General features: G+C 52.2%; 1 protein-coding gene and 1 long non-coding RNA gene across 3 annotated transcripts; both read right to left on the reverse strand.

Moving 5' to 3' along the window:
• Positions 1–18120: 18120 nt before the first annotated feature.
• LOC101447343 (interleukin-36 gamma) lies at positions 18121–27377 on the reverse strand. Of its 2 annotated transcripts, XM_058277997.2 has the most exons (5): positions 27164–27377; positions 26710–26773; positions 26259–26363; positions 25546–25682; positions 18122–19000 (listed from the first exon to the last, which is right to left on the reverse strand). In XM_058277997.2, exons 2-5 carry the CDS (start codon positions 26753–26755, stop codon positions 18791–18793), a joined length of 498 nt encoding a protein of 165 aa, XP_058133980.1. In that variant the 5' UTR covers positions 26756–26773; positions 27164–27377; the 3' UTR covers positions 18122–18790. The 2 variants fall into 2 exon arrangements, with proteins under 2 accessions (XP_058133981.1, XP_058133980.1); XM_058277998.2 differs by lacking the exon at positions 27164–27377 and having other exon boundaries at positions 18121–19000; positions 26710–27150.
• A 9215-nt stretch (positions 27378–36592) lies between these two features.
• Positions 36593–38245, reverse strand: LOC101444959 (uncharacterized). Its single transcript, XR_187942.4, has 3 exons — positions 37949–38245; positions 37667–37774; positions 36593–37044 (listed from the first exon to the last, which is right to left on the reverse strand). It is a non-coding gene; the product is annotated as an uncharacterized lncRNA (long non-coding RNA).
• Positions 38246–70595: the final 32350 nt, after the last annotated feature.

Below are 70595 nucleotides of genomic sequence, written 5' to 3' on the forward strand. Positions count from 1 at the left end.
AAGAATCAGCAAACTAGAAGACCGTTGAAATCCTTCAATCTGAAAAGCAGATAGAAAAAAAGAATAAAGCAATGTGAGGAGAGCCTTAAAATATACCCAAATAATCTAACCACTTGGAAATTTAGGAATACATATATTCTACATGAAAAAGAATATAAAAGGTGAAAACATAGACTAAAGGGCAAATGAATGAATGAAAATACCGTGCAGCAAAACTATAAAACTGTCAAAAGAGAACGTAAGAGAAAATACCATAAGTTATAAGCATTCATGAGAAAACAAAAAGAGAGAATGAAAGTAAATAGACACAAATTCCTAAAGAGCTTCAACAGTTTTTTCCAGAAAAAGTCCAATGTCAAAAGTGGCCAGATTCCTTCCTCGTTCTGCACTGGAAACCACACCCCTCCGTTGCTCCAAGATGGACCCAGTCTTGTTGCCCCAGTGGAATTATTAACAGAAACTGCTTCCACTCCAGCAGGTGCGCTGAGCATGCCAAGTCCCTAGGGAACGTCTGAAGGGAAGCCATTCTACCTCTCTGTAGGAACCCAAGAAGAAATCTAATCTCTCACAGCAACGAGTCACTCAAAGGCTGAATGGAGGGACATTTCAGGGCAGGGGAGGAGGTGGGTGCTGGGAGTCACCAGGGCACTTGAGGAAACAGTCTGCACACGTCTTTCCCAGTTCTTGGGAACGAGTAAAAAGTATGAGGGAAAGCAAGAAATCACATCAGACTCCATGGACTAAACAGCTTATGAATCACCATACTGCAGAGAACAGCTTCAACGTATATTCTGGGGGAAGAAACCTTACTTCATGAAAAGGTTGGGGAAGCCTTCCAAAACATATGATCTCGTGAACGGGTGCCATGTCGCTTGGGGTGTGCGTGCTCGTGGGAAAAGTCCACGAGGGACGCTCAGAGAGCCTGGCTGGGGTTGGGCAGGAGGAATTTCCCAGCCAGCTGTGCACCTGCATTACGCAGTGGTGACGGGGAGCACGAGTTCCACCAGTGAGGCCTTCTCTGGACCACCCACCGCGGTAGTGAGGCCTGGGGAAGCCTGAGTCCAGGAAGATGCCACCGTCCCCAGCAATCCCACGGGTTCTCCTCAGGAATGAGAGACTTCACCGCAACCTGCTTTACAAACCGTAAAACTCTTCATAAATGCGAGGAACCAATAGTATGAAGATGAAATGCTGTTAAAGTTTTTCTATTTAGAGCAGAGTAACTGAGAAGATAAAATTTTTATTTTAAAAATTTCATTATTCATGAGATCTAGAGATAATGTTTTATAAAGCCTTATAAGCAACAGTAGTTTTAAGTCAAACAAGGGTCAGAATGGGTAACTTCAGAGAGAGAAGCCCAGAAGGGGCTTAAATTTCTTTTTGGTCTCTTCTTTTTTATTTTATTTTTGTTTTTTAGGAGGTACTGGGGATTGAACCCAGGACCTCATACATGGGAAGCAGGTGCTCAACCTCTGAGCCACATCCATTGCCCTTGGCTTCTTCTTCTGCCTGCCTCTTCCCCTTGGAATTCACATGGTCTTGATACAGCAGGAAGAGCACACCACTACAGGGCAACATAGCTAAAAATCCAGAGGCCTGGATTTAAAGGGAGTCGCCATCCTCATTTCTTACTTGGAACATTATTAATAAGGGATGTGAAGTAGAGCTTTCTTTCCTTTCCTTTTGTTTTTAATTAGCTGCATGGTCATGGCAAAGGCCCTCAAATTTCTCTGGACTGTTTTTACACGTGAAGCCTAACAACAGATTCTCCCTTCCTGATCTGCTAAGACTTCACTGCTTACTCCCCATCTACCCTGGCTTCTACTTTGAAAGTCGGAGATGAACATGATAACTCTGCTTCTTTTGGTGAATGTGTCGGTCTGATAACACTCATCTCAGAAGCGCCTTAAGGCTGGAATGGAGGCGACAAGGCAAGAGGCTCTGCCCAGAGCTCCAAATGCAGGCGGACTTCGTGCGGTGCAGTTAGGTCCAAGCCGGTGGTGTGGGCTCCACCAGCTGTTGGGTAAAGCAGAGGAGGCTCCTGCGCAGCAGACGGCAGTGAGCACGAAGGCCACAGCCTCGGAGGGGGTTTCTGTCGCTCTGGTTGTGGCAGAACAGAAAAGGCTTCTGGGCTCCGTCTGGGTACAAGTCCATCATGCTCTGTCCCTGGAGGTGGGAAGCAGGCCCAGGGAGAAACTAAACTGCTTGGCTTGTCCAACACTCTACGCTGACGTTAAGCAGGCCTGGAGAGCTGCTTCCTACTGTAGAATTAGAAATCACAGGCCCCAAGCGCAGTAATACATGTTAGCAGCATGAGTGGCAACTTGGGCCACAAATTTCAAAAAGGCCATGAACAAAGAGGGCAACTCAGACCGGCAGAATATCTCAGCCCACATGTAATATCAGGTGTCAATGATTCTTAATAGAGACTCTGAAGAAGTTGCTGACACAAAGATTTTGAGGCTATAAAGGCCTGGGTGAGGCATTACCATCGATTAGTAACGGAGAAACCCAAAGAATATTTGCATATACACTATACAGAATTTGACTTAGAGCTGTGGTTGTCTGAGGTCAGGTTTCTCCAGCCTGGGCAGTGTCGCCGTGGACGTTTGGGGCTCGCACCTGTTTGTGGGCCTGGGCCCTCCTGGGCTTTGTGGGGTTTTAGCAGCAGCCCTGGGCTCTATCCACTAGATTCCAGCAGCCCTTTCCACCCACCCCCCAGGTCGTGGCAGCCAGAAACGTCTTCAAGCATTGCTGAGCGTCCTGATGTCCAGGCGGTGGCAGGAGTGAGGGAAGACGGAGGAAGCCCCAGGCTGGAAAATCCATGCTTTATGCCTTGTTAAAAATTACGGAGTTCCTGCCTACGTTTTTTCCTTTTTTGTTTTTTGTTTTTTATAAAAATGGTCCGAGAGAGGTCTGGTTTGTTATCTTCCCATAACTTAAGTATTTTTTATTAACAGAAAGCTGTCATTATGAAAATGATTGATACAGAGAACTGTGTTTGTTTACTTAAAATTGAAAACTATTTTTTGTAAAAAAAATCTTCTAATATGCTCATCCACCTTGTGGTAAGTAAGTGCCGATGATATTCTCGCTGGTCTTGCTCAGCGTGTCTCCAGGCGATTTAGGTTACTTTCCAAATACCCCCTACAATTTTTCTTATGGATTCACCACACATGCAGCCCCAAGGAAACCAAAAACAAATACGCATGAGAATAACGAATCGTTTTCAGAGATTCTGAAACCTGGAGTTTCGTACCCGGGTTCTCTGAGCGATGCGGGCTCTCCCTCCTGGCCCAGGTGGACACGCCTCCAGGTTCCCCCCCTCGCCACTCTGCGCAGGCGCCCCGACCTTCAAGCAGAACAGGCAGTGCAGCGGCTCCTTCACGGATTCCCTTCTCTTCTCAGGTCACTCGGGATGTGTGCATGGGATTAAGGAAGCAGGACTGGAAGCGCTGCATGGAGGGTGGAGTTCGGGGCTGGCACGTCTCTGAACCAGGGTTGTAAGGGCAAGAGGGGCTGATCCGCTAGTGGACACCACAGAGTGGTCGCCGCCATCATCCGCAGGATCCCTCCCATCTCTGGAGAACCTTTCCATAGCAACGGAAGCCTTTAAAGGAGTAAGAAACTGGCCAGTCCCTAGATTCTACTCTTTAGCCCTAGTTTCACGGAAAGTCTTTCCTCATTTTCTGAGGCCAGTCATTCCGGTCTTGTCGTGTGCTCCGTGCCTTTACGACCACAGTCAGATCAACCCTACTCTCACCCTCTCGTTCTTTACCACCGGTGAGACTCTCCTCCTCTCTCCAGAAACGAAAGGCTGAGCACAAAATGCACAGCGGCGCTGGCCAGAGGCGCCTTCAGCTGGCCTGGGCCCCTCCCCGGGAAGCACGTGGAGCTTCCCTGGGACAGTTGCGAGGAACCCACACCAGGCAACCGATGTCCTGTGTATTTCCCAAGACAGGGTCTGTCCTGGGCAACACCGTAGAGGAAGAAGAAATGGGATACACGAGGACGAGGGCACAGAGCAGGCCCTTTTCCATTTTGCCTGCCATGAGGATGCCTGTTTCTCCATCCATCGCAACGATGTTGTTCAGAGCTGCCAAGTTGTGAAGTCACTCATCACAGACTGACCCAGAAGAGGGCCCCAGGCAGTCCCAAAACACAGTCTGAAAAGTCAGGGGGATGTCTTGTGGCAGCCCGCAGTGACCCCAGCCCGAGTCTCCACTCCCTGACTCAGCCAGCAGATGCGGCTGTACTAGGAGCGCTGCCTGGACCCCAGCCCTGAGTGGACGGAGCAGGAGAAGGTCAGGGCCAGCCACCACCCCAGCCACAGGGGGAGCGGAGGAGCTCACGTCCCTGCTGTCCTAAATTGTGGCCTCTTCCATGAGAGCTCGGATCTAATGGGGCCCAGGGTTTTTGTCCACACGAGCAAGGAAGAAGGCCCTGCCTCTCTGGGACCCCTACTGCCCCACAGGCTGGTGCCTGGTGCCCGAGGATCTGGGGGGTTGGGGGTGAGTAGGGGTCAGTCGCAGCACCGTGGGACAGTCCAAGCCCCCGGGGGAAGGACGGCTGAGCTCCTAAGAGCAACAGCCAGGAAGTACATGGTGGGACGGCTCAGGGCCAGGACCAGGGCTGATTCCTCAAAATGACAGCCTGGCACGTCTGTCCTGAGAGCAGGAGCCCCATGGGCACAAGGCAGAGGGGAGGGGCAGGTCCCGAGGACCCCTGGCGTTCCTGGCCGTGTTCTCTGCCCGTCTCAGGTCAGACATCACCCGGGCTCTGCCCAGCGGCCCAAGCCGGCATGCAGGCTGCGTCCCCTTCCAGCCCTGCATGGACCCCCGAGCACCGTGCCGGCAAGGGGAGGCAGCCTGGCCTCCACGCTCCGGGGCTCTTAGCGGGCAGGCCCTGGGCACAGGAGACCCAGGCAGGGAGGCTGAGGCCAGCTGTCGAGACGCCGCCCCACCTCCCGCCACCCTGCAGCCCACCTGTGCTCAGGGCCATCATGGCGCACAGTTCCCAGCACCTGTCGGTCTCACCCCAAGGGCTGCATCTTGGGGCAACCTCAGCAGATCACGCAAGGGCCTAGGGGGTCCCAGTCCCCACTCTCGGGCGTGCCCATGTGGTTTCTCAGAGGGTCCCTGGGGCCCAGGCCCCCATGCCCACGGCAGCGTCCCGCGAGTGGGCCTCCCCTTTACTGCGCCCCGTCCCTTCCCTCTGTCACGTCCCCGCTTTTCACTTGTGTGAAAAGGTGGTTTTCTTCCCAAAGTGGAAACCAAATTCATCAATTACACGAAGAACTGCTTCCGGCTGACTTTTCAAGATCTCTGGCAGTGGACAAAGTCTCTTTAAGAAAATAGTTTAAGCAGTTTGATAAATTTTTCTGTCTTATTTCGTCTCTGTAACAGTTGATACCTGGCCATCCTTTCCATAACGCAGAGTGGGAACTTTCCCTGCTGTGCCTGAAAAATGTTGTTCTCTGCCAAGAATGAGTTGTCCAAAATGCCTGTTTAGTTCTTCAGGATGGAGCTTCACGCTCTGCTTGGTTTTAGGACAGGGCACAGTAGTAGCAGTGGCCAGACACATGGAAATGGTGGGAAGACAAAGTACAAAAGAAAAAGAAAGGCATCAAGCTGCCTCTTAAGCGGGGCGGCGCCAGGTGTGCATGAGCATCAGCTGGTTTCCATGAGCCGAGAGCTCAGTCTGTGGCAGGGGTTCTCAACCAGGGATCCGCCGCCCCCCGTGTGGAGAGATTTCAGGGGAGTTATAAGCTTGAATTGAAAAAATCAACTTATTGTCTTATTTTCTCTGATCTCTAGATGAAATCTAGCATTTCCATCACTTATGAATGTATGCACTAAACAAATTACAGTAGCATTCATTTCACCTGCCTGGCGAGGGGTCTGTGGGAAGAAAGGTTGAGAACCCCTGGTCTACGGCGTAACCCTGCCACCTCGCTGTGTGCAGCTGAACCCCCTTAGACACCTTGGGGGGAGCACCGAGGCCCTGCCACAAGGTACAAAGAAGCGAAGGGCCAGCACCCTGTGAGAGGCTGCCTGTGCTCCTGCAAACGCATCCGTGCACACAGCAAGTAAGATGAGGGCTCTTTCGGGCTCCTCTTTCATTCCGTAAATATTTGGAACTCAGAGTGGCCACACTGCCATTAAAGGAGGTAAGGGGCTTGGGTGATACCAGAGAGCTCAAGACCTGCATGTCTCTCTCCCTAGCACGTAGGATCCCTTGCAGCGAAGGAGAGGGCGCTCCTGAGAAGGGACAGTGAGGCGAACATGAGGAAGGAGATCTCATGAGAACTCCACAGGGATCACGTCTGGAGAGGCAGCCTCCTCCGTGTTCCTCAGCTAGCCGGAGAGGACCTTCCTGGGGTCTGCGGTAGACTGAGTGAGCTACGGGCATGGTCCTCATCGTCACCTGCATACCTGTGGTGTGACCCTCGAAGGTGTTGTTTTGGGTGAGGTGAGTACAGGTGGGTCTTCATCCTGAGAGAAAGCCCCGGGAGAAGCCGGAAGCTGGGAGTCACTGGAAACGGGAAGAGCAAGGAGAAAGAAGAGCATCGCCTTGACGGGGACAGAAGCACAAGCCTAGGAGCCCAGCAACCACTGCAGCCAGAACCAGAGTCTACAATAGTTGGATAAAAGGCAAGCCAGACCAATAGCTTGCTTTTGCTGTGAGCCAATAAATGCCCATTGTTAAAGCCAATCCATTGTGTGGTATTTGTCACAGAAGCCTGGGAACAAGCCAGGGTTCCATCCTTTGTCCAGCCGACCCTGTCCTTCAATGCTCAGGTCAAGGCCAGGTGCAGGCACCTCCCCGCCTCCTTCAGCTCAATTCATGTCATTCACTCCAGCTGTTGCTCCTACTGGCCAAGTGAGCAGATGGGCCCGTCCCCATCATTTATAACTGTGAGCAGATGGGCTCGTCCCGGCTGTGGACACCTGTGAGCAGATGGACTCATCCCCATCATTTACATTGGTGAGCAGATGGACTCATCCTGGTCATTTACAACTGGAAGCTGATGAGCTCATCCCTGCTGTGAACATATGTGAGCAGATGGCCTCATCCCCACGCTATGCATGTGTGTGCAGGTGGGCTCGTCCCCGCTCTGCACATCTGTGAGCAGATGGGCTCATCCCCGTCATTTACATCTGTGACCAGATGAGCTCCTCTCTGTGCTGAATATCTGTGAGTAGTTGGGCTTGTCCCTCCTGTGAACATCTGTGAGCAGACGGGCTGATCCCTACTGTGTACATCTGTGAGCAGCTGGGCTCGTCCCCGCTGTGTACACCTGTGCACAGATGGGTTCGTCCCTATGCACACCTGTGAGCAGAAGTGCTCGTCCCCGTCATTTACATCTGTGAGTAGATGTGCTCATTGGTTCTCTGTATATCTGTGAGCACCTGGGCTCGTCCCCGTCATTTGCATCTGTGAGAAGAAGGGCTCATCCCTGCACTGAACATCTGTTAGCAGATGAGCTCCTCACTAGTGTGAACATCTATGAGCAGACGGGTTCAACCCTGCTGTGAACATCTTTGAGCAGATGGGCTCGTCCCTCTTGTGTACACCTGTGAGCAGATATACTCTTCCCTGCTTTGTACACCTGTGAGTGGATGGGCTCGCCCCTGCTTTGTACACCTATGAACACATGGGTTCGTCCCCATCATTTAAATCTGTGATCAGATTGGTTCGTACCTGCCCTAAACATCTGTGAGCAGATGGGCTCACTCCTCCTGTGAACATCTGTGAGCAGATGGGCTCACTCCTCCTGTGAACATCTGTGAGCAGATGGGCTTGTCCCTGCTGTGTACACCTGTGAGCAGATGTACTCTTCCCTCCTGTGTACACCTGTGAACAGATGGGCTCATCCCTCCCGTGAACATTTGTGAACAGATGGGCCCATCACCACTGTGCACATCTTTGAGCAGATGGCCTCGGCCCTGTTGTGAACATCTGTGAGCAAATGGGCTTGTCCCTGGTTTGAACATCTCTGAACAGATGGGCTCGTCCCTGCTGTGTACACCTGTGAGCAAATGGGCTCGTCCCTGCTGTAAACATCTGTGAGCAGATGGGCTAGTCTCTGCTGTGAACATCTGTGAACAGACAGACTCGTCCCTCTACGTATACCTGTGAGCAAACGGCCTCATCCCATCTGAACACCTGTGAGCTGATGGACTCATGCCTGCATTGTACACCTGTGAGCAGATTGGCTCATCCCTGCTCTGAACATCTGTGAACAGATGGACTCTTCCCTGCTGCGTACACCTGTGAGCAGATGGGATCGTCCCTGCTGTGAACATCTGTGAGATGATGGGCTCATTGCTTCTGCATACATCTGTGAGCACACGGGCTCGTCCCCATCATTTACATCTGTGGGCAGTTGGGCTTGTCCCTCCTGTGAATGTCTGTGAGCAGACAGGCTCGTCCCTGCCGTGAACATCTGTGAGCAGATGGGCTCATCCCCGCAGTGTACACCTGTGAGTAGATGTACTCTTCCCAGCTGTACACCTGTGAACAGATGGGCTCATCCCTCCTGTGAACCTCTGTGAGCAGATGGACTCACCCCTGCAGTGTACACCTGTGAGCAGATGGGCTCGTCCCCGTCGTGTACTTGATACTCAAAGTGAGGTCCAGGGACAGCACCACAGGCACTATCTGGCAGCTTATAAGAAAAGCAGAACTGCAGAAATGAAAAGCTGGAGGTTCATTTAGGAGGACTAAAGCCAACAGCTGTCCTTATCGCCTGTGCTGATGGAACACCAACTCATCCTCAGGAAGGCAGTCACACCAGCACAAAGGAAAGAGTCGGGCCTCAGGGTCCGACTGGGCAGTGCTGGGAAAACAATTGCCTGTTCCTTATTGTAAATGTTACACCTGTTCTATTTTAGATGTTGCAGTTGTTCCTTATTATAGACAATGTTGCATTTCTGATACCAAAAAATTGCTTGGCAGTTTCCCAATAAATGCATTGTGGAAACTAGGGTCGAGGCTCTCAGTTCCAGAAGCTGTGAGTCCCCTGGTGGCATCTTTATCTCCTCTCTTGTGTCTCTCTCTCTGTCCTTTATTTTGTAAACTTCTGCATTGTCCTCTCTTCAAGCCAACCTATTGTGAGCTGATTGTAGCAATTGGCACCTAATGTGGGGCACAAAAGGAAGAAGGCTCGCAGCAACTGGTGCCTGAACAGGGACCCGAAGGGAAGTAGGATCTCCTCTAGCAAAACAAAAGTAGGCTTTCCCGCGCAGCCCTGAGTGATTTGGAAAGACTTCGAAGTCCTTGAGGGTTTGCTTGTATTTCCCCAGGAAATGGAGGACGTCCTGTGTGGGTACCACCTCATTGGATAAAGCCATACCGTTAATGCCAAGAGACAATGAAAGGTCCTGTGGAAACCAGAACCTCTGGTCATGCAGATGGAGAGATGGACGCTGGAAACTGCATGGCTGGGTCTCATTCGAAGACTAGAATGGCTTCACATCAAAGTATTTAAACTACAGAACCTGTTCATAAAGCAAGTATGACCTGGAGACAGAAAGAGATTAAGAAGGAAATTGAGAGGAGGAAAATGGAAAAAGAAATGTTGAATTATAAAGTGAAGAAATGAAGAAATTCTAAATTAATAGATTTGGAACTGCATTTGTGTTTGTCTGTTCAATGTCATTGTGTGTGTTATAATTGTTTCAGTGTGTGTGAAAGAAAAAAAGACAAAGAAAGGAAAAGAAAGGAAAAAAGAAAAAGATAGAAAAAGGAAGAAAGAAAGAAAAAAGAGAGAAAAGAAAGATAAAATGAAAGATGTAAAATTTAAGCGAATATTTAAAAAGGTAAAAAGTTTGTGGGAATAAGAACTGAAATGTTTTAAGGTGTATTTTGTCCTAAAATAAAATGTTTAATATGGATATGCGGGACACAACTAGTATGCATATAGCAAGTTGTGAAAGTACAGTGGTAGCATCAGTGAGATATGCTTTGTAAAATAAGTCTGAATGAACACAAAAAATGCAAAAACTGTGTGAAAAGGTGAAGAATGGACTTCTGCAGTTCTTCAGGGCTTTCTGCCCTGGCCTGATGGCGATGAATCTGGCTGCAGAGAAGAAACCTGTGGCAGTGGCCCTACTAAGAAACATCAGAGACAATGGTATTTTAAGGGTCTGGAAAAGGCAAACAATTGGGACAAGCTGTAAGGTCCCTGCTGCTCAATCAAATTCTTAAATGTTTGGGTAAGACAAAACTATATCCTCTGCTGTAATTGATAAATACAATGTTTTGTTAGTGGAGTTTGTATTGACTTAGCCTGTGAGTTGGATATGGCCAGCACTAATACTGGCCTATACAGCCTTGTTGGCTGGGAATTTCAAGCCCATGAGAAATGAAAGTCTATTCATTGAATGTCTGCTAGTTGGATTCTTATTGTTTGTTGTTGCAGTTATGGACTATGTATAAAATGCTTGAATACTAATCAGAACTTTAATAATGTAACATATTGTGTACGTAAGTGATTTGAGGAACTCTAAGTGATCCATAAATGTACCTTGTTGAATATATATGTAAATCTCTTGTTTTAAGTTTGAACAATCCTGGGACTGAATATACTGAGAAAAAAATTAATGAGTATTGTTCAAACCTAAAAGTGAAAATATCATGCAGGAAGCTTTGTTAATCAGTAAAACATCATTTGTGTAGAGTTAGCAAAAACAAAAAGGGGGAAATGTGGGAAAAGAATTACCTGTTCCTTATTGTAAATGTTACACCTATTCTATTGTAGATGTGGCAGTTTTTCCTTATTGTAGATGATGTTGCCGTTCTGATAGCAAACAACTGCTCGGCAGTTTCCCAATAAATGCAATGAGGAAACTAGGGTCGAGGCTCTCAGCTGCAGAGGTTGTGAGTCCCTGGTCCCATCTTTATCTCCTCTCTTGTGTCTCTCTCTGTGTCCTTTATTTTGTAAAGTGCTGCATCACCTTCCCTTGAAGCCAACATATTGTGAGCTGACTGCAGCAGTGCAGGGCAGAGAGGAACCATGCAGCAGGCTGCCTTGGCAAAGCAGGAGAGGGAAAGAGGGAAAGAAAATACCCTCGTTGGAAGGCTGGCCACAGGCACGCCCTCACAAGGATTCGCACCAGGAACTCAAACTGAATCTGGTTTAATGTGGGCCAAACTAAGGGACACAAACTAAGGGACACAAACACAGGGAGGAGCAAAGAGAAAGCCTCTTAGAGGACGGCAGAATCACTCAAAACCTTCTCAAAGGCAGGAGCAGTCAAAGATTACTAGATATCCCAGCAAATAAGATCACATGAATGAGATGCAAACAAAACAAAACAATAAAACAAGATAGTAGACTTCAGGTCTTGTAACTACTACATGCAGAACTTAAAACTTCTAACCATGTATAAGAAACACATGACAATCATGAAAATATTTTCCTAGAAAGACAGATTCGAAAAGTAGCCAAACAGAACTTCTAGAAATGTAAAATACAATAAATAAACCAATAGAGGTATTTGGCAGCAGATTGGACACAGTAAAAGAGAAAAATTAGTACCTTAGAATACAGATGAGAAGAAATCCAGCATGCAGCACAGATCCAGAAAAGATGGGAAACACCTCAAGGGATTAAGGGACGTGGAGAATGAGGTGAGAAAGTCTAGACAGAGGAGAGGGAGAATGGGTCTGCGGCATCATTCGAAGAGAGAAGAGAAGGAGTTTCCTCTAAACTGATAAAGACATCAATTCACAGATTTAAGGAGCACCGAAATCTAGGTAAGATAAATAGAAAGAAATCCCCGTCAAGACACCTCTGGATGGAACTGCTTAAAGCCAACCTCAGTGATGAAACAGTAAAAGCAGCAGACAAAAAGGCGTCGCCTTCAAGGGAGCAGAGGCCTGCAGCAGCCGACTCAAAACGATGGGTGCCCGGGACTGGAGAAGGGTCTCCCCGAACGCTGACAGAGAACACCTCCCGTGGAATTCCACACTCTTCCTCAGCGAGTGAAAGCCAAGTATTGTGGTCTCAGACCAAATCTGGGCAGTGCTCGTAGGAGGCGCGCGAAAGACCGTGAGCAAGGGGGTGTGCCTACCGCCGAGAAGCAGGTGCCTTTTGAGATGAGGCTGTTGGCCAGCACCCGTCCCCACCTTGCTCCCAGGGCTGCACGGCAGTTCCCGTAGGAAGAGATGGGCACAGGGGAAGCCCCCAGGATGACGGTGCAAGACAAAATGGGTGCAGCTGCACTACAGCCATACCGGGGTGACCGTGGAGGACAAGAAGGAGGGAGCGTCCTTCACGGGTGGGGCCACGAGTGGTCAGAGTGGGAAAGAAGGATGGCCTGAGGGAGGAATACATTTAGACTCCTGGGCAGTGACCGGTCAGGAGCCAGAAGGACCAGGACGCGTGGATGGGCCGTGGAGTGGACGTGTTGGTGCCCAAAAGAAAGCAGTGGCCGCAGAAGAGCCCGTAACAGGCCAGTGGGCAGCTAGCTGAGGAGAGGCGCTTGTCCCCAGGCGCCCCGGAACACTTCTGGGCACAGAAATGCAGTCACCTGGCTACGCGAGCAGGGAAGGGGCAGACACGGAAGCAGCACGCTCCCCACCTGCCGAGGAGGACGAGAAGCCTGCCAGCCCTGAGTCCAGCGCGGAGCCCCTCCAGGAACCCAGCTGCGCTGCGGGCAGACGGCCTCCCTCCCCGCCCTCGGGGCCTCCGGAAGCTTCTGGAAGGCCTGGCCCACACGCAGTGTTCCCAAGCCCAGCTGGTCACCCCCTTGCCTAGTGTTCTTGGTGAAATATGGTTCTCAGGCCCAAGCCTAAACCTCGGAAGCTGGAAATGCGAGGGGAGGGGATTTAAATTGCCGAGGGCAGGAGGGGCCCAGGCGCCTGCGTCTTTAGTCGCAGCCCAGGGGCCTCTGGGGTCGCATCGCGTTTGGGAAACACAGTGCACAACGCATTCCAGCCCTTCCCTCCCTCCCTGACCAGGTCTGGCGGGCAGGCGCGGCTGGGGGCCCCGCGCTGCCCGTGCCCAAGGGCAGCCCCAGCGCCGCCTCGCTCTGCGCGACTGCTGCTGACCCTCGTACTGCGCCACAGCTTTGACTCCAGGAGCGTCGTCACGCCGCGTCCCCCTCGGCAAGCAAGTCCATTCCACGCACGTCCCTTCTCTCACTCATAAAACGCAAGGCTGAAGGAGAGGAAAAGTCACCCAGTAGAGATGCAAACAACATCTGCCTGAAAAGACGAGTCATAGCCCAGAAGCCCCCCCAAAAATGGTAAAAGCGTATACCTAGACAATGGAGGGAAACGGCATCAAAATAGCTAAAAGAGAGTTAGAAGTACGATAGGAGAATGTTGGGCTTTATTGTTCATTGTTTTTTTCCCTTTATCAGAGAAGTTGTGGGATTACAGAAAAATCACACATAAAATCAGGATTCCCATTAATCACCCTATCTTTAACACCTTGCATTGGTGTGGAATATTTGTTACAATTAATGAAAACACATTTTTATAATTGTACTATTAGCTATAGTCCACGGTTTAACTTGGGGTTCACATGTATGTAGTAGTTTCATGGGTTCTTAAAAACTTTATTCTGCCACCACGTAACAACCTAACTTCCCCGCTTAACCACAGGCAGCTCTGTACTTCAGTGCTGTTACTTGTGTTCGCCGCCACCACCCGTTACCAAGCCATTTCCATCGTGCCGAACAGGAGCCCGCACAGGTTAAGCCTTAGCTTCCCACTCCCTATGCCATCCCTGGTAGCCTAGAGTCTAGGTTCTGAGTCTGTGAATTTATTCTAATTCTTTCATATCAGTGAGATTATGCGATATTTGTCCTTTGCGTCTGGCTTTTTTTACTCAACACAATGCCTTCAAGGTTCATCCATGTGGGCACATGGATCAGCACTTTACTCCTCTTTGCAGCTGAATAACATTCCACTATATGTATATACCACATATTGTTTGTCCATTTATCCATTGATGGACACTTGGGTTGCTTCCATCTTTTGCAAATTGCTAATAATGCTGCTATGAACACAGTTGTGCAAATACCTATTTGAGTCCTTGCTTTCAATTTTTCAGGGTATGCATCTAGTAGTGGGGTTGCTGGGTCATATGACAATCCTGTACTTTCTGAGGAACCACCAAACTGGTTTCCACAGGGGCTGCACCAGTTTACATGCCACCAGCAGGGAATGAGTGTTCTGTTTCTCCACAGCCTCTCCAATACTTGCAATTTTCCATTTTTCATTAGCAGCCCTCCTAATGTGTGAGAAGGGATATGTCATTGTGGTTTCAATTTGCATGGCCCTGACAACTAATGAGGGAGATTTTTTTAAAACCTTAGGCATAGATTACTTCAATAAGAATCTCTTAGAAAAACTTCAAAAGTTCTAAGAAATGAAAATCAATCTTTTATTGATATGAAGAATTATTATTTATAACCACTGCTCGTGGGCCCTGGAGCCCCGCCTCCAGCCCCTCGCCCCGTGCCCTGGAGCTCCACCTCCAGCCCTCGCCCCGTGCCCTGGGACCCCCGCCTCCAGCCCTCGCCCCGTGCCCTGGAGCCCCGCCTCCAGCCCTCGCCCCGTGCCCTGGGACCCCGCCTCCAGCCCTCGCCCCGTGCCCTGGAGCTCCGCCTCCAGCCCTCGCCCCGTGCCCTGGAGCTCCGCCTCCAGCCCTCGCCCCGTGCCCTGGGACCCCGCCTCCAGCCCCTCGCCCCGTGCCCTGGAGCCCCGCCTCCAGCCCCTCGCCGGTGCCCTGGAGCTCCACCTCCAGCCCCCCCGCCCCGTGCCCTGGAGCTCCGCCTCCAGCCCCTCGCCCCGTGCCCTGGAGCCCCGCCTCCAGCCCCTCGCCGGTGCCCTGGAGCTCCACCTCCAGCCCTCGCCCCGTGCCCTGGAGCTCCACCTCCAGCCCCCCCGCCCCGTGCCCTGGAGCTCCACCTCCAGCCCCTCGCCCCGTGCCCTGGAGCTCCACCTCCAGCCCCTCGCCCCGTGCCCTGGAGCCCCGCCTCCAGCCCCTCGCCCCGTGCCCTGGAGCCCCGCCTCCAGCCCCTCGCCGGTGCCCTGGAGCTCCACCTCCAGCCCTCGCCCCGTGCCCTGGAGCCCCGCCTCCAGCCCTCGCCCCGTGCCCTGGAGCCCCACCTCCAGCCCCTCGCCCCGTGCCCTGGAGCCCCGCCTCCAGCCCTCGCCCCGTGCCCTGGAGCCCCGCCTCCAGCCCCTCGCCCCGTGCCCTGGAGCCCCGCCTCCAGCCCTCGCCCCGTGCCCTGGAGCTCCACCTCCAGCCCTCGCCCCGTGCCCTGGAGCTCCACCTCCAGCCCCTCGCCCCGTGCCCTGGAGCCCCGCCTCCAGCCCTCGCCCCGTGCCCTGGAGCCCCGCCTCCAGCCCTCGCCCCGTGCCCTGGAGCCCCGCCTCCAGCCCTCGCCCCGTGCCCTGGAGCCCCGCCTCCAGCCCTCGCCCCGTGCCCTGGAGCTCCACCTCCAGCCCCTCGCCCCGTGCCCTGGAGCTCCACCTCCAGCCCTCGCCCCGTGCCCTGGAGCTCCACCTCCAGCCCCTCGCCCCGTGCCCTGGAGCCCCGCCTCCAGCCCTCGCCCCGTGCCCTGGAGCCCCGCCTCCAGCCCTCGCCCCGTGCCCTGGAGCTCCACCTCCAGCCCCTCGCCCAGTGCCCTGGAGCCCCGCCTCCAGCCCTCGCCCCGTGCCCTGGGACCCCGCCTCCAGCCCCTCGCCCCGTGCCCTGGAGCCCCGCCTCCAGCCCTCGCCCCTTGCCCTGGGACCCCGCCTCCAGCCCCTCGCCGGTGCCCTGGAGCTCCACCTCCAGCCCCTCGCCCCGTGCCCTGGAGCCCCGCCTCCAGCCCCTCGCCCCGTGCCCTGGAGCCCCGCCTCCAGCGTCTTACCTGGCTGTGCACGAGGGATGCGACGGCCTCTTCAGGGCCTGGAAGCAGCCTCTGCCCTCTGCTCTCCTGGTGCCAGGAGCCACCAGTGCATGAAGCTGGCCCACAGAGTACCCTCCTCTCAGCCCTTTTCCCTGCAGTTGTGTTCTCTGCTGCGGCAAGGTTTGGGGAGCTTCTAGGTCTATTACTCCCCAGTGGCATCTAAAAGTCCTCTCTGGGGAAGTGGGTGTGGCTCAAGCAATTGGGCACTGCCTCCACATGGGAGGTCCCAGGTTCAGTTCCCGGTGCCTCCTAAAGAAGACAAGCAGACACAAGAGAGCGCACAGCAAAATGGACTCAGAGAGCAGGTAGTGACCTCAGACAATGAGGGCGAGTGCAGATAAACAAAATAAATCTTTACAAAAATAAAAAATAAATGAAAGCCCTTTCTTGAGGCTTCTGTGGCATCCAGGTGCTGAAGGTCAGAAGGAACCAAATTCTCCAGTGAACGTGGCCTGGAGCTCATGCTACTCAAAGGCAAGAGCAAATGTGTGAACGCCAGGCGGGCAAGAGCCCACGACCTGAAAACGAAGGCGTTCCTCCTCGCAGCCTTCCCGCAGCTCCCGAACGCCAGGTGTGAACCAGGGCGTGTGAGGTCTGTTCTCTGGGCTCCACAGCACTTGCTGAGAGGATTGTAGCTGGGTGTTTCACTTTGATTGCACGCTCAGTGTGTAACAGGACACATCACCTGGATGACCGCCCCACCCCGGCCAGCCACATGACGTTGATGTGGGAGGAGTGGGGGGGGGGAGGTATATGGGAACTTCATATTTTTTAATGTAACATTTTTTGTGATCTATGTATCTTTTTAAAAAAGACACTTTAAAAATTAAAGGGTTTTATTTCAGATCAAATAAAATGGACACATTACTAGAAGCTAATTTTTTTTTTAAAAGAGATAGGTGAAAAATAACAGGTTGCAAGGCAAAGCATGTAAAAGATCAGGGACTGGAATCTTTATTTTTTAAAATGGTAGAAGGCTATGAGTATATTTTAGGAGTAGGAAGGGCTCAGAATCTATGGTTGGAAATGGGTAGAACTTCAATACCTTTGAATCTCATTCTGAAATTCAGCATTCTGAACTTCTGAACTTCTAAGAGAACTTCTAAGTTCTCTTTTTCAGAAGGATATAAATGTACTGAAATCTGTCCAAATACCCAATGAAGGTAATTTCCACATTTAAAAAAAATTGTTAATGGTTGCTCCTAATTTTCTCATGAGCAGGAGACTTAGTATGTGATTGAAAAAAACGTTTAGTTTGAAAAACAGGAGGCTAGCACTAAATTGCTTTATGACATTGGGCAGGGCACTCAAGAGAAGGAAAGGGACAGAACCAACAAGTACCGAGCATGTTACTGCCAGTGCTGCTGTCATATGTGGCCTCTCTTAGTTCTCACAAACCTCACAGACAGGCAGTGGTACCCCCTTTAGAGATGAGGAAACGCAGGTTCTGAGTTGGTTAGTGGCTTTTCCACTAGCACACAGCTGAAAACAGTGGCAGTACCGGGATTCGAGTCCAGTTCTGCTTGACTCCAGGTAACTGGGAGAACTGGGGATCACCACAGCCCTCAGACCCTTCCTCACTTCACACAAAGGTGGCCCCGGACCCCAACTGTTGTGTAATTATTAGCAGTGAGTGTGCTAGTAAATACTCAGCAACTTGATTGGCTTAGATTCCATTTCATTATTGATTTTAATAAAAATGCAGTGCTAAAACAACATTCAATTGAAGAAGGAAACTTTAAGGAATCAATAAATCGGAACTTGTGGATTGTTTGTCCATGTTCTTACTAGGGTAGGTGATCTGATTGTCCTAAAGCAGAAAACTTTCAAATTGCTAGTGCTATTCTATAGAATGCACTTAAGCAAACAGGTATTTTCTGCATTTGTGTATTGAATTCAAAATAGAAATCCATTATATGCAGAACCAGATCTGAGCTACATCTTTCTACAATTATACCCAAAATCATGACTGTAATTTCATCAGAGTTCATTTTCTGAGGCATGGCTGGTGGGCAAACAAAGCTTTCTCTTCAAAAAAAGAATGCAACTTGGAGGTTTTTGAAGGGAATGTGTGAATGGTGGATGGACGTAAAAGGAAAAGACTAGAGGAGCAGAGAGAGAGCGAGGCTGCGAGACCGTAAAGAACGTTTTCAGAGAGCTGAGCCCTTCGCATGCCTAACTCCCCCCCCTGAGTCACCATCTGAGGAAGCCGCTTCGCCCCGAGCCCAGCCCCAGGCTCCACTGAGAGCCCTCCCTCCATTACTGCTGCTGGTTTCAGGTTACGCTGCTTCCTTTTGTTTCATTTCACATCTGATACAGTTTATTATTGCATAAACATATGAAGGTTAGATTTGGCTTTATGTTCATACATCAGAATGGAGCAAAAATAATTTAACACAAGAATTATTTTTCTTTAAAGGCCTCGATATATTATACACATTAAGGGACACCAGCAGCATGTAAAGAAAGTGGCAGACGTAATCCAAAAGGTGAAGAAGATAAGACAGTACAGAAACAAAGGTCAGTCCCCAAGCAGCCCCCCGAGTGCTGAGCTTCGCTTCCTGAGAGGAGGCCTTGTCGCCTCGTGGCCTTTTGGTCCTGAAGTCGCTCGTTCGGATCCTGAAGGTCTGGTGACGTTAAAGTGAGAGAAGAACCACATGCCACCCATCCCGCCTGCTCAGCCTTCCTTCTCTTCCTTGGCTGAAATGAAGACATCTCGTCTCCTTCATCCTTAAAGCCAGATGGCAACAGCTGCTTTGCTCGCTTCTCGGCACTGGTGTGAAAATGACATTGAGGTGATAGAGACAACACATCGGGAACTTGAAAATTTAAGACAAACTATCCCTTAACCAAGCTGCTGCTGCATCAGGAGGTCAAGTCTTTATCTCAAAGTTGAAGGCAGTGTTGTAGGTGGTCCCCAGCTCTGAGGTGAGGCAGAGCGGCTCGCTCTTCTGCGAGGAGGCGATGAACCAGCCAGGGAAGGCGGCGGACTCGAAGGTGGAGGTCCCGCCGGGCCTGCTGTGGTAGAAGAGGAAGGACTTCACCGGCTCGCGGTTGTCGTACAGGTCGCGGAGATTCTGCTTCTGCAAGGTGAGAAGAAAGCCCAGGAGGAGAACCAGGAACCGAGGCGTTCAAAGTGCCTTGCACAAAACCACATGTTCAAAGTTCAAGAGAGCCTCGTCCACCTTTTAGAACAGGCCCATAAAAACATTTCAAAGAAGTAGCAGAGACACGGACAAGTAAAAAGAGAGAGAATGAAAATAACCAAAATCAGGAATGAAAGAAGGGACAGAGCAACTAGACAAGAAAAATTTTAAAAAGACATACAAACAGGAAAGGAGGAAGTAAAACTCTCCCTATTTGCTGATGACAAAATCCTACACACAGAGAATCCTGGAAAATCTACAACAAAGCTACTAGAGCTAGTAAACAAATTCAGCCAAGTGGCAACACACACGATCGATACAGAAAAGTCAGTGGCATTTCTATACACGAGTAATAAACAATCTGAAGAGGAAATCAAGAAAAAAAATCTGTTTACAACAGAAAATAAAAGACTCATATATCTAGGGAAAAAATTAACCAAGGATGTAAAGGACTTGAACACAGAAAATTACACATTACTGAAAGAAATTAAAGACCTAAATAAATGGAAGGACATTCCATGCCTATATATGTGAAGACTAAATATTGTTAATATATCCATTTTCCCAAAATGATATTCACATACAGATTCAAAGCAATTCTAATAAAAATTCCAACAGACTTCTTTGCAGAAATGGAAAATTCAGTCATCACATTCTTTTGGAAGGTGGACCCAAATCACCAAAACCATCTTGTAAAGGAAGAACAAAGTTGGAGGACTCACACTGCCTGATTTTAAAACTTTTTGTGGGGAAGTGGATGTGGCTCAAGTGATAGAGCTCCCACCTACCACAGGGGGGGTCCCAGGTTCAGTTTCCAGGCCTCCTGGAGAAGGCAAGACAACAAGCTGGAGCGATGAGTAGGCAGGCAAGCTAATGTAAGAAGATGATGCAACAAAGAGGAAAGACAATAAGAGACACAAGAAAGCAAGGAGCTGAGGTTGCTCAAGCAATTGAGCACCTCTCTCCCACATGGGAGGTCCCAGGTTTGGTTCCCAGTGCATCCTATAGAGAAGATGAGCACACAGCAAATGGACACAGAGAGCAGACAGCCATGTGCAAACAATGAGGGTGGGTGGGAGGAAAGTAAATCTTTAAAAAAACCTTAATGCAAATCAACAGTAATAAAAACAGCATGACACTGGCACAAGGACAGATATATAGACCAATGGAACCAAATTGAGAGCTCAGAAATAAACCCTCCCACCTATGGCCACCTATGGCTTTTGATTTTTGAAAAGGGTGCCAAGTCCACTCAATGGGGAAAAACCAGCTCTTCAAAAAAGGGTGTTGGAAAAAGTGGATATCCATATGCAAAAGAATGAAGGAGGACCCCTACCTCACACCATATACAAAAATTAACTTAAAATGGATCTAAGACCTAAATATAAGAACTACAAATATAATGCTCCTGGAAGAAAACAGAGAAGCATCTTGAGGACCTTGTACTAGGCAATGGTTTCTTAGATTTAACACCAAAGGCATGAGCAATAAAAGAAAAAAAAGACAAACAGGACTTAATTAAAATTTAAAACTTCTGTATATCAAATATTTATCAAGAAAGTAAAAAAACCTACAGAATGAGAGAAAATATTTGGAAAACCATATATATAAGGGTTTAATTCCTAGACTATATAAATAAATCCTTCAGCTCAACAACGAAAAGACAAACAACCCAATTTTTTTAAATGGGCATGACTTGAATGGACATTTCTCCAAAAAAGATACAAAATGGCCAAAAATATATGAAAAGATGCTCAATGTCATTAGTCATTAGGCAAATGCAAATCATAACCATAATGAGATACCACTTCACACCCATTAGAATGGCTGCTATTTGGGAAAAAAAATAGAAATTAAGTGTTGGAAGGTATGGAGAAATAGGAACACTCATTCATTGTTAATGGGAATGTAAAAGGGTACAGCCGCTGTGGAGACGCTTTGGTGGTTCCTCAGAAAGCTAAATATAAAACCACTACATGATCTGGCAATCCCACTACCAGGTATACCCCAAAAGAACAGGCAGTGGGGGCTCAAATAGGCATTTGCACACCCATGTTCATGGAAGCATTATTGACAATGCTAAAAGATGGACGCAACCCAAGTGTCCATCAAGAGATGAATGAAGAAATAAAATGTGGTGTGTACACTCAATGGAATATTATTCAGTTGTAAAAAGGAAAGAAGTTCTGATACATTTGATAACATGGATGAATCTTGAAGACACCGTATGAAGTGAAATAACCCAGACCCAAAAGGACAAATTTTATATGATCTCACTTACATGAAATAACCAGAATATTTGAATTCATAAAATCAGAAACTAGAATGCAGTTCCCAGGGGTTTAGAGAGGGGAATGGAGAGTTAATATTTAATTGGTATGGAGTTTTACTTGGGATGATGGAAAATTTGGGGAATAGATTATGATGAAGGAGGCACAATTTTGTGAATATAATTAACTCCACTGAATTGTATATTTGAAAAGGAATAAAAAGGGAAATGTTAGATTGTATGTAAGCCACACGCACACACACACAAGCACATGCACATATGTAAAACATAAAGCTGTACAACACAAAGCAGGAATCCTAATGCAAACAGCGGGCTAAAGTTAATAGCATAATTACCATAATGTTATATCATCCATTGTAGTAAGCAGTACCACAGTAGTGTAGAATGTTAACAATAGGGAAAACGGTGTACTTGAGAGGGAGATATATGGGAACTCTGTACTTTATGCATGATGTTTCTGTAAACTTACAAGTGCTCTAATAAATAAACAAAATAAAAATGAAACAACCTTTGTGGCAAATATTAATACAAGGAGCAGCTGACAGAGAACATGCATCAACTCTCACCTCTCCAGAATCCACCCTCAAATCCAGAGCTAGCACAGGAAGGACCTGAGGGACAGGCCAGCGAACAAGGGCCACACTGGACAGTGAAGTGGAACTCTCCCCACACCAGAGGCTGGGGGTCCCTTAGGAAAAGGAAGAGGGTGCAGATCTGCAGGGGCTGCCGGGGTCCTCCGTACACAAACTGCAACCGTTAGAGCTCCTCCCGCGAGAACCAGGCGTGACGAAGGACAGGCAGGGCAGCGGTGCAGGTCCCTGACCAAAGACCGAGTGTAAAAGGATGGCCAATGCCACGAAGACGACGCGAGGGGTTTTAAAACTCCAAAGACTTGCCACCAAAGGGACGCAGTAAGTGGAGCGGTCAGGAAACGGCTCCCATATTGTATACAGAAGCATACTTGTATTTGTGTGTATCATACATGTATCTATTATACATTTAGGTCAAATAAGTCTTTCTAAGTACGATGCACATGGGCAGGTGTTCAGAGAACTCGGGCACGGTCTGGAACAGCCTTCTCCAGAGTCACGACCCTGTTCGTCCCAATTCTTGGGGCAGCCGGAAGCTTAGGAGCAGCCTGGATGCCTCGTTTCCGCGTCTCCGCCAGCACCAAGCCTGGCACGTCCCACGGTCTCTCCTTCTAAATGAGTCCTGACCCTCCTGATGCGCTGAGCCGCTCCTCACAATCTCAAGCCAAGCCTAACGCAGCCCCGCACGGCTGGGAACACTTGCTCTCGCCCCGTTTCCCCACCAGCCGTGCTCCACGAACAGCTGGGCAACCCCGAAAGCCGGTAATAGAAATAAGACTGCGCTACGCCCTGGCTTAAAACACATTCATGATTTTCTCTTATGACGACAATAGAAAACAAACTCCTTCGAAGTCTGCAGGGCCTCTGTGAGCTGCTCTCGGGTACCCGAAGCTCTGGCTCCCACCCCCCACGCCCGCCCCTGCCTGCTCGCTGTGCTCCAGCCTCCCCTCTCCTTCCTTCCGCAGAGGCCAAGGACCTCCCGGAGAGGGGCCTGCGCCTGCTCTCACCCCTCCTGGACGTGCGTGCCCTGCACTTTCCCACGGCTGACCCCTGCCCGTTACTGGGGTCTCAGCTCAAGATCCCCTCTTTCAAGCCCCCACCCACCATAGCTCATTTCCGGGCTGTTTTCCTCATTAATGCTAATGGCTTTCTGAACTTTGCACATTCATCTATCGCGTATAAAAATTACTGTGAGATCTGTGCCTCATGCTAGTCCTCAGCACACAAACAAGCCCCTGGATTCTGCTCAGCCGTCGTTTGTTCACCGATAAAGTAAAGAATACCCTCCTATTTCAACTCCAATGCCCCCTCCCCTGCCCACTTCCAGCCAGAAGAGAACTTCCCGAGACGTACCGTGTGCGGCGGTGTCTGCTCCCACCCGGAGGAGGACACACCACACTCCCACCTAGAGCCAGACTCTCCATGGGCGGAGGTGGGCCCCGGCACGTGCCGACAAAGGGCCGTCCTCCAGCGGGTGTTCCCTCTTTCCCATGCACCACCAATTCCGCCTGCTCTACTCAGTCATTACCAGCATAATATTTGCTGTCCTTTCTACCATCTTAAAAAACAACCATTTTGATTACCCACTACCACTACCAGTTCCCCTTTGCAGAAAATTGATGAAATCGTTGTCTCCTCTAATTCCTCTCTTAAACTCAGTCCACCCAGCCTCTTGCCCCCACCACGGCCCCACACTGCTCTCACCAAGGCCAGTAATGACCTCTGCAAGCCTTGGTCCTCACCCAAAGACCAGGGCACAGCACACAGGACCGAGCAGACAGGACACAGCTGAAAGTGCCACCCCCAGCCCTCGCCGTATGGGCCAGCACCCGCAGGTGACACAGTGTCACTGCCTCCTCCCTTGCTTCAGGACCCATCGCTCACCTGGTTTTCCTCCAGCCCTGCCTACCGTGCCCCCTTCCCAGCCGCTCGTGCTGCAGGCCCAGGGCGGGGTCCCGTCATCTTGTCTTTTCCGCCTCCTTTTACTGCTTTGCTGGCTTTGTCCTGCTCCTGACTGTCCACCACGTGCCCTTGAGGACGGCGGATTCCGCTCTCTAAGCTCAGCTCTGGATTCCTGTGTCCAGTCGCCCAATGACACCTGCACTTGGCCGTCTAGCAGATGGCTCAGACTTACCAGCGGGGTCCTCTCCAAGCCCTCCCCACCCCAGCAGATGAGGAAGCTCCGACCTTAGAGCCAGCTCGGCCGCTCTCCCGCCCACGCTGCACCTTCTCTTGCTTCCACCTCAGAAGGCCAAATGTCCAGCCTCTGGCCCGCTCTCCCCACCTCCACTGCTACCTGCCCATCAGAGCACACCTTGGTAACCTCAGAAGCCCCTGAATGTTCACCCTGGACCCCACCTTCTACTCGCAGCTAGCCGCCCGGGTTCAGCGTCATCTTCTGCCCAGAGCGTTCCCGTCATTTCCCATTTCACGCAGGTTCAAAGGCAAAGCCGCCCTCCCGCCTGCCCCCACCTTGAGCTCCTGCACACCTGCCACCCCTTCCCCGAGTCACCCAGGCTTCTCGCAGGTGCTCGGCCTGCTCTCGCCGGGCCCTGCTGGCTCCCTTGGCCTCCACTCAGCTGGGGTCCCGGCTTCTCGGTGGAGCCAGCTGTGCTGTTCAGCACCGCAGCCTGGCTCTCCTCCATCTTCCACGGTCTCTTTAGCCCAAGCCAATTGTTCTTTTTTTTTTTCCCATTTTTTATTATCTTTTTTTTTTAAGATATATAGAATTTGTGTGGTGCATTCATTGCATTTGATGAGTACATTTTGGAGCACTGCTACACAGCATGGATTATAGTTTATGTTGTAGTTCACACTCTCTCCCAGTCCATTCAGTGGGTTATGGCAGGATATAGAACATCCTGCATCTGTCCCTGCAATATCGTTGAGGACAACTCCAAGTCCCGAAAATGCCCCAGTATCACACCTTTTCTTCCCCTCTCCATGCCTTCAGCAGCTCCCATGCCCATACCTTTAACAGAGCACACATTTACCTGTTCTCTTGCTTATAGCATCTCTCCCACCCACGCAGTGCAAAGGCCAGGAAGTATCTTCATATTTGCAGAATTGACTGACTTAAACCAAATTTTATTCTACAAGCAGTTATGAAAGGAACCAAATAGAGAGCTTGGAAATTAAAACAGTAAAGACAAATTTAAGAAAATACAACGGAAGGGGGATTTAGCAGACAGGACGGGGCCAAAAATGCAAACAAGAGCTGGGAGATTGAACCAAGACATTCTCCCAGAATGCAACACCAAAACAATAATAACAAAAGGACAGAAAGTATGACAATAACTGAATGTCGAAATGAGGACTGGAAGTGAGACTCAACGACTGATGAATTCCAAAGGAGACATACAGGTGAGTGAGAAAGAGGCTGTACCTGCAGGTGTTCCCAGGTAGAGAAAGACAGGGGACTGAGCTGCGAGAGGCAGGACAAGCAAAAGTCTACTGCGCACCCAGAACTCAAAAAAAGCTCAGGATATGTATGCTGAGGAAAATGAGAGTATTTCTTTTCTAATTCCAAGGTAATATTTTCTCCCAAAGAAGCTTCTTGTGAAGGAAACTGGCACGCCTCCACGGGTGTCTTAGATACTCACCTTCAGCTGCAGTGTGGGCTTCCCGGCGTCCTCGCAGGACAGACAGATCTCCTGCCTGTCTATTCCCATATAAATGGGATCTCCTTTGCCTTGCTCAAGAGCCTCTCGATGCTGGCACGGGAAAACAGCCACCTTCACTGCCAATGTAAGGGGGAGGTGAGTGTTGGCTTCCTTTTGAAGTCAGGAGAAGACCCTCTGATTTACCAAAAGAGTGGCTTCCAACAGAGGCCAAACCAGCTGTTCAGAGAGCAGGCCCTGCTGCCCTGGCCCCCAAGCGGCCAGCGCCCTTTAGCTCGTCCACCCTCCTGCACCACGGCCAGTCTCTGCCCCAGAAATGGAGCCAACGTGAAATGCTCAGTGGACTCTGCCCGGGCCTCGGCACACCTCAGCTCCAACACCTGGAGAAGGGAGCCCCGCTCCAGGCAGCGCCCTTGGAGAGCTCTGTCCTTCAGCATCGTGGTGCTGAGCTCCGCCTTCCCGTGGCACCCCCTTCTACACAAGCCCCCCTGGCCCAGGACACAGAAGGCAGCCCCCACTCCCAGGAGGTCCCTTCACTCCACGATTCCTTTAATCAGAGACAAACTTGCCCTCACTTCTGCTCCCGGGAGCTGCGCAGCTCTCCTGGACACACGGGCCCATCGTGAAACCACACCCTCGCCCAAGGCCGGGTGCCAGCCTCTGGCCCGGGAGGGGCCGCCTCGGGGGGCACTCACCTGGGACCGCGTTGCCGCTCTGCGGCACAGCCACCAGCGTCTCGTTCTGAAGGGCCCACACCTGCTGGTTCAGGTCTGAGATGATCCCGACTTCAGGGTGAGCAGCTGTGGTGTCGGTGGAAATGCGTCATGAGGACACGGGCCGGCCGGCCGCTCCCCGTCCCCAGGGAAGGGCAGTCCTCCACGGGGAGGGGGGCTGGGGTCGGCTCACGCTGGAGCCGGGGGCCGTGGTGAGGGCACAGGGGCTGAGGAGGGGGCGGCCTACAAGGGGCCAGGGACACAGGCACGACAGCTCCCGGCCTCTGCTGGCGCTGGTGTGAGAGCGGCGGCAGAGGGACCGCGCCCGCCAGAAGCCCAGGGCCCCAGGGGCGGCGGGGCGCAGTGGGAAGGCGCACAGGAGGGGAAGGCTGTGCTGCGGCCCCCGGGCCCCCACCCAGGACCCCAGTGTCACCTTGTAGGGTCTTGCTGTGATCCGGGTTGGCTCGAAAGTGCAGCATGGTGGGGTCGCCACAGTCCTGTGGGGACAGAGAGGAGGGTTGGGCCTCAGGGGACCTTCCCAAGACCCTCTCGGGACCTGGACACGGAGCGGACCTGGGCAGGAGATCGGAGCCGCCCCTGGGAGCCCACGGCAGCCTCGAGGCGGGAGCAGGCGGCCCTCCCTCTGCCGGAGGACCCGGGCCAAGCACGGCCTGGGACCTTACATGCCCCCGACCCCTGGGTGCCGATTCCTCCTCCCACAGCCCCCCAGAGCAGCTCTAGCGAGAAGCGGCTGAGCCCGTGCAGGGCGGGCAGAGCCACGGCGTGGCCGGATCGTTGGCCGTCGCCGAGCCCCGAGCACGGCAGAGACCCAGGCTGTCCTGACGGCCGCTCCAGCTCCGGCTGCATGGGACAGGGAAGGGCCTTACGGGACGTCCAGGGACCGAATCGTGGCTCCAGCAGTCCCAGGAGCTCGTCCGACCACGGGCCCTTTATCTGGGGAGGAGAGGGAGGCTCCAGCTTCTTCAGTGGGTGTGACGGCCACCTGACAGGAAAGAAAACCAGTTCCTCCTGCCAGAGGTCCTGGGAGGCTCGGGCGAGAAATCCCGCATCAGCAGCGTGTGAGGGACGCTGGGCCACCGAGAAGCGTGGCCGCCTCCTCCCAGGACGACCAGGAAGCAGGCAGTGACCCAGCCGGGGCTCCTCAGCAGGGGAGCCCGAGGGACTTCCCGGAGCTCAGGCCTCCTGCCCTGACTCACGGTTATGGCCGTGAGTGCCAAGGCCTCCTGGCCCGGGCGCTGCGGGCGGGAAGCCTCACGCTCTCGTCAGGCTAAGCAGGCCCCAGGAGCACAAAATCAGCAGCCTGCCGCAGGTGGGGTCCACGTGGCGTTTCCAGCCACCCAACTGCCCCACCCAGGCCACCTCTGCACGGAGGGTGAAGCTGAGAAGCCCCCCCACTCAGCCCCTCAGAGCCCCCCACTCAGTCCCCCAGAGTTCCCCCCCATTCAGCCCCTCAGAGCCCCCCACTCAGCCCCTCAGAGCCCCCCACTCAGCCCCTCAGAGCCCCCCCACTCAGCCCCTCAGAGCCCCCCACTCAGCCCCTCAGAGCCCCCCCACTCAGCCCCTCACAGCCCCCCACTCAGTCCCTCAGAGTTCCCCCCCATTCAGCCCCTCAGAGCCCCCCACTCAGCCCCTCAGAGCCCCCCACTCAGTCCCTCAGAGCCCCCAACTCAGCCCCTCCGAGCTCCCCCCCACTCGGCCCCTCAGAGCCCCCCACTCAGCCCCTCAGAGCCCCCCACTCAGTCCCTCAGAGCCCCCAACTCAGCCCCTCAGAGCCCCCCCATTCAGTCCCTCAGAGCCCCCAACTCAGCCCCTCCGAGCTCCCCCCCACTCGGCCCCTCAGAGCCCCCCCACTCAGCCCCTCACAGCCCCCCCACTCAGCCCTTCACAGCCCCCCGTTACTCAGCCCCTCAGAGCCCCCCCACTCAGCCCCTCACAGCCCCCCCACTCAGCCCTTCACAGCCCCCCGTTACTCAGCCCCTCAGAGCCCCCTGCACTCAGCCCCTAAGAGCCCCCCACTCAGCCCCTCACAGCCCCCCGTTACTCAGCCCCCCACAGCCCCCCCACTCAGCCCCTCAGAGCCCCCCCTACTCAGCCCCTCAGAGACTCACACTCAGCCCCTCAGAGCTACCCCCCTCCACTCGGCCCCTCAGAGCTCCCCGCCTCCACTCAGCCCCTCACAGACCCCCAATCAGCCCCTCAGAGCTCCCCCCCACTCAGCCCCTCAGAGCCCCCCCCCCACTCAGCCCTCAGAGCTCTCCCCCTCCACTTGGCCTCTCAGAGCCCTCCCACTCAGCCCCCCCAGCTCCCCCTCCCCTTGGGGAGCCTCTGGGACCACCTGCACATCCTTGACTGAGGCCAGCCTGGTCTCTGGTGCCCCCTACTCAGTGGGTTTCAGAACCGCATGCGTATTAAAGGAGTAGGAAGCGATTTCTCCCAAAACTAAGCCCCCGGCCCAGTTTCCCCCACCGTCTGCTCCAGCAGGGCAGGGCACGTGGCAGGCACTCAGGAAACGGAGCGTCACGTGTTCATCGCCTTGGTGATGCCCCATCCCATCTGCTGTGGTCCAGCCCAAACATCTGCTGGAGGCACAAATGAGCGGCGGGATTTCAGGAGGCAAAACAGCAGTCCTATAGCTTCGTAGTCCCCCATCGAGGTAGGAAAAGAAAAAGAATGAATCGGGCCGCCGTCCACGACCGTCTTCCGGGGCGACAGGAGTCTCCTCGGCCTCCGGTGGGCACGCCCCTCTCCTCCCAGCCCGGCCCCATCACTGTTGCCCAGGGGACAGCAGCAGTCAACAGACTTGTAACCCCTACACTCTGATTTATTGGACTTGCCCCACTCAGCTAACATGGAGGTGAAGAAGGTCAACCACCACACCAGGGAGCCAAGAGTGCCTACAACTGCAAGCAGGAGGATTGCATCCATCAGCCATGTGGAATCTAAGCCCCCTCTTGACATAGATGTGGAGTGGACACAGCCATTCTAAGGTCCAAGGGATGGAGGAATAGAGTTTGGATTAGAGTGGACTTGCTGATATTCTATTCATGAACTATTGTGAGTAGTAATCAAAGAAAATGGGGCATTGGTGTGGAGAAAGTGGCCATGGTAGCTGCTGCGGGTAGGGAGTGGGAGGAAGAGATGTGATGTGGGGGCATTTTCGGGACTTGGAGTTGTCCTGGGTGGTGCTGCAGGGACAGTTACTGGACATTATATGTCCTCCCATGGCCCACTGGGTGGACTGTGGGAGAGTGTGGGCTATGGTGTGGACCATTGACCATGAGGTGCAGCAGTGCTCAGAGATGCATTCACCAAGTGCAATGAATGTCTCATGATGATGGGGGAGATTGTTGCTATGGGGGGAGGAGTGGGATGAGGGGGTGGGGGGTACATGGGGACCTCATGTTTTTTTAATGTAACATTAAAAAATGGATGGGGACCAAAAAAAAAGAAATATAAGTTTTAGGTAAAGGAGAAGAAAAAAAGGTGGCCGCTGTCCTCCTGCACGCCTCTGCCCAGCTCTGGGCACCTCCCCCGTGTGTCTCCCAGCACAGCGCTCTTCTTGGGGGGCTCACAACAAAACAGCGTCTAACAGGCTCCACTGCCTGGGCTGGAAAGCAGAGCCACGCCAGGAGCCACCAGCAGCACAGAGGAAGCTACACGGAGAGCTGGCCACGCAGCGCCAGCGGCTGCCCACCCTAGGTGGGGACAGCTGCAGCAGGACTAAGCAGGGGCCACAGGGCCCTAAGCTCGAGAAGGGCCCTGCGGGACCCGAGCCCAGGCCGCAGCGGGGTCCTCGGCTGGGCAGGGGGTCAGCCCGCAGACGCTGAGGCCCAGGGACACCACTGCCCCGTCACTGCCTGAAAGGCCCTGGGGGCAGCTCGGGCCACCCTGCCAGGCCACCTTTGTATTTGGAGGGTGTTTGTCCTCTCCAGCCTCAGCCTCTTACTCCACCAGTTCCAGGACCTTCCAGCACTTCCCGGCGTTCTCAGCACTCAGCAGCCATTCTGATGTGATCAGTTAAAACTTCAATTCAGAAAGAAATTAGAAGGTGGCACCAGGGCCCGGTGCAGAGAGCCCCCGTCCTGGGGGGAGAATAGGAAAACAAAAAGAAAGAGAATAGGAGAGATGGAAAAGGGGGAAAGAACGGGACCACGGCAGTGGATAATGGAGAGGTAGGGAGAACACGTCAAGTGGGCCTGGAACTTTTGTCTTCAAGTGGAAGGGATGGACATCAGGTTTACACGCTGGCCTGGCTGTGCTCGAGAATGTTGACGCCGGCTATAAAAAGCAATATAATCTGGAGTGTGTTTCCTGTGTCAACACAATCCAGGCCATATTTAGCTTTGCTGAATTCTTTCTATTAATGTCTAACTGCCATGATGAAAAACAGCAATTACACACACCAATAAGCATAGTTTTAATTAAATTCAAGTAAGTATTCCATTCCTATGGAAGTGATTCTAAGAGATCTCTTAGTCCAGATTCTAATTTTCAAGCTCAAAAGTGTCTTCATCCAGGCAAATCCTGCGAGACCTCGTGAAGAGGAAGGAGCCTCAAAAGGGGACGAGGCAGGCAGGAGCCGGCTCTCCCACCACCGCCGGGGTCCCTGGAGGCGTTATACAGACACCGCCTCCACGAGCCCCCACTGCAGCCAGGCTGGCCACCCCGCCAGCGCGCTGGGAGCCGCTTGGCCCCACGCGAGCCGAACACGGAGAATCAAGCTCGTAGCAGAACTAGCCTTGAGGCCACAGGTCCGGCTCTCAGCCAAGCCGGCGCCAGTGGGGTTCCGGAGAGGACCCAGCAAGGGCCACCATGAGCCGGCTGGAGAAGGGCGGTTCCTCACGTCGGGTGCGCCACGGAGCGCAGCGCCCACAGAGCAGACCGAGGCCAGGGCCGCCCAGCATGGACGCTGATGTCCTCAGACCTGCCCAAAGGCCCTGTTCCGCCAGAGCCCGTGGTCGGAGACGGGCGACTCTCGGGCTGATAGCCACGTCTTAGAGGTGAAACCCCCGCGCCACACATGTGGGATGACGCGCTTTCATAGCTTTCTGTCCCGCGGGGTAAAACGAATGACAAAAATGAACAAAAAGAGCCCCCAGACTTCTCACCAAATGGCAGAAATAAGAAGAAGCTTTCAAAGAGTTTAGATACAAGGCCATTCAGGACCGCCGCCAAGGCAACGTCTCCAAGTTTAAAACAGCGGCTGGCCAAGCCGAACTCAGGCACGACGAAAACAGCTAGAGCAGAAGCCTGAAGAGAGGCACAGGAGGGCAGAGGTTGACGTGACCCAAGTCCAAAAGTACTGGACAAAGAGCCAAATGACAGAAAAAGCCTTCACCCGATGGTGCCCGTCACACAAGATGCAAAAGCCATAGAAGAAAAGATGATAATATGAATTTAATTTGGAACAAAATTTGGACAAAACACATCATGAAAGAAGTTAAAAGTCAGGAGAAAACATTTGCAACACTTCTGACCAGCAAATAATAACAAAAAATTGTAGTGTTCCTACTAATCAATTAGAAAAATGCAAACAATACTATAGAAAAATGAGCAGTGCATGTAAAAAACATCTCACCGAGAAGAAAATACAAATGTCCAATAAGTATACGTAATTATAAAGTACCACACTAGTAATTAGCAAATGCAAATCAAGGCAGCAATGAGGCACGGTTTCCACCCGTGAGGAAGGCACAGATTAAGCAGACGTCAGGCCGCGGCGCGGGGACCAGACTCAGGACACGGTGGGCGGGGGCGGCTCAGGCAGGGGGAGGCCATCTCGCCTGAGCTGGTGAAGAGGGGAAGGTGTGCGCCGGTCCGCACCAGCCGGCTTCCCAGGTCGTGGCGCGGCTCCACCAGGGGCTCCGGGACGGCCGTGGTTCCAGCCTCGGCCGCAGGTGAAGCCCCCAGCCCGTGACTCAGCGCAGGCGGGGCAGCTGAGGGAGGCGGTCAGCATCAGCGAGCTCCCGAGCTCCGCGTCTGCAACCAGCGCGCGCCTCCACGCCAGGCCGGCAGTGGTTCAGCCGCAGTCAGCCGAGCAGGGGCGCCGCGCCCGGCGCTCGCAGCACCCCTCACCCCAGTGCTGACCTGGCCCCAGGAGACGGCCCCGCCAAGCCCCCCAGGGGCTCTTTCCCGGGATACTTGGGTTTACTGCCTCACGGCTGCCCAGGCCTCCATGCCCGCGGGCAGGCAGGGCTCTGGAGCGCCTCGGGTCGCTGCCCTTCTCCTCCTGAGCAGGCTGGGGGCTGGGGAAGCGGCCCTGCTGGTGGGCAGCTGGCCCTGGAGCCCTGGACATGCTTCTCGGCAGTTCCCGCCCTGGCGGTGGGCCGGGGAGGCCCAGGGCAGAGGCCGTCGAGGTGTCCTGCCGGGTCTGCTCACAGGCCCCTCCACGTCCCCAGCAGGCCCTTCCCTGGGCTCAGGGACACTAGCCAGTGCCACCGGCCGCAGGCCCCGGGCCACCCCAGCTGCCGTCGCTGCAGGAAGCGAGGCTCCGTCGGCCTCTCGGGCTCCTGACGTCCACGCCCTTCGCAGGGGGGCATGCGCGGTTGTCCATCCTTTCCCCATGCGGGCTCTAGAACCGCCAGAGGAGCCAGGGCCTCCACCCTCCGCGAAGTCACCGCTGCCACCGGAGCGCCTGGCCTCCCGGAGCCTTGCCATTCTCCCGCACCTCAATGCTGGCCATCGTGAAACCACTGCCTTTACATTCAGGCATTTAAAAGTCCACATTCACCCATTTATCCCAGTCAGATGGAATCTGTCCCCGACTCCTCCTCACCACCGGCCTGCCCCCAGCATGGGGTACCTTCACCTGGGGCTCAGGTGAGACCGCCCCGTCCACCTGGCCTGGGAAACTGGGCCGGTTCCCCACAGATTCAAGCGGAGAGGCCCCTGCCTCAGCCTCAAGGCCTCAGAGGCCAAGGTAGACGTGAATGTCAGTGCGCCCCAACTTTTCTCACTTGTTTCAACGTGAGAAAATGATATTTATACAATGCATGGGGGTAAATTGGAGGGAATTCAAGGATATCTGCATTAGCTTTGTGAAAAATGCATTCCTCTTCTATTTTATATATTATAAAAGTAAAATACATGATGAGGAGCATTACATTTGAATTTGTATAAAATTTTCCAAATAAAATAAATTCAAATATTTTAGTGAGAAGCTTGAGCTTGCTTCCATTTACTGTAATTTTATGACGAAGTTTCCCTTAAGCACCTTCTGATTGTAATCCTTTGTATTTATTTGTGCTTTTCTCCTGTTTCTTCCTTTGCCATTCATCCCCTTGGTTGTCCCTGTCTCGTCTTTCCTCTGAATTATTGCATTTGTTTTCTTGTCGGCCTTCATAGACACTATAACTTCACTAAGATTTATTACTATTATTTTAATCCAAGGCAAAATATTTGGTTAAAATTTCATCTGGCAACGGCAACATTGTGGGGAAGGAGTGCACGTTCTATGTGAGATGGTCAGTTTTGTTTTATTTTGCTTTGTTTAGACTCTGGATGTCAGGGTTGAACCTGGGACCTCCTGTGTGGGAAGCCAGCGCTCAACCACTGAGCCACATCCACTCCTCTGAGTTGGTTTTTTGTTTGCTTTTTTTGTTTTGTTTTTAGGAGGCACTGGAGACTGAACCTGGGATCTCCCATGTGGGAAGCAGGTGCTCAACCGCTGGAGTGACATCTGCTTCTTTGATGGTAGGTTTTTTGTTTTTTTGTTTTTTTAATTTCTCTCCCCTTCCCCACACCCCCCTCCCCAGTTGTCTGTTCTCTGTGTCCCTTCGCTGTGTGCTCTTCTGTGTCTGCTTGTGTCAGTAGCACCTGGAATCTGTGTCTCTTTTTGTTGCATCATCTTGCTGTGTCACCTCTCCGTGTGTGCAGTGCCATTCTTGGGCAGTCTGCACTTTTTTGCTCTGGGCAGCTCTCCTTATGGGGTGCACTCCTTGCACGTGGGGCTCCCCTATGTGGGGGACACCCTTGCGTGGCACAGCACTACTTGCACGCATCAGCACTGCACGTGGGCCAGCTCATCATACGGGTCAGGAGGCCCTGGGTTTGAACCGCGGACCTCCCATATGGTAGGAGGACTCCCCATCTGTTGGGCCAAATCCGTTTACCTGATGGTAGGTTTTTATGCTTGTCCCTCCCGTTAGTACCTCGTGTTGGCAATGTGCTGGTTACTCTCTCTTATTTATCTTTGACTGGGTTGGGTGTCCTTGGGCCAATGGTAGCTGCAGAGAGTTCCAGTGGTCCCAGCTTCTCTGTGCTTGTCCTCCCCACTGCTCTGTGCAAACTGCTTCCAGGAGGGCTTTGCTGTGAGCCGTGCTCACCCCTGTTCCCATTGCATTTGTTGCAAACCACAGGTAATGATTTTGTATTTCGGAATGGTCAGTTCAAGAAAAATTAAATTTTTGCAACCCCTTCTAAGGTAGACTTTCTGAGCTCTGCTGCTTCTCTTCACTTCCTCTTGTGCTTTGTCACCCTAAACCAAGGCCCCAGGGTGCACCTGCAGCCATCCTCCTCGTCCACGGAGCCCCAGCTCTCTGCCTGTGACCCACATATCCCTGCAGGCCCAGGCACGCGTCTGCCTCCGTTCACTGGACCGGACGTCGCGGGGCAGTCGTTGGGACGATGTCCACGCTCTTGTCCATGGCATGAACACCGCCGAAATCTTATTTACTCAGTTCTAAACCACGAGCTTTCCAGGGTGCCAGTTTACATCTCACCTGTTATTCAGGTGCACCTGATCACATAGTAAGATGGGTTCACACAAAGCTTATTTAGGAGAGAAGTCACAGAAGAGGGAACATGGCTTGGGGAGCTTAACTCAGTAGCACTAGCAAAGTTTATTGGAGTAGAGAAATGATTTCGAACCCTGTAGTTTGGTCGCTTAGATTTGTCTCTGGGTTTGCTCCTATGGGATTCATGCTACAGTCGCTCAGTGAAAAACAAACAACAACAAGAAAAAAATAGGAGAAGGGGAGCATTAGGAAAAGAGCCATTTTTCCAAATGCTATATTTGACATTAGGGAACAGAAAAAAACAGGTATTAAAAGCAAATAAAAGAATCTAGTGAAAAACTACCCTCAAAAATATGAAAACTGGGAAGCGGACTTGGCCCAGTGGATAGGGTGTCCATCTACCACATGGGAAGTCTGCAGTTCAAACCCCAGGCCTCCTTGACCCGTGTGGAGCTGGCCCATGCACAGTGCTGATGCACGCAAGGAGTGCCCTGCCACGCAGGGGTGTCCCCCGCGTAGAGGAACCCCACGCGCAAGGAGTGCACCCCGTACGGAGAGCCGCCCAGCGCGAAAGAAAGTGCAGCCTGCTCAGGAATGGCACCACACACATGGAGAGCTGACACAGCAAGATGATGCAACAAAAAGAGACACAGATTCCCGTGCCGCTGACAACAACAGAAGCGGACAAAGAAGAAGACACAGCAAATAGACACAGAGAACAGACAACGAGGGGGGGGCAAGGTGGAAGGAAAAATAAAATATACATATATATGAAAACCTAGATGAAATACGTTCATAAAAATTAAAATTCCAAGATGTCACAAGAGGAAACCATAAATTTGAATAGGCCAAAAAGTATCAAAGAAATTGAAATATTACTCTAGGGCCTTCTTTTCCCAAAAGCCCAAGACTTGGATAATTTTAGGGTTGAATCATATCAAGCTTTCAAGGAGCAGCAAACTCCTATCTTACACAAATTGTTCCAGAAAACATTTAAAAAGTACAAAAGCTGCTCAACTCACCTTGTGAGAATAGTATAATCTTGATTCCATAATCAGATAAAAATAATAATAAAATGAATTAGGTTCTTTTTCACTTATGGATGTCAATGAAAAAATCTAAATAAAATATTCTCTCTCCATATTTAACAATGTATTAAAAAAGACTTTATGTTCATGTAGTGTTTACCCAGGAATGCAAAGAAGGTTCAACATTAGAAAAACTATCTCTTCACTAAATTAAAAAATTCTGCTATTCCAGCAGATGCAGAAAAATCATTTTATATTTAACACATTTCTGATTTTTCAAAATTCTTACAAAATTAGAACTAGTAGGAAGGTACTTCCTTAACCTGTGAAAGGCTAAATATCTCAAACCTATGTCAAACATAAAATCTAATAGAGAAATTTTAAATCCTTAACTTCAAGATCAGTAAAGTGCCCACCACTATTTAACATTATAGTGGAGTTCCTGGGCAATACTTTGGAATAAGAAGAATTGAGAGAGGTTAGCATAGGATATCAAATTGTCATTATTTGCAGAAGAAGAAAGATCATAGGCTAAGAAAAAACAATAAATTTTATTAGAACTAATAAGAGGTTAGCAAGTATGTTAGTTACAAAATAATTTAGAAAAATCAACATATCTCTGTAGCAATAACTGACTAGAATATATGACCAAAAAATACTATTCATACTCTCTCCATTTCTCTACAAAAATCCACATAATCAAGGCATGGGGGAGGCCCGTGGAGAGGGAAGGATGGACACGAGAGACCATGGAGAAGGAGGCAGCTGCAGAGCACGTGGAGAACAGAAGCAGGAGAAATGGGGGGAGGCCGTGGCCCTGCACCCCAAAGTGCCTGAAGCACAACACAGGTCATCACGCGATGTCAGCACGGGAGCTCTCCAAGGTTATGGCATAACAGACCATCAAACGTCACTGAGCTTCCAGGTGACTCCGACACCACAAGCAGCTTTCCTGCCCATATCAGAGACTTCAAATGGTCAGCCCTAAAAAGAAAGAGGGTGAAGTATGAAGCAAGACACATGTTCCTCTGAACGATGGACTCAGCCTGCTCTGGTCTCCTGAATGACAATCTATCTTCCTTCCAGAAGAAAGTGTGTGCCTGAACTATGACTAGCTCCCTTGATATGGAACGGCCAACACCAACTAACGATACTTGCTCCCATTGCCTTGTTCCGTGATGGGTGACTTGAAAGAGTTGAAGAAACCACAAAGAAGCACAAAATGCTGAACTCTTGGAGTTCGGAACAGTATTTTCTGTCAGCATTTATGTAAACATGCTTCATAAAGAGGGCCAGATCTTCCCAGTTTCTAAGGCTACATTTCACTGTTGATATCACTCAGCTCTAACTCTGCTGACTGATGGGAAGGGCATGGTATGTTGCAGACGTTGACCAAGAAAGGAGAAATAGAACTGAATCTCAAGCCTGGTACCAATTCCTAACTTTTCTATTTTGGCTGCTTTATTTGTAGGGCTACAAAAGCTTTTCAAAGCATATTTACATATGTACAGCTTGCCACTCCTCCCCAACCAGTCGAAAATCACAGCCTCTTACACGTTTACTCTAAATGACAATTTTATCTTCTGTATTTGTTGATGCAAGGTACCTTAATAACCCTGCTCTACCACCAGACCTCTTTCAACGAAGGCCTCCACCACGGCATTCTTGTAAGGAGATCCTTCTGCTCTGGGAACACTGTGATAGCATCATCTCCCTGTAGGAAAGAAAAGAAAACTAAATATTACACAGTTACTTGAACCCAGGAGAAAACCTACAACCAGAAATCATTAACAATTTTAGAGCAAAAAAGAGAAAAATAGGTAGATTCAGTTAATATGTGAAAGTTATTTCCCAACCTGAGAACAGAAACAGAAAATGAGCAATTTACCATTCAAAGTTTTCACCATCGGAGTCAGCTCCTGAAACAGGGCGGTTGGTGGCCACCCAGAGCTACCTAAAGCAGCTTCTGGAGGACCCAGGAGACCAGAGGAGTACCCTGCAACCTGCGTGAGAGTGTGGAAGGAGGAGGCTGCCCATCTGCAGGGAGGAACCGTGAGTAGAGCCCTCCACGCTGCAGAGGCCGGTGCCCGTGGCGTGCAGGCCGCCTCGGGAGCTATTTCATGGTGGAAGTTCCATCTCCCCCAGTGAAAACGGGAGGAAAACACGGCGTGGCACCGACTTCAGCTACTGATTACAGGATTCGGCAGGCTGAAGTAGAATCCTGGGAATAACTAAACTTTGAGCCTGTTCAGGTTGGAGGGAAGCTGTTGGCTGCCATTCTGACTCCGCCCCGGGCACAAGGGGAAGCAGCGCTGAATGAAAATCACAGTGCTTGTAAGGACCGGCTTCCTTCCACCCAGGTGGGATTGCAGCTCTAGCCTAAACCCCAGTCCCACCTCCAGCAGGGAGGAAGCTGGGGGACCTGCACCACCTCTCTGGGAAGCCGCAAGCCACACCACAGAGGCTGGTGCCTGTACTACTCTAGGGGCGCAAGCTGCCTCAGGATCTGTTCCGTGGCTGGAGTGAAAAGCTCCATTTCCCGTAAACGGTGGAGGAGGAGACAGATGTCCACTGACCTCAGTTACCGATTAGTGGACTCGGCTGACTAAAGTATAATCCCAGAGCCAGCTGGGGTCTGAGCGTGTTCAAACGGGAAAGTCCAGCAGCTGCCACATTGAGTCTGCCCCCGGCATGAAGGGGAGCCTGGCTGAGTGAAATCCAGTGAAGTTAGGAACAGGCTTCTTCCCACCAAGATCAGACTGCAGCCCTAGCCTAGGCTCCAGCCCCACCTCCAGCAGAGAGGTAGCTGGTGGGACCTGCACCAGGCTTTCCAAGCAACTGCAACTGCTCTCCACTGGCAAAGGCTGAAGAGTTGGACACATGGGGTATGCATCCCCATACCCCAAGAGAGTAGGAGAGGAGCTGGGTATCCTCGGCCTCTCCAGGCAATGGCAGGAGTTTTCGGCTCACACAGATTTGTTGAGTACCTTTGAGCACATCTCCACCTCTGTGCCCCCACAGGAGAGGAGGGAGCTGGTGTTGCCTCACCCTCTCAGGGCAACAGTTTTGGGCTGCACAAGTCTGGCTGTTGGGCACCTGTGGCTCCACCTCCATCCCCAATAGGACAAGAGACGGACTGTGTTTGCCCAGCCTCTTTGGGTAACTGCAGGTGCTTTTGGCCCACACAGCCTGGACTGGGGGGTACTTATGGAAGCACCCTCACCCCCCAATAGGAAAGAAGGGGGTTGTTCTTTCCACAGCCTTTTGGGGCAACAGCAGACCTTCAGCCTGCATGGCCTGGACAATTGGATGCCTATATCGCCCCCACCCCCAATAGGATAGGAGGGTTTTGGTGTCTCCACAGCCTCTCTGGACAACGGTGGGCACTTTCAGCCACGGGGACTGACCTGTCGGGTGCCTGTGATCCAACCCCATGCCTTAAGAGGACAGAAGGGCCTGATGTTTCCTCAACCTTTCCAGGCAATGGCAGGTATTCTCAGCCTGAAGGAACTGAACTGTTGAGCACCCAGAGAACCATCCTTACCACCCAATAGGACAGGAGGGGGCTGGTGCTTCCTCAGCCTCTCCGGGCAATGGTGGGCACTTTCAGCCTACAGGACTGAACTGTTGAGCATTTGTGGTTCTGTTCCCACCCCCTAAAGGGCAGAAGGGATAGTACTCCCTAAGCCTCTCAGGGCAACTGCAGGCGTATTTGGCCCACAAAGATTAGATTGTTGGGCACTCCAGAGGGTCCATTCCCACTCCTAGTAGGGAGAGCGTCTGGAGATGCATCGGTTTACCTGAGGAACTGTGGTCATTTTGGTCCCACACAGCATAGATTGCTGACCAAAACTATAGCTCCATCCCTACCTAAGGTGGGGGAGGAAGGGGTGTGAAGCTTCACCAGTGTCTCCGGGTGACTACAGACAGTCTTGTGCCCAACTGGGATTACTATACATGGCTGCAGCTCTGTCCCTACCCCTGACAGAGGAGAAAGGTGGGAGAAGCTTCATGACTTCCTGGGTCAATGTGAGCAGCTTCAGCCTCCATAGCTTAAGCACCAACTACATCCTTGGCTCCTACTACACAACCAGCAAGGGAGAAAAGATAAGAAATCGCTAAACTAAAGGGAGAAACTGCACCCAGAATAAATACTTCTAGCAAGCCAGATGCGGAAACACCAACAAAAAATTACAATCCATACCAAGAAACAGGAAGAGATGGCCCAATTAAAGGAACAAGATAAGCCTGCAGATGACATAAAGGAGTTCAGACAACTGATTTTAGATGTTCAAACAAATCTCCTTTATAAATTCAATGAGAGGACTAAAGAGATTAAGGATATTAAGAAGACATTGGATGACCACAAAGAAAGAATTTGAAAGCATACATAGAACAATAACAGACCTTCTGGGAATGAAAGGTGCAATAAATGAAATTAAAAATACACTGGAGGCATATAACAGCAGATTTGAGGAAGCAGAAGAAAGGATCAGCAAGTTCAAAGACATGGCCTCCAAAAGTGAACAAATAAAAGAACAGATGAAGAAAAGAATGGAAAAAATTGAACAGGGTCTCAGGGAACTAAATGACAGCAAGAGACATGCAAATATGTATGTCATGGGTATCCCAGAAGGAGAAGAAAAGGGAAAAGGGGCAGAAAGAATATTTGAAGAAATAATGGTAGAAAATTTCCCAGCCCTAATGAAGGACATAGATATCCATGTCTAAGAAGCACAACGTACTCCCATCCAAATAAATCCAAATAGACCAACTCTGAGACACATACTAATCAGAATGTCAAATGCCAGAGACAAAGAGAGAATTCTGAGAGCAGCAAGAGAAGAGCAATGCATACACATAAGGGATATCCAATAAGATTAAGTGCTGATTTCCATCAGAAGGCAGCAGTGGTATGATATATTTAAGATACTTCTAGCCAAGGATTTTATACCCAGCAAGATTATCTTTTAAAAATGAGGGTGAGGTTAGAATATTTACAGATAAACAGAAACTGAGAGAGTTTATAACAAAAAGACCAGCTTTGTAAAAAATAATAAAGGGAGTGTTATAACCTGAAAAGAAAAGATAGGAGAGAGAAGCCTGGAAGAGAGTCTAGAATTGACAACTGTATTAGTAACAGTAGCTAAAAGTGTCAAAAATAAAATGACGGACAAAATGCAAAGATCGAAATGGATGAAATAAGAACTGCCTTTACAGTAATAACATTGAATGTTAATGGATTAAACTCCCCAATCAAAAGACACAGACTGGCAGAATGGATAAGAAAACATAAGCCATCTATATGTAGTCTGCAAGAGACTCACCTTAGACCCAAGGATACCAATAAACTGAAAGTAAAAGGTTGGAAAAAGATATTCCACGTATACAGTAACCAAAAAAAAAGCTGGGATAGCTATACGTATACCAGATGACGCAGACTTTAAAAGCAAAACTGTTATTAGAGACATGGAAGGATATTACATGTTAATCACAGGGATGATTCACCAGGAAGAAATAACAATCATAAATACATATGCACCTAACCAGGATGCCCCAAGATACATGAGGCAAACACTGCAACACTGAAGGGAGAAATAGACATCTCTACAATAATAGTTGGAGAGTTCAGTACACCGCTCTCAGCATTGGACAGAACATCTGGGCAGAAGATCAATAAAGACACAGAGAGCTTGAATAATATGATAAATGGACTAAACCTAATAGACATAAACAGAACAGTGCACCCCAAAACAGCAGGATATACATTCTTTTCAAGTGCTCATGGATCTTTCTCCAGGATAGACCATATGTTGGAACACAAAGCAGATCTCAACAAATTCAACAAAACTGAAATTATACGTAATTTTCACCATAAATGAATATACCTTGATATACATTAAAATACAGGTCTAAAGTGTATATATATATATACTATGCAAGAATATTGGGTGGCCGGCACCATTAGATGTCCATTTTTCAATCCAGTGCTTTTATTAAATGGAACAGAGGAGTTGAAAGCTAATGAATGAACTGAGCTAAGTTGTTGATTTCCTGCTTTCTGAAATATCCTTTATTTAAATTCTACATGGCAGAATTGAGCCATTTACATGTATAATCTTTCATCATGAGAAATGTAAAGGGGTAATTTAGGACTATGATTTTATTAAAGATTTGGAGGTTGCAGAATCATTTTATGTTAGAGAAATAGCAGAGCGAGGGTGGCCTGTCCCCGAGCAGTCCATCCTCTGCACTACGGCCTTTATGAGGCTGCATTTTTTTTGTATTTTCAGAGGGAAAGGGAGGGAGAAATAATGGGCTCTTATCCCTAGGAAACCCAGCCTCGTTGTCTAGCCCTGCAAGCTGGCAGCTAAGCTCTGCGAGGTAGTCTTGACAGAGTCTCTACTTTAAAACAATGTGATGATGTCACAGACCATTTGGTGCCAGTAGTGTAAACACGTGAGACTGTGCATGTGTGTAAGTAAAACTGAAATGAAACTCACAAATGCTTATTTCTGGACAATGAGATGATGGATGGCTTTTATTCTTCTCAACATTTGGTATTTTCAGGGTTTCCCACAATGGTTTTTTTAAATAGAGAATAATTCCATTTTATTAAAATGTGTCTATAAACTAGGAAAAAATAACTATTCCTAATAGTGATAAATATTGCAAATATCTAGAAATTAACAACCAAAACATGCAAGACCTAGATAGAAAAAAAAAATTCTTAATCTAATAAAAGATATAGAAGAGAATCAGAATAAATAGAGAAATGTTGCATTCTTCTGATTTGGATGGCAATAGCAGGGAGTAGTCAAATTGCTCCAAAATTAGTTTATAAACACAATGCAATCCCAGTAAAATTTCCAGTTGGACTTTTTTTTTTCTGAGAGGGGGTTGCACTCCAAGGGCTCACCCATCCGTTTCGCATTCTATGCTGTCTCTGGCCCACTGTATTTAGCCTCAAACAAACCCAAAATCTCTGGTCTTGTCTGGACTCGGCTGGCCTCCAGGCTCTGCATCAGGTTCAGTTCTGGAAAATGACTTGTTTTGCCTTTTTTTCTGCATTTGCTATGCAGTCCATGGCTCAGGTGTGTCTCCTGGAGCAGGTGGCACCCGACTCTCTGGGCACCCTCCCCAGCTACCCCGTCCCAGCCACAGCGCAGCCCTGGTACCTTGAGGATGCACGAGTCTCGGCAGAGTGGCTGCCGCGTACTTGCAGATGAGGATGGCGCTTCACAAGGACTGAACAGCAGCCCCATCAGAGCCGCAGGCTGTGAGGCCTGAGAGGGAATTCGGAGGCCCAAGCGCAACGGGCACCTGCCTGAAGACTGGCGACACCTTGGGGTTAGACCCAGAAGTCATGCATGAGGCTGTGGGGGGAAACTGGCTTGCCTGATTGTTATTGAAATGTCACACCTGTTAAATGTTGCAGTTGTTAGATGTTGCAGTTGTTCCCTGTTATTGTAAATGATGTTGAAGTTCAGAGAGCAAACAGCTGCTTGGTAGTTTCCCAATAAACGCAATGGGAAAACTAGGGTTGAGGCTCTCAGTTCCAGAAGCTGTGAGTCCCCTGGTCCCAGGTTTGTCTCCCCTCTTGTGTCTCTACTGTTATTTCTGCATTGCCTTCCCTCCGAGCCAGCCCACTGTGAGCTGAATGCAGCATGGGGCAACAGCAGTGACGCTGCTGGCCAATGGATATAGACCACTGGCCTGGGAGCCTCCAGTGGACTGTGGTCAGCCAGCAACCCAACAGCCTGCTTCAGAGCCAGTGGAAGGCTGCACAGGAAGGAAAGGAGAGGATTCGTGGTGCATCAGCACACGTGTCCTGAATGCCCCTCTGATTGGGGAGCGGCACGTGACAAGGAAGCTGATCCGTAGTAGAGCTTTCTGGGCATGTTGATTTCCTGAATGTCCCTGAGGAATCTGTAAGTAAGGAAAACCTAGAATATGCCCTTTAAGCCTCTACCTTAAATACTAAATTCCTGCAAGAACAAGACCATCAGGCAGTGTCAGAATAACCTTGGGCATTCTATAGACATGGGGCGGGCAGTGGGGGAGCTGGTCTAGCTGGGGTGAAAACCAGGCTAGATGCATGCAGGGGTCATTGGTGCAAGTAGGATTTCAGGCAAGAGGGTCAGCCGGAAACACATCACCAGGCACAGCTCAGGGCACGAAGTCAGGTCTACTCTGAGGTTATGCCTCTCATTTCAAATTGTCTCAGCATAATAGCTGAGTGGCAGTTCTTTCCATCTCCCTTCCAACTTCCTTCCAACAAATTCCCTGTAGTAAATACCTCTCAGTATAAAATACCTAGTCCTTTTTACCCAACCGCATGCTAAATAACAAAAAAATCAGTAAAACCAGGAGGTAATGCACACCTGACCATCATGTCAACTTGATACAACATTTAGCAATTGGCTCCTCTTCGTCATTCTGCCCAGTTTGCAAACTGGAAGCAAGTAGAGGCAAGGTATCTTCTGAAAGGAAGGAGCAGGGGTGAGGAATGGAGAAGGAAGGGACAAGGCTGAGCATAGAAACCATAGGTCCCTGGGGCAGATGGTATTTTCCAAAGATGGGGAAACATGTTCTCCTGGGGCTGACATTTCCACACCCCCTCCTCCCTTCCCCTTTCACCTGGTGGCCCTAGGACTGTACTGATCAATAGAATGTGGTGGGATGGACATTGTGGGGGCTTGGTCCTTATGTGCCCTTGTTGCTTCTACTGGCTCCATCTCAGAATCCCGCCATCACGTATAAAGTGCAACTACCCTGAGCCTTCCAGGCCATGGGGAGAAGAGGAGCACCACTGAGCACCAGCAGGTCAGTGAAGAAGCCACCTTGGCTTGGACATCAACCCAATGGCCTTTCAGATGGCCCAGCCCCGGCTGCCATCAAAAACAGCAGGCACCCAAGACCCCAAGCTAGAGCCAACCAGCTGAGTTCAGTCGACCAACAGAACCATTGGAGAGAATCACATTTTTGGGTGTTAATCCACTGAGGTTTGAGGGGGTTATTAGGCAGTAAGAGAGAGCCAGGACAAAACTTGTCTCAGAATACAGCAGTGTTGGTTGGGGGAGGGCTCTCCACATTTCCAACTTCTTTGGGTTTAATTTCCCTAGATCTAGCTGATGAAACAGATGACAGCCAACCAGGAGATGGAAGGAATCCATTGAAATTAATGGAAAAATCACAGATGCTCCGGTCTGTCACATCCCCAAAGACATTCAAGGCCGCAGAGGCCCCCTGGTAGGACCAGGTCACAGCCAGGAAGCAGGTGAGCTCGTACCATGCAGGTGACCCTGGACTTGCTCACTGGCCACCTGCACAGGCTCACTCGGTTCATTTCATTCACCTCCTAAGAGCACAACCTTGTTTTATACAAATGAAGTTTGGGGCACAACTGATGGCCAGTGCAGGGCTTTACTATGTTAAAACCATGAGACGAGTAGAGATCACTGAGGGAGGAGATGTGGAGAAAGGAAAGAAAAGGTGCAAGGCTGCGCCACTGGGATTCTCTAACATTTAGAGCAGGGTTTCTAAACTTAGTGCTATCGGCCTCTGGACTGGATGGCTCTTTGCTGGGGGTGCAGCCCTGTGCGTGGTAGGGTACCTGTTGCATCTCTGGTCTCTGCTCACTAGATGCCAGCAGTGGCCCCGGCTGAAAGCATGGGGAAAACTGCAACCCACTCCTAGCACTCTGTTGAGATTGTTGCGTCTACTCATGAGGGAAACAGTCTGTAAGTTTCTTTTCTTGTAGTATCTTTTCTTTGATTTAAGAATGATACTAGCCCCATGGAATGAGTTAGGGAGTGTTCCCTCCTCTTCAACTTTTTGGAAGGGTTTGGGCATAATTGGAGTTAAACCTTCTTGAAATGTTTGGTAGAATTCCCCTGTGAAGCCATCTGGTCCTGAGCTTTTCCTTGTTGAGAGATTTTTGATGACTGATTCCACCTCTTTACTGCTAAATGGTTTGTTGAGATCTTCTATTTCTTCTTGAGTTAATGTAGCTAGTTTGTGTGTTTCTAAGAATTTTTCCATTTCATCTAGGTTATCTAATTTATTAGTATACAGTTGTTCATAGTAACCACTTACCGTCTGTAAGTTATTTATTTTCTGTGCAGCAAAGTGGATAGCTTTTTTACTGAAACTATAAAGTTAGGGTCACAAGTCATACACAGTTGTTAGAAAAAAAAACTCTTTAAGCCATCAACTCTACAATATAATAAGAACTACCTCAGATTTGGATGCACGTCCCAGATAATTCTTCTCTTCCTTAACTTAAATGTCTTGTTTGTAAGGGAAAGTTATCACAGGGACCAATAACAGGAAAGAAACTGCATGAGCACCTGGTGAGAAAAATGGGAACGTGCTCCCTCTCAGAATGCTGCTGTAACAAGTAGAGCTCACACAGTCACAAAGTGGCACAGTAACTGCTAAAGCTACAGTGCCCACACAATGAGTGGCAGCATAACCTGAGCCTGTGTCGACACTGTGTTTCAGACCAATGGAGCAAAAAGAGATGGTCCTGGAGTTCCAGAAAGATGGCATCAGAGTAGGCAGCAGGGCTCAACTCTCTCACAAAAATAACAGAGGGAGGACCAAAGCTGTCCTGGGACCAGTTGTGTTGCTGTGCCACTCCCAGGTGGGCAAGGGACAGAGAGACAAAGAACCTGAAACAACAAACGTGAGCTTCCAACTCCCCTCAGACAGGAAGGGCTCCCATGCCCACCCTTGAGACATTAAGCCTGGATAAAGTCCAAGGCTCGCTGCAGCTGACATCGTCCCCCCATGAGCTGTTACAAAGAAAGAGGGAGGGTAAGCCAGAGGGCTTCTCTTTAGTGAATTCATCCAGCTTTGATCTCAGCTATGGCCAGACCAGAAACACCAGAAAGCGGAGGTTAAAAGAAATACCTCCATGGAAAGGTTTGTCAACAAGCGCCATCTTCTGGCCAACCAGGAGATTACAAGGAGAAAAACTGCTCTTGGGTCTCTCTTTAGCTCCACTCATGGGGGGAAATCTGTGCACCACTGGTGAGTCCCTGGCCTGATTCTAATCACTTGAACTGGGAAATTTAAAATACTTAGAATAAGTTGAACCAAAAATCAAAGAAGAGTTGTAGGGGAAAAAATAAACACTAGGCAGAAGAGAAATTGACCATCAGAATAAATTCACCAACATACTCAGATGCATAGACATCAGCAAAAAACTACAAGCCATACTAGGAAACAGGAAGGGATGGCCCAGCCAAAGGAACAACTAATCAATGATAATCGCATAAATCTCCTAAATCAATTCAAAGAATTGAAGAAAAATATGACTAAAGAGGTAAAGGATATTAAGAAGACACTTGGTGAGCATAACAAAAAACTTGAAAGCCCGCAAAGTAAAGTAACAGAGTTTATGGGAATGAAAGACACCATAGATGAGACTAAGAATACATTAGAGGCATATAGCAGCAGATCTGAATTGCTCAAAGACAGAATTAGTGATTTTGAGGACAGAACATCCAAACTAGGAAAGAAAGAGAGAACAAGGGAACAGAAAGAGAAAAGAATGGGGGGAAAAATGGAGCAGGGTTTGAGGGAATTGAATAACAACATGAAATACACAAACATACATGTTATGGGTGTCCAGAAGGAGAAGAGAATGGAAAAGGTGCAGAAAAATATTTGGGGAAATAATGACCAAAATTTCCAACCCTTATGAAAGACATAAATATCGATATCCAAGAAGAACAATGCACCCTATACAGAACAAATCTGAATAGAACTGCTCCAAGACACCTACTATTCAGAATGAAAATTTCAGAGATAAAGAGAGGATTCTGAAGGCAGCAAGAGAAAAGCAAAGCATCACATACCAGAGAACGTCAATAAGATTAAATGCCAACCTCTCATCAGAAACCATGGAGGTGAGAAAAAAGAGTTATGATGTATTTAAGTTACTGAAAGAGAAAAACAACCAGCCATGAACTCTGTATCTGGCAAAACTGTCCTTCAAAACTGAGGGTGAGTATAAAGTCTTCACAGACAAACAAAAACTGAGAGAGTATGTTACCAAAAGACCAGAACTCTAAGAGATACTAAAGGGAGTGCTGCAGACTGAAAGGAAAAAACAAGGCCAAGAAGCTTGGAAAAGAAGGGGGAAGTGAAGATTATTAGGAAGGGTAAATTAAAAACCGAAAAGACGGAAAATAAGAGATGACAATGAAAAGCCAAAGGACAAAATGGATGAAGTAATTAATGCCTTTACAGGAATAACATGTTAACAATTTGAACTTCTCAACCAAAAGACACAGACTGATAGAATGGATAAAAAATGACTGATATTATACAAAACACTCTAATCATAATAGAATGAAGCTGGAAATCAATAATGGATAGAAAAAGGGAAAACTCAAATATATGGAGATTAAACAACACACTCTTAAAAATAATCAGTGAGTCAAAGAAGAAATTGTAAAAGAATTCAGTAAATATCTTGAGACAAATGAAAATGAGAACACGACATATCAAAACCTATGGGACACTACAAAGGAAGTGCTGAGGGGGGAATTTATAGCCCTTGGTGCTTACATTAAAAAAGAAGAAAGAGCTAAAACTGAAGATCTAGCTGCACATCTGGAGGAACTTGTAAAAGAACAACAAACTAATCCCAAGCCAAGCCAAAGGAAATAAATAGTAAAGATCAGAGCAGAAAAAAATGAAATTGAGAACAGCAAAACAATAGAATCAACAAAATCAAAAGTTGGTTCTTTGAGGAGATCAACAAAATTAACAAACCCTTAGCTAGCTGACAAAGAAAAAAGAGAAGATACAAATAAATAAAATCAGATATGAGAGGGGGTCATTACCAGACCCCACAGAAATAAGAGAGACCATAAGAGGATATTATGAACAGCTGTATGCCAAAAACTAGACAATGTAAACAAGATGGACCAACTCCTAGAAACATCCAAACAACCTACACTGGTCCTAGACGGAATAGGAGACTTTAATGATCCAATCACCAGTAAAGAGACTGAAACAGTCGCCAAAACCTCCCAAAGATGAAAAGTCCAGGACCAGATGGCTTCACAGGTGAATTCTATCTATCATTCAAAGACGATCTACCACAAATCTTGTTCAAGCTCTTCCAAAAAATTGAACAGGAAAAAGTGCTACCAAACTCATTCTATGAAGCCAGCATCACCCTAATACCAAAACCAGATAAAGATACTACAAAAAAACAAAATTACAGACCAATATCTCAAATAATATAGATGCAAAAATCCTCAATGAGATACTTGCAAACTGAACCCAAAAGCACATTAAAAGAATTTACATGCCACAATCAAGCAGGTTTTATCCGAGGTATGCAAGGCTGATTCAACACAAGAAAATCAGTTAGGGAAGCAGACTTGGCCCAGTGGTTAGGGCGTCCGTCTACCACATGGGAGGTCCGCGGTTCAAACCCCGGGCCTCCTTGACCCGTGTGGAGCTGGCCCACGCGCAGTGCTGATGCACGCAAGGAGTGCCCTGCCACGCAGGGGTGTCCCTGTGTAGGGGAGCCCCACGCACAAGGAGTGCACCCATAAGGAGAGCCGCCCAGCGCGAAAGAAAATGCAGCCTGCCCAGGAATGGCACCGCACACACAGAGAGCTGACACAGCAAGATGACGCAGCAAAAAGAAACACAGATTCCTGTGCCACTGACAACAACAGAAGCAGACAAAGAAGACACAGCAAATAGACACAGAGAACAGACAACCGGGGTGAAGGGGGGGGAGAGAAATAAATGAATACATAAATCTTAAAAAAAAAAAAGAAATTCAATTAGTGTAATAAACTACATCAATAAACGGAAGAAGAAAAATCACATGATCTTTAAAGTAGCAAACTATTTACATTCCTCCCTTACACGAAACACACTCATCCTCACAAGCCGCCACACACACCTTTTCCTCCGTGAGGTCTTGCCCCAGAAACCCATGTGCTGTCAGCGATAGAGGCAGAAGCAGGGGGCGAGCTTGAGACGCCCAGGCCCGTGTGCTTTGTGGGGTCCTGCTGACATCACTCGCCTCCGCTCCAGGGTGGGGTGATGACACGGAAGGCAAAGAAAGGATTCACCCTGGGACGGTGGATTTGGGGCCCACTCTCTGAGCATTACCTGCTTGATAGAGACGGATACCAGATGGCGGAACAGTTTCTTTAGGTGGATCCGTGGATACCACCTGAGTTTATCTGAAGGTGTGTTACAAATTTCATTAATCTACTGAGCCAATTACGTCTGGGGCCAGATGTCAGCCACCACGTACGTCTCTGCCACCAGGCTCCTGGAGCCACTTCCGAAATGTTGAAATGGGGGCTGATTTAACCCGTTCAGGGAGCATCAGAAGCCTGTGTTTCTTCCAGGCACCATTGCTTTTATCCGCTGATCTCTCCCAGGGCTCACATATTTCAAGTGTCTCTCATGCAGGTCCCAAATTGACCCAGAGCTGTGGTTTCCCCCGAAATAACACTCTCAGAGGCAGTTGTGTTAGACCTGCTGTTCTCGAGCTTGGCTGCAGGGTAGCAGCATCCGGAGGCCTTTTAAATGTCCCAGAGACAGTTAGATAAGAACCTGAGGGTGAGCCAGGCACACCTAGAACCAGCGTCTAGGTGACACTCTCCGTCGCCAATGCGCAGGAGATCCCCTGGGGGTCTCGTTAGACCGTGCAGCCTGGTTCAGGGGCTGGGACGGGGCCCCAAGCCCCACATTCCTGACAGGCTTTCGGGGGACGAGCCAGGTGTGCAGCCACATTCCGACTGGCGAGGAGCTGCAGGCGTCAGGGTAGCAGCGGCCGCCCCGTTTACAACAGGCACCGGCCTCCCTTCCGGTCAGCGCCCACCGTCATACCCACCGCTGGGAACCTCCCACGGGCGCCCGGTCTCCCTCCCCACTCAGCGCCCCCCCCGGGAGCCCCCACCTCCCTTCAGGCTGCCCGTGGAGCCTCACGGGTTGCTTTGTGGGGCAGATCAGCTGGTCTCTGTCCCACTCCTGCTCATCCCAGCGCTGCTCTAGGAGCTTTCTCTCCACACCTAATGCACCAGCAGAAGGCTCACGGAGCCAGCGGCGTGTCCTCCCAGGTCTACGCCAGGTTCCCAGCCTCCTCAGCTCACGGGCCCTCACGGCTCAGCGACTTCTGCACGGAGCCCCTCGGCCCCCGAAATGCCTGGCTGGCAGCTCCGTGCGTCGTGGCCAGGTTGGAAGGCGGTGGTTGCAGAGGTCGGAGAAGTCCCACTTTAAACACTCCACGGCCCCCCTGCGGCACCCGGGCCGGCTCAGCACACACTTTGGGAACCAACAAGGAAGGAACCCGGGTACTGATGGCCCTGACCTGGTGGGGGGCCGAGTTTGAGGGAAGAGGGGGGCGTTTCAGGGCACTTCCGTCCCACCACCACCGGCGCAAACTGGCACGAGCCGGCGCCGTGCCCCCTTCAGAGTGAAGCCGGCCACTTTCCAGACGTATCTTCCCTTGTGGTTTCCAAAGGCCTCGGGGCTGAATGAGAGGAGGGAGAAAGGGGTGAGGATCCCTCCCCTCGGAACACCTGCAGACCTGACTCGACACAGCAGCCCCAGGAGCTCAACTGCGCGCCTGCTAGGGCCGTTCTCACCCCCTCGGGTGCTTCCGGTCGCTGGCAGGCTCTTGGGCTGCCTCGTCTCTAGCTGTGGGTGACGCTGCCCTGAACCGGGCGCAGACGTCGGCTCAGTGGGCGGCTGTTCATGAGAGGAACGACGCTCTGATACAGGCGCCGACGCCGAGGAGCTGCGCAGAGAGGACCCGGGCAGGTACTCTTCAGCTGTGCCCGTCCCGCCGCCCCGCTGCTCCCTGTGTGCGAGCTCCAGCTCCCGCGTGTCCTCAGCCCTGAAACGGAGCCTCTAAACCCCGTTCTCTGCAGGGATCGCGATTAAATGCCGCCCGTGTGCAACGACCTGGGCGCAGGGGAGCTCCCAGCACGTGAGTGGACGAGGGCCCTGACGGACGGTGCTGGGGATGGACAGACTGGGGCCCAGGACGCAGCTTAACACGAGGCGGCTCCGTTTCCACCCACGTCAGCACGGCTTCCCCAGCCGAAGGCTTGCCGCTCCCAAAGCCACCCACCCACCCCAGGGCCGGGGAGAGGCCCTGCCTGAAGAAGAGCTTAACTGAGCTCAGCCCCCAAGCCAGGGAGCGAGTCCCACTTCCCACAGGAGGGGCCGCCTTGACCAACAGGTGGCAAAATCTTTGTAATTTGTCCCTAAATAATTTTGGGAAATGGCACTGAGAACCCTGCTTTCAAGAGCCCTGCTCAGCAATGTCTAATCTAGCATCTCCCAAAATTATTTGACACGGGCCCTCCTTAGGAGGACTGATGTGTGTGCAGGGTCTTTCAGATCACGCTTTGGAAGTTGCAGGGGGGATTAAACCACTTGAGAAAATCAAAGGCGGATGGACTCACACCTGTGCTCCTGTCGGTGTGCCCCTGCCGTCAGCAAGCAGCACCCTGGCGTCCACTCAGTCTTGTTTTCGTGGCTTCCACCCACTCAGGTGACCTTCTGAGGGGAGGCAGTGGGGGTGCAGGAGACCCTCCCCAGGGGGACATCTAAGAAACAGGGTGAGATAGCCCCCAGCCCCGCCTTTTCAGCTTTAAGAGAGTTAACCTTTGGGCGATAAGCAGCCAGGATTAGCACAGGAGCTTCAGGCCCTGGGGAGAGGACGGAGAGAGCAGGTACACGCCAGCCCCGGGCACCACCGAGCAGGTACGCAGGAGCTCCGGCACCACCCAGCAGGTACGCAGGAGCCCAGGTACCACCCAGCAGGTACGCAGGAGCCCCGGCACCACCCAGCAGGTACGCAGGAGCCCAGGTACCACCCAGCAGGTACGCAGGAGCCCAGGCACCACCCAGCAGGTACGCAGGAGCCCAGACACCACCCAGCAGGTACGCAGGAGCCCAGGTACCACCCAGCAGGTACGCAGGAGCCCCGGCACCACCCAGCAGGTACGCAGGAGCCCAGGCACCACCGAGCAGGTACGCAGGAGCCCAGGCACCACCCAGCAGGTACGCAGGAGCCCAGACACCACCCAGCAGGTACGCAGGAGCCCCGGTACCACCCAGCAGGTACGCAGGAGCCCCGGCACCACCCAGCAGGTACGCAGGAGCCCCAGGCGCCTCTGGCTGGCAGGGGTGTAATTCAGACTCAATCACTTTACCAGGAAAGGGCTGATACGTCCAAGTCCTGGAAAGACTGAGCGCCAGAAGGTGCGCTACTCCCCAGGCGCCCGGGCAAACAGCAGAGGCAGGGGCAGGGTCTGCCAGACCTCAGGTCTAGACTTCTGTCTGGCTTGAGGGGCCCTGAGCCCCTGCCCCAAATGTCCTGCAAGGTCGGATGAAGGACGGTGTGCGTGGGAGGAGGGGGCTGCTGGCGGGGCAGTGGCTGCCACTCCCCCGTTTCCGCGCTGCCGGTCGTCTGGTTGGAGGCTGTGGTCCACCCAGGCCCTGCGCCCACGGCTGGGGGATGCCCCACCGCGCTCCCCCCACGGTGCCCCCAAGGGTGCCCGCGGGTCCTGGCCGGGGCCCCAGGCCCGCGTCCACTTGGGTAGGAAGCGGGAGAGGCAGGCGCGGGGCAGGGCAGCCGCTCGGAGAGGGCGCCCGGGGCTCCTGCAGTCAGACACAGGGACACTGCCTCATCCAGCAGGGGAGGACGGGGCGCGGACTGTGGGCTCATTCCACGGACCCCGCGGCACGAGGGGGAAGGCAGCGCAGGCTGCCCGGGACCTGTGGGGAGCGTGGGGCCCAGAGGAGGCGGCCCCTGCACTGAGGCCTTGGGGTGAGCCAGGGCTGGCCAGAAAGGAGGGTTCCATGGAAAAGGGGCTTGGGCCATGGGAGCCGGAAGCCGAGTCAGGGGACAGTGGGGTGCAGGCCGGAGAGAATGCACAGAGGCCTGGGGGTGGAGGCCATGGAAAGGCCTGGGGTCCGCCACCCGCTGGAGGCCGTGCAGAGGCCGGGGTCAGCCGCCCGCTGGCTGCCGCGCAGAGGCCTGGGGTCCATGCCCACTGGCAGCCTCGCAGAGGCCCGGGGGTCCGTGCCGGCTGGAGGCTGTACAGAGGCCGGGGGTCCGTGCCCGCTGGGGGCTGCACAGAGGCCCGGGGTCCGTGCCCGCTGGGAGCCACACAGTCCTCACTTGGTTGTGCTGACCACAGGCTTGTTAGAGGAGCAGAGGTCACTTCTGAGGGCACCTCTAGGCACCGGCTAGTATTGAACTACCCCATTTTCTTCAAAATCCTAGTACTTCTGACTCCCTTTTTGGTGCAAGCCTGTTTATCCCCCAAAACACAATTTGGCCTTGAGGACACTGGTGTGTCCAGTTAGTTTATTCCTCGGTGTTTTACTCCCCAGTGAAAGTTCTAGATGGCCGGGGTCAGAGAGCCCTTGGGGAGCGGGGGGGGCTCAGCCGGGGGTCTGCTCAGACCCGCAGAGGTCAATCCGGTCCACGCTGACCAAACACTCGCTGCGAAGCCCAGCGCTGGGCCCCATGAAACCGCAGAACGAGTCAGAAATTAAGGACACAGTGACCCCAAGACAAGGCAGGCGGCGATAGCCGGCAAGGCCTGCGGCAGCTCAGAGGGAAACAGCTCTGCAGCCCGGGCCGGGGCAGGGCGTGGGGAGAAGCTGGGGAGAAGCTGCATGTGGACAGCACAAGACAGCCGGGCCCCGGCTGAGGGCAGCGCCTGCGGAGGGAGCGGGTCCGCGTGAGCGTGGCCGGGCGTGCCACCGCTCGCTGACGCGGAGCCTGCGCATCGGCCCGTGCCCCGGCCCTGGTCTGAACCGCTTGGCCTATCATGGGGGCTCGTCCCCACCCACACCAAGGCCGGCCTCAGGCCTTGTGGTTTCATAACATTCATGATTTCAAATTTTAAATGCTTTTTGGTTGTTAATGGTAGTGTTTTTTTGTTGTTGTTGCATGTTTTTAAGGCCAGTAGCAAGAGTTTATTAAGAAAACAAGAAAAAGTACACTCATAACAGGGGTGCAGGGGTAAGACATGCACGTGGAGCCCCGAGGTAGGTCTTTTCAAAGCCTTTCCTCCTCCTCCTTCACCATATTAAGGAAGGATCTCAGCTATTCACTGACCTGATTAGTTGCCATTCCACCTGCTCCATCAGGGGAGGCCGTGGGGCCAGTGCCCTGTCCAGGCCTCCGACCACCAGGCAGGGCCGCCTGGCTCGAGCAGATCCCCTGGACATGCTGCGGCTGGAGCTGACACTTGCTCCCCTTCTCTCTCCAGGTGCTCGGGGCCCGTCCACCTGCCCGATGGGCCAAGGCCGTGCCGACGGCGAGGACCCAGGAGCGGGCGCAGCAGGGGGTTAGCAGCGCTGCTGCACAGGGCAGCCTTCCGGAGCGCTCCACCCTACGTGAGACCGCGTCTTCAGCCCCTTTCACTGGCGGGCGAAACAGGTCGGAAACCTCAGCACCGTGATAAGCTCTTAAATGACTGAGTGGGCTTTGCCTGAGGGAGCGGTCATCACTGACCAGGCCAAAGGCCTCTCCTAGGGGGCTGCGGTGAAAGAAATAACAGAAACTCCCCGCCTGAGCCGTGAGCAAGCGAGGACCTGAAGCCCTGAACTAAGACGTGTTTTCCAGGTCCAAACATCAAATCCATGATTTGGGCAAACTTATCACTCGAGACCTGGGCCAGCAGGCTCTGGTACTGGAAGACGTCCTCAAGCAGGCCCAGAACAAGTTGCCGGGACCCAGGGGCTGTCGGTCTCGCTGACCCTCAGGAAGAGTTCGGCTCCCTCTGCCCGTCCGCTCCAGCGGGCGGCCCGGCCCCCACTTCTCTTGGATGGGCGAGAGGCTGCTTTCTGGGGGCAGCCCCCGGGGCCTGGGCCCCAGAGGCTTCCCTGGTCTAAACGCAGCTTCTCTGGAAGGGCTGGAACGAGCAAGGAGCCAGAGGCCTTGGGAGAGCAAAGTCAGCTGAGAGGGACCTCAGCTTCCGGCCGATGCGAGGTGGAGAATTCATCACACAGCTAGAGGGAAGAGTGCTATTGTTCCAGAAACTTCCACAGAAAAGAGACCATTTCTCTACTCTAGGACTCACCTGGTTTCTTCCAAGTGTCACCTTCACACTTAGGAAGACGCAGTAACAGGAACAAGAATCACTGTCCTCGATTTTTAGGCCGTCTTGAAAGGGGAGCTGTGTCTCTCCTTGAATAAAGGTGAGAAATCTGGGAAACGATTTCCCTGTGACCCCGGTCCAGAGAAACGGACAGCCTTAACACTGAGGCTAAAAAGCTAAACTTTAGCAAACACTGCCAGAAAGTGGCCTTTTCAGAAGAAGCAGCTCAGGGAGGAGGTGCCTCAGGGACAACAGCACACATGGGCGGCCTGCGGGCTGAGGAAAGGCCTGGGGTGGGGCAAACAGGCTCCTCCGATTTGAAAAGACTGAGGGGCATCTCAGCTGGGGCCAGGGGCGACAGCCAGGTGGGATGTGATGCCAGCCGGGGCCAGGGGCGACAGCCAGTCAGATGTGACACCAGCCCAGGCCAGGGGCGACAGCCGGCCGGATGTGACGCCAGCCCAGGCCAGGGGCGACAGCCGGCCAGATGTGACGCCAGCCCAGGCCAAGGGCGACAGCCGGCCAGATGTGACGCCAGCCAGGGCCAGGGGTGACAGCCGGCTGGATGTGACGCCAGCCGGGACCAGGGGTGGACAGCCAGGCGGATGTGACGCCAGAACACAGTGATCAGCCCAGGCGGGCAGGGCTTGGTCCGTAACTGCCTGCTTTTGGGGGATTTTTGCCCCCACATCCAAATCAGGACCAGCCAGAAAATGCCAAGTATGCTCCCAAACCAACCCCACAGGATGCCCGCCTCCAGCTGCCCGCACTCGGCCTGCCTTTGAGGCTCTGCGAAACACAACTCGCTATGGCAAGCTCGAGTCGAGAGCCTTCGCATGTTCTCATTTGGGCGGACTTCATTTATTTCCACTGAGGATGGTAAAGAAGAAAATACCTTCTCTGGACAACACACCTTCAAGTTGCCGGTGTGAACCCTGCCCTCTGTGTTGACAGGGGGTGCTGGGCTATCTCGGGGTGCAGCAGGCTTTACAGCGAGACAGGGACGGGGCCAGCAGCTGGGCGAACGCTCTGCTCTCAGACTAGCTGTGCTAGTCTGACGGAACAGGCAGAGTTTATCCACTTGCAGATGGCCAGCCCAGTGACCAGCAGAGCACAGGAGGGCACTGGCCGAGGGGTCAGTGGGGAGATGGGAACGGCTCCCCGCAGGTCAAGTCCTGGTGTCCGGCAGGAGCCCAGCAGTAAGGAGCCTGAGGTGGTAGCTGCTAGTCCAGACCAACGGTCAGCAGCTCCTGGGAAGCCCAAGAGCAGGTCGCAGGGGCCCAGTGGGGTTCAAAGGGCCAGCAACTTTCAAGGGCCCAGGGAGTATGAGGCAGGGAGCAGGACAGACCGGGGAGGGGGAGCCAGTTGTGTGACTCCATGTTCACGTAAAGAAGCTTCTGGAAGTCGGTAGAGGTGGTTCCAGTCCCGTTATCAGTGCTGCTGTTAACACCTTCTGAAAGTCAGTCTGCTCGTTCCAGCACCTTTTCCACCCATGTCCTCAGCATGAATTCTGCAGGTGCAGGGCCCACTGGCCAAATGTGTCCATCCTCACTGATTTTTCGTCACATTGTTCTACCACTTGTGTAAGAGGTAAGTACCAATTCCCACTATTATCTATTTCAGTCTCCACTTTGACATGATATACTTTAAAGTCGCATTACTATGTGGATGTGAATTTTGAGTAGCTACATCTGGAGACCCTCTTTATCTCTAGGAATGCAATTGCCTCCAAAGTCCACTCTGTAAGATATGGCGGCCTTCTTTCAATTCGTATTTGTGTGGTATATCTTTTTCCATCCTTTCAACCTTTCTCAAACCTCATGTTTTATTCAGTCTTATAATATAGACCATCTCGCTTCACTCTTGAAGCACCATGGGTCATGAGACACACCAGTTTTCGTGGACCAATACAGAAGAGAAACCATCATTTAGACCACAGTATGACACCCTGGCCGACCCTGTGAAGCACACAGATCAATCACACCTCCTGTGCTTCAAAATTTCTTTCATCTTTTGCAAGGGATTGGGCAATTTCTCCTGTTTTACATTATACATATCTCAGAAACCAAGGGTAACAACACAGCATCTTCTACTTGTGGGTATCTCCTTTTTTGGGTTTCAGAAAGCTCTTGGTGTTTGCAAGAAAATATGAAATTGTGGTTTTTCTTACGATGATGCATATTTTGAATATTTGTTTTGCTAATCTTAAATTTTCATGCCATGTTACAACAGAGGGCATCTTTGGAGACATTTTAAGCAGCAATTAAACTCTGTACATTTAACATAACAATGTACAAAACTCAGTGATGGCAAAATGAACAGTTCTGGCCAAGTCAGTTCAACCTCTCTGTGACACCACAGCCTGTGAAATATATGCCCTGGATTTCAGTCAAGAAAAACATGAAATAAATGTGGGTCTTAAAATCAGTGAAGTAGAGCATTTGGATTTAAAACCTACCATCATTCATCATTCCTGTTCTATTTCTTCTCCCTCTTTTTCTTTCTTTTGAGTATTTTTTATGATTCCATTTCTCTCCTTTGTGGTTTGCAATGTGTACATTTGCTTTCTATTCTTTTAGCATGTACCCTAGACGTAGCACATGTGTCTTTAATTTATCAAAGATTAATGTCTTTCCCTGACAACTCAAGTTTCACGGAACGCCTCCATTTACCTCAACTCCTTCAACCGTGTGCTTCTGCTGTCCTGTGTTTTAACTGTGTGCATTTTCAAACCCCTATAAGATGTTATTAATGTGATGGTGATTATTACTATTTCATAGCAGGAGTATTTATTCACAGTTCCCACATATGTAGCACTTGCTGTGTTCTTCATTTCTTCTTGTTTCTGTGACCTTCCATCTGGGATCGCTTCCTTCTACTTGAAGTCCATGTCCAGTTCTGTTGCCACCAGCCCCGTGTGGCTGTTTAAATGTAAACCTCAGTAGCATGGACTGAGGTTAAGTGTTCAGTTCTTGACCCTTTCAGCTGTGCAGCACGGAAAGCGCCTGGAGCCGCTCCCTGAGCAGGAGGGTCCCGGGGCTGTGCTCTCCAGCCTTCCTGCCCTGCAGGCTTGTGGTGCTGAACGCTCTCTGGTTTTGTCAGTCTGAAAGTATTTCTATTTTCTCTCCATTCTTGAATTGGCCAGTTCCTTGTTACCAAAACAGGAATTCCTGTGTGCTCTGCCCATTTGGAGTCACTGCTGCAGGCCCTGCCCCTCCACTCACAAGGAAGGCCCAGGCTCTGTCGGAAGGCAATCTTACGATCCCCAGTGGTTTTGGATTTTTTTCTGAGAGAAGCAGTCCTCTCAATGGGGCTAGGGGCAAGTAAAATACTAATATTGCAGCTGGGGTAAGAAAGAGACTGAGTGGGTGTTTGTGGATGAGGCGTTTTATGTTATTTCTGTTGGAACCACCTCTTACGTTCCAAACTCCTCCCCCATGAGTTTGAGTGGGGGGTCAGTGGCCTTTGTCCTCGAGGCAGGGCCTGCGTATGGAGCAGGTAGAAGCCGGTGAGGACGCTCCCACAGGAGTGCAGGCTAAATCCCAAAACCTCCCGCCAGGTGTGCTGGGGTTGGCTGACCATTAGGCACGCGCATGGGGCCCAGGTTTCTCAGGGTAGAGTTTACAGTCGAGCCAGGCGGAAGGCTACTCTGACCCCTGTGGTAATGGATTAGGGGACATCAGTGTGAGTTCATGTTTAGTTTAGTATCGATGGAGATAGTGACACACAGGAGCACTGGTAGATGTGTGTGTAGATGTGGGTTGGTAATGGCAATGAAGCGATATCGCGTCATTAATTGTGACATACGTACCACCCTAAAGAGGCTAACAAGGCAACACTGGGGTGTATGGGAACTTTCTGCACTGTCTTCACAGCTTTTCTGTAAATCTAAAACTTTTCTAAAATTCAATTTTATTAATCAAAATACTATTTGAGTGGCCATGATTAAAAACTATCCTTTCATACTTCTGGGGTTTGGATCGTGTGGCTGCATTGTCTAAGGTGCAGTAGCTTCAGTCATATTTAGCACAACACTGCTCTTTCTTTGTTTTATTTGAAAACAATAACTCACAGGGCACAGCTGAAAGCCATTTTGGGGTGATGGGGCCCAGCAATCCGCATTCGCACTGCTAGCGTAGCCGGGATACCGACCACAGAGAGCCCCCCACTGTGACTGGGGGAGAAGCAACCTGAGCGTGAACGTGGAAAGCAGCATCAGGAATGAAACACGAATTCCTGATCCAGCATTTCCAGGTCATTCCTCCAGTCATTCATTCTTCCTTTCATTTTGTTTTTGAACATTTATTTTTATGAGGCACCATGCTGGATACTGGGAATAAAAATGGTGAGCAAAATCAGACTCCATCCCTGCCCTTGAGAGGACTGTGGTCTAGTGTGGGAGACACAGACCCCAGAGTTTCACACGAACAGATGTGAAGGTGCCTGGCACTCAGCTGGGAAGAGGGGGTGTCGGGCCAGGTTGTCAGGAGGGCATCTCCAAGGAAGTGACTTGAGCTGAGCCCTAAAGAGGAAATGGGGTTAACCAGCCTGGGAGTAAGGGACTTGCTTTCTCTCCTCTTGGGGGTCATAAGCTTTTATGTTAGTGTTAGAACAAGCAAAAACAAAGAAAAGGCAGAGCGACGAGGACCCACGGGGACAGCTGGGTCTCCACGTCCAGCAGGTTAGTGTGTCTTGCAAGCATCTCATTTGTGCACCCTCCTGCCATGTGAGAAGCACACGTCACCCAAGAGCACACAGCACCCACTTTGCTGCCCACACCCTGTTCCTGCTCCCTGGCATCCATAAAGCGGGTTTCCTGACATAACATCATGAAATAACTTGTTCTACTTGCAAGATAATGCTTTGGGGATGCCGAGGATTTCTACTACTCTGAACCACTTCCCTGGAAATTTGAGAAGTTATGCTAACTTCTGAGTCCTTCGAGAGCTGGGGAGCCTTGCCAGGCCTCTGTCTGCCCCCCCAAACTGTGGCCATCTCCAGCTCTGTACATCCTTACCTGAGAAGTACACAAAAAAAGTAAGGGTCCTTCTTCCCTTCCCTTATCTGCTCAGGAGTAATGCACAGCCGGAGGTCTGCTCAGGTAGACCTGTAAGGAGGGCGGGTCTTGAGCTCTTCTCAGCTTTTCAAATAGTCAGGAAAATTACACATTTAACCACGTGAAGGTCTTCCCAGTTAGCCTAGAGATTAGATCTCTTCTTTTGGATGGAATTGCTTCAACTGCGCTGTGGCCTGGTGATCTCATGCAGAGCAGAAGTCTCAAATGCCCATTGCTTGGTTTTAACACATGGTTTAAAACAAACTAATATTGCTTAGTAGATACAGCTTGTTTACAAAATCAAAATCCGCTATGAGGTTGGAGGGGTGAAAGAATAATCACAGAAGTCTTGGTAGTGGAAAAGTTGGTGTACCAGAGAGAGCTGGATTTGAATCCTGCCCCTCCACTCTCTGATGCAGATTCCTGTAATGTCAAATGAGGTCACATTGGCTGCTATGGGCTGTTGCAAAAATCAGACATGGGGCCTGGAAGTGGTGGACAGTCCATAGGTGGAAGTTCTGATGGTGATGATGGTGACAATGATGGCGATGGTGCAGGTGATGGTGACAATGATAAAGGTGATGATGACAGTGATGGTGATGGTGATGATGGTGGTGATGAAGATGATGGTGATGGTGATGATGGTGATGATGATGGTGAAGGTGGTGATGATGGTGATGATGAAGATGATGTGGAGGTGGTGGTGATGATGGTGATGATGGTGGAGGTGGTGGTGATGATGGTGAAGGTGGTGATGATGGTGATGATGAAGATGATGGTGGAGGTGGTGGTGATGATGGTGATGATGGTGATGATGGTGGAGGTGGTGGTGATGATGGTGATGATGGTGATGATGGTGGAGGTGATGATGGTGATGATGAAGATGATGGTGGAGGTGGTGATGATGGTGATGATGGTGATGATGATGGTGAAGGTGGTGATGATGGTGATGATGAAGATGATGGTGGAGGTGGTGGTGATGATGGTGATGATGGTGATGATGATGGTGAAGGTGGTGATGATGGTGATGATGGTGATGATGGTGGAGGTGATGATGGTGATGATGGTGATGATGGTGATGGTGATGATGATGGTGGAGGTGGCGATGATGGTGATGATGGTGGAGGTGGTGATGATGATGGTGATGATGAAAATGATGATGATGATGATGGTGGAGGTGGCGATGATGGTGATGATGGCAATGACAATGATGGTGACAATGGCCTCTCATCACCAACTCCTCAGAGACCGTTCCTGACCCACCTCTCTCAGGTCACACCCGTTACCTCTTCTGTGTCACCATGTCTTGTGCTCTTCAGAGAGGGTGTCACGATCTGAACATTTCTGTAATTTGTTATTTGTAATTGGTGTGTTGTCTCTACCCCTGGGAATGAAGCTGAGTGTGAGCAGGTGCCTTGGCGATCTTGTCGCTCTGTGGCTTTTTGGAAACTGATGCAGCACAGATACTCAGTAACAGTTGTCCAGCGTCACCACTGTGTTTCCCTGGCTGTGCAAGTCCGCTGGTCTTGGGGTCCTGAGGACACAGTTCTCCCGCTGGACTGCAGCCTTGGCTTATTGACGGGGACCCCCACCGCCGGCTCGCCTCTGGTCCCCTCGCCTTGGGGGCTGAATCCTGGTGCCTGAGCCGCCAGCCCAGGGCAAAGGCCCACTTCCAGCCAGATGGGCCTGCGTGGGCAGCTCAGCGCTGCCCCGCCCTGGCCTCCTGCGTCCTCAGCTCACCCTGCAGGGCTCAGCTCAAACACCGCCCCTCCCAGGAAGGCTGACCTGTGCCCCCGCGAGGCCCGCCCCCCTCAGCACCACCTTACACCCCCATCCTGCCGCCCGCACTCCAGGAGGTGGGGCTGGTGTGCTGACGTGCCGGGGGAGCCCTGCACCAGGGGCCTCTCTGGGCTCACACTGGCCCTTGCCCAGCACGCTGAGGAAGGACCTGGGTCTCCAGTCCCCACCGCGGGAGAAGGTCCAGCCATTCATTCCTCTTTCTGCTTCCAGCTCCCAGGTGCTACGTGCACCTGGCCAGAGCAGGGCCGCCCTCTGGAAGTTGTCCTGCCGGCCACCAAGTCCAGCTTTCACGAATGTGGCTGGTAGTGCAGGGAAACTCACACTTCATTTCACACTCGCGAGGCCCCTCCAGGCTTGAGCCGAACCCAGAACAGCCCTCGGCCGAGGGGCGGCTGGATGCCTGTCCAGGCATTCGCAGTTCAGCCCCTTGTTTCCCGCTGGGCTCTTGTGAGCTGCCCGTGGGGCGTCCTCCGCAGGGGATCCAGGTAGGAAGGGACACGATTCTCAGCGGGCCCAGCCTCCCGCCGCACCCCGCACGCCTCGGAGCAGACTGACTGGGTTCGACCAGAGGGGACCGCGATTTGGCCAGGGACAAAAAGAGAGCAGCCGCCGGCACCACGCGGCCACAGCGGGATGTCCCCTCAGAACAGGCTCCCGCCCGCAGCGCTGCGGGCCCCCCGCTCTGGAGGAGCCCCCCTTCGTCCCTGGGCTGTGACATCTTCCCGCTCTCCCTCCTCCCCCGCCAGTGGAGGGAGCCGCCGCCTCTCAGGCTCCCGTGCCGCACTGGCCGAGCTCGAGCCGCTGCTGGCCTGCCCCCTCGCCCTTGGCCTCGCCTGGACAACCACGCTCCAGCGGCTGCTTCCCGGCGTCGGCCGCCTCGGTTCCTAATCCCTGCTTGCCTTCATCTCCTTCAGTAGCTTGCAACTCGGCCCAAAGCCAGTGTAAATACTATTTCAATCTTATTTTCCAATTCTTATTTTATGGGTTTGTTTAGGAAGAGCATCTTAAATGAAGATGATTTTCATCTAAGAAATGTTAAATCTCAAAAGACACGGCCGTGGTCTGGAGATTCCCGCTAAGACACCGTCAGAAGGCGACATGCCACTAGGGCCCCGCGGGCGGCTCGGCAACGCGCTGCCGCTTTCCCGCACCTTCCCCGCCTTCAGCTGCGGGGCATCGAGGGGAGCGGTGCCGGGGTGCGAGGAGGTGAGGAGGCGGGGGCGGCTCGGCGAGCGGTGCCGGGATGCCGGGGTGCGAGGAGGCGAGGAGGCGGGGGCGGCTCAGTGAGCGGTGCCGGGGTGCCGGGGTGCGAGGAGGCGAGGAGGCGAGGAGGCGAGGAGGCGAGGAAGCGAGGGGAGCGGTGCTGGGGTCCTCAGGCGGCGAGGACGGCTTCAAAGCCAAGACCCCACCAATGCGCAGGCCAGGCCAGGCTCCCCCCGCGCAGGACAAACAGAGAGGTGGGACGCCAGGACCGCAGGCCCCAGCCGCTGGCCCCGCAGGCGGCGTGAAACGGGCTGCGATCTGTGCGGGGGCTTCTGGCCGCAGAGGGGGGCAAGCCCTGTGGGTCAGAGCGAGCCGTGGCCTCCCCTCCGCGCACTCCAGCCCAGGGCTGAGCTGGACGTGGAGGCCCCGCTGCCCCGGCCGCTGCCCCTGCCCAGTCCAGGCAGAGGAGGAGCGGGAGAAGCCGATCTGGTGGCAAAGGCCAAGGCCCAGGGCGAGGGGAGGCCGGCCTGCCCCAGGCACAGTGCGTCCTGCCCGGGGGGCTGAGCCGGCAGGCAGCACCGGGCGGGAGTTCGCGTCCAGTGTCTAGCGTTCTGTCCCTCGCACGGCTGTGAAAGAGGGATCTGGACAAAGCGTCACCAGGCCCCATGGGTGCCCAGTGGGGCAGGTGCAGGCGTGGAGAGAGGCGCCAGGGGCAGGGGGGAGCAAGGCAGGACAGCGAGGGGCATGGGGACAAGCTGCAGGGGTGCAGTGAGAGGGGCTTGCACAGCCGGTGCTCCTGAGCCAGCGCCCAGGGCCCCAGACTCCACTTGGGGTCAGGTGGTTAAAGTGCACGTTGAAACCAAACACGCGAGCGCATGCAGCCCAGTGGTTGAGCGCCTGCTTCACACGGATGGAGTTCCAGGTACAATCCCTGGTACCTCCCTAAAAACAAATAAATTAAATTAATTAATACAATAAAATAAAATAGAAATCAGCAGAAGGGCAGGTCTAGCCCACAGTCCGCCGTGCGGTGGTGCTGACGTTTGCTTGGCTGCTCCCCAGCGCGGGTGGGTGGGTGGTTTCCAGGGGTTCCCACCTGTAAGTACCAGGACCCCACCCCCACCCCGGCCAGGGCAATGTGCTCCCAAGACTCTGCAGACCCTCTGCCCAAATCCAGACACTTACAGACCAACTCTCACAAATGCACGTCAGGGAGAAAAGGCGCTTCTACCCTGCCTGGGAACGACATTCACCAGGGAAGCAGGCACCTGCCGGGGGCGCCTGGCGTGCCCCCTGTGCTTCTGTTCCCAAAGTCCCTCAGTGAGCCTTAAACTGCCTTTAAAATGGGGGGGGGGGTTAACAGGACTCAATTTCACATGGACAGGGAGGAAGTCTTCAAGGTACCTTGCCAAGGGCTGGGCTTCCACGAAATCCGTGTTCACAGAAGATGCAGAAACCAGGCCAACGAAACACACTGGAGTTGCACAATCACAGAAACGATTGAGCCTCATCCCTTGGCCCCCCCAGGCCAGGGTCACACGCGAAACTCAGGTTGCGGTCGGCTGTATGTCACAAGCCCGGATGACGGGGCAAGGAGAGGCAACCAGGCCCTGGGAGCCGGTGCGCAGAGCCTGCCCAGGCCTCGGCCGCGGGGCGGGCGGGGAAGGCCTGAGCTCTCAGCGACCGCGGCGGGAAAGGCCGTCCCTTCAGTGCTGTGACGTCAGTGCAGCTGGAGGGCCACAGGCTGCTGGTGTGACCTCGGGCACTGCGCTCTCAAAGGGGGGCTTTCCTGTATGCAAATTGTGCGTCGGTGAAGTCGTTTTTAAAGGAAGCAGGATGACTAACTGTGACTCCGTTTAGGGAAAATAACTCTAGCCAGGTGGTGTGTCCGTCTGTACAGACAGAGCGTCTGGCCGGCGGGCCGCGGGCTGCCAGAGCAGGAGCGCATCTGGGGGTGACCCGTGGAATTCCTGCTACAAAGTCTGTGTTGTTTGAATGTTGTGAAAAACAACGACTCCCCGACCAGCCCCCCCAGCTCAGGTGCCCCCGACGAGGAAGGGAGGGGGAGCCTAAGCCCTTCCCCAGGGAGCCCCTGGAAGGGGTTCTCAAGCCCCAGCTTGGCGGTTCCTCGGCATGGAGGGTGCTCCAAGGAAGACGTTCCCTGGGGACAGAGCGCAAAGCCGTGTCGGGGCCGGTGGAACCCACCGCCTTCGACAGCGGGCGTCCGTGGGGGCTTCCCACGTCAGCTGTAGATAAATCCTCGGCGGCTGTAGATAAATCCTCGTCAGGAGCAGGAGAAGCCGCGCTCTGCCCCCGCCATCCGCTCGCTGCGCGCCCACCTCTCCAGCACACCACTGAATGCCCGAATCGAGACCCCCAAAACGCTGCATTTTTCCCCAAAAATATGAATCATAGCAAAGCTCCTACCAGCCGTTCTTTCCATTCTGTTCTGGAAGAGAGCCTGGCACGTGCTGTCTGGGGAGGAATGAATCGACACGGAGTGAGAAGCAAAAAATGCCAACTTCCCTTACGGCACCTCTCTCTTTTTTTTTCTTTTCTTTTCTGTTTCTTTCCTCAGTTAGGTTTTCTTTTGCAAAAGTGACAGACCCTCGACCGGCAGACCCGGCACAGGCTGTGATGCGGGCACACGGCCGCCGGGCGGCGGGAGCGAGTCTGGGCTGCGCAGGGCCTCGGGGCGTCGTGGGGCGCCAGGTCTGCTGGGCTAGTTGAGAAGGAAGGACTGCGGGTAAGGAGGAAACGCGTGATGAGCTCGTGTCCAGAGGTGCTCCCACTTGGGGTCCTGAAGGCGCGCGCTCTGCAAAGAACCATCTGCCTGCCCACGGCACTCGCTGCTGCGCTGCGTGCCCCGTTCTTCCATCCTGGGCAAGAGGAGGAGCTCTTGAAGGCCCGGCAGGTCCCCGCACCCGGCACCCTGCACCGCTTCCCAAGGCCCGGGACGACGGTGACAAAAGCCACCGTCCCCTTGAATCTAGTGCAGAGGGGCTTGCGCTCCACAGCGCGCTGGAGCTGGGGCGCTGGGAGACGGGCCTGAGGAGAAGCGCGCCCCGCGGCACAGAGGATGCCCGGCTGCCGGCAGCCCGGGGCCTCCCAAGATGGCCCAGAAGCCGCGGGTTCCGCCTGGGCCCCTGAGGGCTACGGGAGAGCAGGATGGCCAGGCCACCATAGCACGGCTGCCCAACCAGCTGCCCCCAGCTCAGGTGCCCCCAAAGGAGAAGGGGCACCTGACCTGGCTGAGGCTAAGCCTAAAGTGACTGCAAACTTGAGTCGCTGGCGTCTACCTGAAAGGAGCGAGTTAAGTTTTCTCCACAACACAAAATGAGGACTTCAGAGATTAAGGGGAGTTTTAGAAAAATGAGAATGCTGCCCTTGCAACCCTGGGACCGTGTGGCCTACAGAATGGCCTGAGTCAGAATTCCTCCTACAGGGCTCAGGGCAGTGGCTGCACAGTTTAAAGGGAGATGAGGAGCAGGTGTGGCTCTGTGGTTGAGCACCCGCCTCCCATGTACAAGGTCCCAGGTTCGATCCTGGAAACAAGGGAAATGAGCGAGGCCTGGAGGTGAGCCCAGCAATCAGGACATTTGACAAGCTTCCAGGCCTGTGGGGTGCTCTCCACTGAATGCTCCACGATGCACCTGAAGAAGCCAAGACAAGCCCACAAGGGCCTCCCCGAGGCTCAGTTGGACTGGCGCACGAACGCAAACCGGGGCTTGCCTATAGCCTGCGCGCTGATCCTCACGTCTCACTAATACGTCCACGTTTACAATTTTTCACTTTCTTAAATTAAAAAAACAATACCAATTTAAGCACAGCAGCATTGCCGCTGTTTCATACCCTATGCCAAGGTCAACTCCAGCTTGTTACGAGCTCACCATGGCTCTGACACCCAACGACGTCCTTCCAGAAATGGTGCCCTCATTTCTTTATTTCCAGACCTTCGCTGCAGTACGCCAGCCACTCGCACCATGGCCAGGTACTTCAGGTGTGCAGTAAGTCTAAACTACACACCAGATTTCAAAGGCACGTTTTGATGCAGAGAATGTAAAATACCACATTAATAAAATTATTTGCTTGATTACATATTTGAATGAAAATATTTTAATGTATTGGGTTATATATAATATATTATTTAATTTTTATCTTTACAAGACGGATAGCAGAACGTTTTAAATTCCACACACGGCTCACACTTGGCTGACACATTTCTACACGTTATCACTGCTCTAGAAAATTAATTTTTGAAGTGCATCCTTTCGAGCTCACTAACAGGTTCCTCCACCAGGTTCCCTTGCAGTGCATTTTGCCTGTTTTTTCCCCTTTGCTTCGGTGTGGTGCTGCCGAGGCGTCAGCAGTCCCAGGTCAAAGCTGGAGAAGCAGCGTCCTCGTGCAGAGCTCCTGAAGAAAGGGCCGGTGCACGTCCGGCCGCGCGCACGCCACGCCGGTGGACCCCAGCCAAGGCGCGGCAGGTTAGGGGGCGACAGAGCAGGCGCCGTGGCTGGGCAGGGCGCGTCGCAGGAACAGGCGAGGGCCCCGGCAGATACGGCCGAGGGAGAGCAGGAGGCTCGGGACCGGAGGCAGTGGCCCTTCTCGGGCCACGGGACAGACAGAGTGGACGCAACGAGCAGGACCAGGCACGTGAGGGCGGGCACTGGCGGGGGCTGGGCGGCTCCTGGCCGGTCCTGTACTAACAGCCTGTGTTTTTGCTACTTCAGAAATGGCTACTTTTTGGTCATTAAAATAATCAAATGATTCTTCTATTTCCTATGGTTCAAAACTCGCTACAATGCTAGCCCCAGAAATATCTAAATAATCATATCAGCAATACAAAATGCATACTGTACATGTTTGAAGGTTGACACGTCTGTCGTGGCAACGTTTAAGGAATGAAGCACCGAGCCACGAGCTGGGCTCAAGCCCTGCTGTCCGGCCACTGAACGGCGCCCTGGCGATGCCACGTGCCAGGCGCAGCACTCTGGGCTCCTCTGCTGCACTCGCCCTCCTGAGTGTCCAGCACGTGCCGGGTGCAAATCAGAGGAGGAGGCGTGGCCGCTGGGGCCGTGTCCAGGCCCGGCCGGGCCCCCGGGGCTCCAGCACCACCCCTCGTCCTGCTGCCCCAGCTGAAGGGGCCTCGTGCCCTAGGAAAGGGGTCTCACAAAATAAACAGACACTCAGCGTGCCGGCCTGGAGTCAGGCGCTTCTCGCCCAGGACCCTCCCGGGCCCCCCACCGCATGCCCGTCCCTGGGAACTGGGCCAGCACATGGGGGTGCTCAGGTGTCATCCCAGACCCTTCCCCATCCCAAGAGAAATGGCATTTGGGTGACAAGTGGCATCTTCCATTGGCTCAGCAAACGGCCATGGCGGCTCTGCTGGCCAAGGCGGAGGGCATCACAGGTGGGCAAGAGACCACAAGGCCCCCGTGGAGCGGCTGGAGGGCTGGGTGCAGTCTCGGGCCACAGGCCCCCAGGCCCCGATCTCCACATGCTGAGGACAGAGGCACGGTGGCCTCAGCTGGTCCCGCCGCGCCTCCCGCGCCTGCTGGTGCGTGCTGGAGGGCCGCGTGCCGGGCTGTGCGGCGAGCCCTGCCAGGGCCTCAGGGCCAGCTCACGCTTTCCCAGTCCAGACGCCGGCCCGCGGGCGTGGACCCCTGACCCCGTGGCCTCTGCGGCCGACGGCCTGACCGAGACGCTGTGAGAGCACATCTGTCTGCGCAGCTGTCGGCACGGCTGCCCTGCAGCCCACCTGTCTGCTGCCCGCTGCCGCCTCCTCCCGGCAGCACGAGACCCGCCCTCTCACCTGCTCTTCCATCTCACGCCGGCCAGGAGAGGGCCACGGCCCACGCCGTCCAGCCACCCGCTGCGGAGCCCAGAATGAGTCGAGGAGGCCAGCAGCCCCACCCGCGGCCAGCAGCCCCAGGTTTGTTTCCCTGTGCGTTTCCACCACTGCACCCCATCACCCCACCACCACCGCCCCCACCTCTGCTTCCGAGCCCTCGGACAGGATTTCCGGTGACCCCGTGAACCTCCTGGCCTCTGGCCCCTGCCCTCGCTTGCCTTCCTAGACAAGCTCTCAAAGGCCCGTAGGCGCATCCCGTCCAACTCGGCAAAGGGCACCTGGCCCAAGGCCACGCCGTTTGCCCTAAATTCTGGGACTGGCCCAAAGTCCTTCCCTCCCAAGAGGCTCTGGGACTGGTGTCCTTGGCAGACCTCCCGGGCAGCTGGCCCCATGCCTGCACCCTCCCTGCAGGACACCAGCTCCCAGGCCGTCCTGAGCCCAGAGCCCAGGTGAGCACAGAGGCCAGAGGCCGCGGGAGAGGCCTGGCACCTGCAGTGATTCT

This window comes from Dasypus novemcinctus, chromosome 17, assembly GCF_030445035.2.
Source record: "Dasypus novemcinctus isolate mDasNov1 chromosome 17, mDasNov1.1.hap2, whole genome shotgun sequence".
Classification (NCBI taxonomy): domain Eukaryota; kingdom Metazoa; phylum Chordata; class Mammalia; order Cingulata; family Dasypodidae; genus Dasypus; species Dasypus novemcinctus.

Coding starts and splice junctions, on each gene's coding strand:
- LOC101447343 (XM_058277998.2), bottom strand. CDS start 26,755: ATGCTGCACTTTCGAGCCAACCCGGATCACAGCAAGACCCTACAAG. Junction 25,683..26,258: donor GAGCGGCAACGCGGTCCCAG/GTGAGTGCCCCC, acceptor TTACATTGGCAG/TGAAGGTGGCTGTTTTCCCG. Junction 19,001..25,545: donor AGCCCACACTGCAGCTGAAG/GTGAGTATCTAA, acceptor CTCACCTTGCAG/AAGCAGAATCTCCGCGACCT.